The sequence below is a fragment of the Rutidosis leptorrhynchoides genome, chromosome 11, assembly GCF_046630445.1.
Source record: "Rutidosis leptorrhynchoides isolate AG116_Rl617_1_P2 chromosome 11, CSIRO_AGI_Rlap_v1, whole genome shotgun sequence".
Classification (NCBI taxonomy): domain Eukaryota; kingdom Viridiplantae; phylum Streptophyta; class Magnoliopsida; order Asterales; family Asteraceae; genus Rutidosis; species Rutidosis leptorrhynchoides.
Genome location: NC_092343.1, coordinates 195,599,052 through 195,671,140, shown reverse-complemented (window position 1 = coordinate 195,671,140; position 72,089 = coordinate 195,599,052).

Sequence of the window (72,089 nt, the reverse complement as noted above, 5' to 3'; positions counted from 1 at the left end):
TATATTTATTTGTTAATCTATTTGCATGTTAATTGATCCACATCATAAGATTAATTTGATATGTGCCATGTGATTGAAATGAATCCTAAGAATTAAGATATTAGTTTTGAACATCACTTAGCTAATAAATGCTTTAAGTCCTACCTATTGAATAATATGCAACAATCTGCTTAGCCTTCTAGGGATAATAAGTGTTCTATGATTATTATTTTGCTTTGTGTTAATATAAGTTATTAAACTTATCTAATATGATTCCCTTATGAGTTGTTCGTTCATGTAACTGCTTTTATTTTATAATTGTTTCTTTTTAATCTTTATTCCTTCTTTTTCTTAATATTTTGTTATTTAATTCATTAAGAACGCATCTTTAATTGTCTCTTTACTAAGAGATAATATACCAAATCTAAACAACAACCGAAAACATAAATCTATTTCTAGTTCTTTAATAAGAGCTAGACTAAACTAACTTAAAACTGTATTTACGCTCTCTTGGACGATAACCTAAAATACTACATCTGATCGGGTCTTGTTGCTTGTTAGGGTGTTAAAAGTAAAATAAAAGTTTTATAAATTTAAAGATTGAAAGGCAAATTAAGCACTACTACACACACTTTTGACACATCATTAACTGAGGTTGTGTTTGTGGATAAGGTGGGTATCTGTAGCGAGGCTGAAAAGGTGGGATGTTTCTTTGAAATTGGGTGTTTCTTTGAAATTGGGTGTTTCTTTATTGCTGATTAAATATGGGGTTTTGCTGGAGAGCAGGGTATTGGACGTAACGGACTGAACTGTCAGGGTTTTCGTACTCAACTAAATATTCTTCAATGAGTGGCGGGTTGGTATAGTTAGTACAGGACTGGGCCTGGTTAACTTACTGCGGTCGCGTCTTTAGTTCTCCTAGTTGCTTTGCCAGAGTTTCCACTTTGGCTGTGAGGGTTTTGATAGCTTCTGTTTGATTATTAAGTGCGGAGAGTGGGGCAGATGATGAAGGTTGTTCACCACTGTTCCAGTCATGATGATACATCGTCATATTCTCGAGCAGGTCCCATGCTTCATTTGCGGTTAGGTTTATCAGATTTCCTTGAGCTGCTGCATCTATCGTCGTCCTATGATTTACCGTAAGATCATTGTAGAAGGTACAGATTTGGGCTGAATGTTCTAGCTGTGATAAGGACATTTCTTTAGCAGGTTTTTGAATCACTCCCATGCGGTATACAGAGATTCATCGTAACTTTGTTTGAAGGTGATGATGTTATTCTTGAGCTTAGTTTGTTTGGAAGGAGGGAAATACTTGGTTAGGAATTTTGTAGCCATTTCCGTCCATGACGTGATGGAGTCATTTTCCTATCCTTCAAACCATATATGCGCATGATGAGTGAGAGAATAGGGGAACAAATATAGTCGGACTATATCTTGTCCTATCCATGGTTGTCTGTAGGAATTCGAAAGAGAGATGAATTTATCAAGATGTGAACTGGGGTCATCATTCGGTCATCATTCAGTAATCCATGAAATTGACTGCCATTTTGGATGAGTTGTATAATGTTTTAACTCGAATGAGTGCCCTTGGATCTCTGGAAATCTAATCGGTTCTCCTCGAGGGTTTGGTATTTACATCAAGGTTTTGGAGTGCTCTAAGTCTTTCTTCCTTGCATGCATTAGATATTAATGATTCCGGATCAGGGATGAATATCAGTTCTCCTAGTCTGGATTGGGTATGGGTCATACACTAGGTATGCATGTTTTTAATTATAGATGGTAAAATTCTAAAGTAATTTAAGGTAATCTAAGGTATCTTAGGGTAATCTTGGGTAAGCTAGTTCTAAAGTTTCTACGTACTACTAGGGTTAATTATTCTAGGGATAAATTTTTAGTTCTTGCTGCTGTTTCCCAGGTATTTTGATAATACAGCTTCTCATAAACTTATTCAATAAACCAAGTAGTCAGATCGACTACGGAGAGGTAGGATCCTTTTGGTTCCAATATAATTGGAGAAAATCCAACAACCAAGTCCGTGTATAGTTGTCTTTCTTAAACACCACTAATAGCTTATCTAAAAAAATCTAATTAAAAGCATTTATTTTGTGACAGCGGCGTCAGATCGCCGGCCTTCTATTTCAGATATTACTAAGAGGGTATGGTTTTAAATATATAATATGCGGGGCCTAAACCTACTACTCTTTCCTATGGGTGAGTAAGGGAAGTATGACCTAGGGTCGTTTGTTTAAGAAGACAATAGAATCGAACTTTTATCTATAAAATTATCCTAACAACTAAGTAGATAAAGGAGTAGTTTTAGGTTTTTCTAAAGTTCTAAGGAAAACAGGTAATAAAGGAAAGTAAACGCGATAAAATTTGTAAATCAAATAAGGTTAAGATAAGTGAGAGTTATGATTTCAACAGTTACTTAGTTGAGATTGTGGAATGTTAGCGCATGAATAGGCAGTGACTTTGTATCTGCTATGTTGTACCTAGACGTCCTAATCACGTTGATGATATGTCACTAGGTAATTACGCTAGGTTTAGTGATTCTGAATAGACAGCAATGCCATCAACGCCCGACATCCATCGAACACGAGTACATGTAGGCATGGGAGACTCTTAATAATAGTGTTTGGAAAAGGCGGCAAATTAACATTACACAAATTCTAAACTTTCTTATGCATAACAGATTACAACGGATTCCTAATTCGAGAGACGCGATGTGTTTTGATACTTTCATTAATGATTGGTTAATACAAAGTGGTTAGGCCCTAAGAAGAGTTCAACCATAAAGAATACCATGGTCAAGTGTGACGACCCGGAAATTTCCAACCAAATTTAAACTTTAATCTTTATATTATTCCGACATGATAAGCAAAGTTTGTTAAGTTAAATCTCAAGAATTTTAAACTGTGTTCATACATTCATTATAACCTCGACCAAATTCCGACGATTCATGAACCGTTATATATAGATAGATATGTATATGTATATATATATATATATATATATATATATATATATATATATATATATATATATATATATATATATATATATATATATATTATAACTTGATAATATTAATAAAGTATTAAACGTATAATACTTTACACGAACGTATTTGTATCAATATGATTTTCGACGAAATTAAAAAATATATATATTAAAGGATTGAATTATCAGAAACATTGAATTATGATTACAAGTATCTGTTGAGAGGTCCACTATGATTTGAGAAAATCTATTCCTCTTAACGATATTCAGAATAATTTGTAAAGCTATTTATAAATAAAAACAAAAAGTGTCATTTACGAAAGTTAGACAAAAGTTAGTGGAGAATTGGTTTTCATAATATTCTATTAATCTATTTTTAAACGTACAAAGACGTTTTCAGTTTAAAAAAAAAACTTTATTATTAAAACGTATATAACTTTTATAAATATCTAGAATCACTTTTGACAACTCATTACTTAACCAGTATAATAAATATAACGATATTTATATTTTATTTCATTAAATATATATAACGATTTAAATTAATATTATATATATTTATACGCAAATTATACATACATAGTTTTTATACTTTAACTTTACCTTTACTTTACTTTTACTTTACTTTAACTTTAATAATTCACTTTAATAATTCATACTTTAATAATTCACTTTAATAATTCATACTTTAATAATTCACTTTAATAATTCATACTTTAATAATTTACTTTAATAATTCACTTTAATAATTCATACTTTAATAATTCACTTTAATAATTCATACTTTAATAATTCAAAAATCTATTATAAATAGAATTCAATAGGTTTCATTATTTCATAGAAACTTGAAAATATATTTCTCTAAACTCTCTCAATCGATTTATATATATATATATATATATATATATATATATATATATATATATATATATATATATATATATATATATATATATATATATATATATATTTGCTCTGTATTATTTTAAGATATTATTAGTACACATAAAATATTACGACGGAGTGCTGTCCGAGTGATTTCAAAATAGTTTTTTTGAATGAGTCGAAGCTAAGGAAATTATGGGTTATAGCTATGGAGGTGATGGGTATGCTCGTAAAGTCAATCTAGTGTTTATCATCTCCGTTGCGTCTACGTACTTTCCTGCAATATTGAATCACAATATTGATACGTTCGTGAATCCGAGACAAACCCTGCACTTGTTCAGTACCGTCATATACATAATTGCTACGAAATACAGTATTGTGAGTTTCATTTGCTCCCTTTTTAATTGCTTTTGCAATATATATTTTTGGGCTGAGAATACATGCGCTGTTTTATAAATGTTTTATGAAATAGGCACAAGTACTAAAACAAATTCTACGTGGGTTTAAACCAGAAATATACCCTTAGCTTGGTAACATTAAACTACTTGTCTATGTACGGTAGGCGCGAATCCTAAAGATAGATCTATTGGGCATGACAAACCCCATCCTGACTATGGGATGCTTTAGTACTTCGAAGTTATATTAAACACACATGGTCTGGTGTACTTCAGAGGGTAAAACATGAACGTTAAGGCTTGTTACCGGGTGCCTACAACTTATAGAATACTTTTATACACTTGCGAGTGTACGAATATTTATGGAAACTGAAATCTTGTGGTCTATTACTATTACGGAAATGATTGATTATGATAAACTAATGAACTCACCAACCTTTTGGTTGACACTTTAAAGCATGTTTATTCTCAGGTATTAAAGAAATCTTCCGCTGTGCATTAGCTCATTTTAAGGATATTACTTGGAGTCATTCATGACATACTTTGAAAGACGTTGCATTCGAGTCGTTGAGTTCATCAAGATTAATATTAAGTCAATTATAGTTGGATGTAATATGAAATGGCATGCATGCCGTCAATTTTTGATGTAAAGAAAGTTTGTCTTTTAAAAACGAATGCAATGTTTGTAAAACGTATCATATAGAGGTCAAATACCTCGCGATGTAATCAACTATTGTGAATCGTTTATAATGTATATGAACGGGTCCTTTCAGTTGGTATCAGAGCGGTGGTCTTAGCGAACCAGGTCTGCATTAGTGTGTCTAACTGATAGTCGTTAGGATGCATTAGTGAGTCTGGACTTCGACCGTGTCTGCATGTCAAAAGTTTTGCTCATCATTTTTGTCAGAAATTACCTGCTTATCATTCTTAGTCTAGACACATCTTATTGCATTGATTGCATGAATAGTGTATAGACAAAATTCATATCTTAGCGTATCTGCTAATTCATATCTTTGCGTATCTGTTACGGTAAACTTTGCCTGACATATTTCGTAAATTCCTCCGTAATCTACGAAACCTTTTGCTCTATGTAATTACAATACCACCCGATAGCCGGAAAATCATTTCATATCCAAAAATTCTTCATTCAATCGTTCGAAATGGAATTCGTCATTAGTTCAAGTCCCTCGGATTCCGAAATGGAATCCCACTCAAGTTCTGAAAGCAGTGTGACCGGAATGGATCAACCAATTAGTCATCACCTATTCTGGATGAATTGGGGATGGGTTCGTAGCCTCCTTAATCATTGGAGACAAGAAGAAGGTGATCCCTTCCATCCACCACATTGCCCTCTTGGCGAAGAACCTGAAGCACTTACCGGCGAACCTATCCGAAACACCATTTTCTCTCTTATTTCTAGAGTATCTCATTACGATTACATACTACACCAAATTCTAGATTTTATTTATCCGCTCGTCTGAACCGACAATCACCTTGGTGTAATAGAAGAAGTGAATGAGCTTCGCGTGGGAGAATATGGTGCAAAGGTTACAAACACCAGCAGCAGCACCAGCAGCATAAACAGTACCACCATCAGCAACACCAACAGTACCATCACTACCACCAACAACAACATCCACATCCCACACTGCAACATCACAATCTGTATCTCAAACATCAACATCATACGCCCTGTAAATATCCAGGAATATCAACAACAATAAACGATGAAGTATTAATTTATAAACTTCATTGAAGAGATATCTCTGCGGCAGTTATGTAATCTCCAAAATCTTAGAGATTATTTAATTCTGACCGTAAATTGGATGAGTGAACGGAGATGGTAGAGTAGAAACTTTGATCGAAAATGGTGTACGATTTACAAGCTAGAATTGTTTTACCAACAGCATCAACAGGATCGTAGCATCATCAACACAGTCAGTGCCCTCAGTATCGTCAGAATCAACAGTACCTGTAACATCACAAACTCTGTCAGTTCAAGAATCATTGTGGACATCATTACGAATCAACAACAAATATATTGTATCAATGAGTTATGAAGTATTAACTCATTTCCAATCGAAAGATTTATATGTATATTTTATATGTATAAATTTTTAAACCATAATAAATCTTCCCGTACTAAGCTATTATGTGTGAATCTTAACTACTCAGTTAATTCATATTACAAATATGCAATGATGAACGTCCTTCGTCTGCAACTTAACCATCGTTAATTACAATCTCTGTCTCAATTCAATAAAAATCCAATTCATAATAAATCAAGTGTATTATTCGAATATATGTTTGATTTTACACTTTCATCATCGATGTACTCGAAACTTTTCAAATAACATCATTCGTACCTTGCGAAGTTCACAAGAATTTCACGAAAACCAACAAATAACAAAGTAATGATTCATAATTTCAATATTATTGAAGAAATACTTATGCAATTTATAAAGTTTTAGGGATTACTCAATTCTAGTTCCAACCATAAAACAAATGAGTTTAATTTAATATTAACTCATTAAATCTATATTACATCTAAAGAAAATATACACATATATTTTCATAAAGACTGTTATAAACTTCTTTTATACAAAATATTAATTGTGAAATTTTTTTTTAACGGGTAGGTAATACTCGAGAGATATATAAATTCACAATTAATATATTACATTTTTCGAAACTGATTCGGCAATCATCAACTATACTCCCTACTTTCACAACAATATCCATTCTTTCATATAAATCAGAACAATCATACTCATTCAAATTCAATTACATATTCTGATTTTGAAATCGCATAATTCAATTCGAAATATAACCAGTATCATCACTCTTAGATTCCTATATCTTTCAAAGCTATACTTTGACTTCAAAACTGTGTTAGAACATCATATGTATTAACGATTACAATATGTTCTCAAACCCTTCGAAATTCCTGAAGAGACTTCAACTAAGGAACAATCGAGATGATGATCCAACCACATGTTACCCACAGTTAAACACCTGAAAAACTCTCAAAACCCAAGTCATAGTTCGACACGTATCCGTGTTAGACCCTTTGGCATTTACTAGCTAAAATAACTTTTCAATTCCGTTTCAAAATAGACAGTTTTGTCACAGCTCCAGCAAGTCAACTTCGACTTCTCAATCAAAACAGTCTTATTATAACCTCGATAAATTTGTTGCCCTTTCGCCAACGTTACCAGAGAATCATTTATATTCACCACATTAGCAATAAACTTACCAACAACTTCACTGATCTTTGACTTTCCAAAAAAAAAAAATCATTATAATTATCGAAACCTTATCATATACTCATTCGTACCATATAACAAGAATTGCCATACCAATTATTGAGAATCAGCAATCAGTATTTTGAAACCTCGCAGCATGTCTACATCAACAATTACATATACACACAACGTCTACCTCCAAGACTTACATTCTTTGAATGAGAAATTTCTGAAAAACACCCTAAACTGCGAACCAGTCCTCGACATTTTGAAAAATGCTGATGAAGCAGCAAAAACTGTAAACGACCTTAACAGTAAAAAGTTGGATGATAAAGGATAGTATATTGGCAAAGCTCAGAAAAAGAGAAGGTTTGGAACTGGAAAACGGATTGAGCAAAGTATGAAGGAGGTTGTGGACAAATCACAAAGGCTGAACCTGCCTTTAAAGAATCCAAATGATTCAGTACTTGCTGAAGTCATTAACGAATACCTTGCTCCTGACTCCAAACCCCTGCGGACAATATCCTTCATCATCCTCTGATATTAGACATTCTAAGATATCATCGTATCTTTCATTATAAATATCATCCATACTTCTCAAGATATTTTTATAATTATTCTTATCTGAAATCATTTATCTCTTCGCGTTATCTGTATTATATCATAAAAGAAACTATTTTAGTTTCAAAATTCTGAAACATTCGAGTTTAAAATAGGAATATTCATGAAGAAGTGTTGGGAGCTGAAGCATGAGTTAGTATAATATAATGACACTTGATCAATGTGATTATATTACAGTAATTCATGCTGACTTTCTAAATGGAACATGATGATTCACAGATCATAACATCATCATGTGCTATGTTACATGTCTCTTGTATTCTCTTTGATCTCTAAATATCAAGAAAATATTTCTTGATGATTCGGCCTTTTTCGAGGTATTCTGGTAATTTGACAAGTCAAGATCGTGCCATTACAATTTCCTTCCTAGAACATTAACAATGTTCATTCCGAAATTTATATCTGCGAATTCTGGACCATTACAAGCGGTGCTTAATCGCAAGAAGAAGAGACGAAAGGACAAAGCTCCGAACTAGAATTGGGAGTATAAATCATCGCAAATAGAAGAGAACATTAACTGTGGATGACAATGATTATAGAAGAAGCAAGGACTTTGAAATATAAGTGAAGATATAAAACCCAACAACAACCCAGAAATCACAAACTGTATATATCAATGCATATAGCAAAATAAAGACACGGGAGAACTAAAAACACTATAAAACCAAGAGTATAGTAGAAGTAAATAGATTCTTCCGGAGGCAGATGAAAAAGAAGAGCGACAGATATGAAAGTGAGGAGTATATCAAGAATCAGCACTGGATGAAGCATATTGACAAATACTTTAAAATATGAGTTGAGAAGGTGTGAGTTGTAAGAAAACAAATGAGGTGGATTTATAGTAAAATATTCGACAGAGAAATCAAAATGGATTATAACATTAATTCGAAGAGGATCATAATTTTCTTAATTGCCGAATAATCAAATCCAATATAGATTACAAAGATTTTCTTTTTGGAGATCAATCGTGATGACGTCAAAAGATACGACGAATCACTATTATCTTATTTTATTCATTTACGATAACTTCACTCACACGCTTCGAGTAATCGAATTATTTTATCCATTCTTCTTGAACATGATAAAACTCTATAATCGTTATAATAACATTCTCATTGTTATTCATGACGACCTCTATCAAATTTCGGGGACGAAATTTCTTTAACGGGTAGGTACTGTGACGACCCGGAAATTTCCAACCAAATTTAAACTTTAATCTTTATATTATTCCGACATGATAAGCAAAGTTTGTTAAGTTAAATCTCAAGAATTTTAAACTGTGTTCATACATTCATTATAACCTCGACCAAATTCCGACGATTCACGAACCGTTATATATAGATAGATATGTATATGTGTGTGTATATATATATATATATATATATATATATATATTATAACTTGATAATATTAATAAAGTATTAAACGTATAATACTTTACATGAACGTATTTGTTTCAATATGATTTTCGACGAAATTAAAAAAAAATATATTAAATGATTGAATTATCAGAAACATTGAATTATGATTACAAGTCTCTGTTGAGAGGTACACTATGATTTGAGAAAATCTATTCCTCTTAACGATATTCAGAATAATTTGTAAAGCTATTTATAAATAAAAACAAAAAGTGTCATTTACGAAAGTTAGACAAAAGTTAGTGGAGAATTGGTTTCCATAATATTCTATTAATCTATTTTCAAACGTACAAAGACGTTTTCAGTTTAAAAAAAACTTTATTATTAAATGATAGAATTTTATATGCCCGAGAGACATAATAAATTAATGTGGCTAATATGTTATGATCCAAGTCGGGTCATACCCAATAACAAGTTTATCAACACCTTTATGTATTTGTTTAATGATTGGATTATTAAAACTAATACTTGACACTTAAACTTTAGAAAATTGGTTCTCTAAAGTAAAATACTTGAGATTAAATTATTTGGATAATTTTAAGTATAAGTTTAATTGGTTGATTAAACTTATTTGTGTGTTATAATTTTATAAAATGGTTATGAAATAGAATAGATGTGCAAGTAACTTATATGTATATATTTATAAGTGGCTTATAAATAATATACATGTACATGTAACATATGTATATTTATATGTTTATAAAAGGTTTATAACATATATAAATGTACATGCATAATAAAGTGTATGTAACTAGTTTCAAGCATGCTTTAATCATTAATTAAATAATAAAAAAAAAAAAAAACAAAGGGGGACGGTTTTGGGGAGTCCCAAGACACCTCCCATGCTTGCTTTAACTAGTTGTAGTCTCCCATACATGCATATGACTCTTGCACAACTTTACACACACTTCTCTCAAGTTTCAAACTAGCAAAAATCTTCTTCTTCCTCCTCCATATTTTGGCCGATTTTGAAGGGGTTCCAAAAGGTGGTTTTGGTTTGATTTTGCTTGTAATTTGGTGTCTTGTAAATCCTAACCAAAGGTGGTGTTGGTTGCATACTTGTGGGTATACAAAACTTGAGGTTTCAAGTGAGAAACAAGCCCTTTTTCATCATCTTCTTCTCTACATCTAGTTTCTTCACCCTCTTTGATTAGAGGAGGTAAAAACTCCATAACTAGCTCTATTTACATTTTAGCATATATTACAAGACTAGATCTATCAAAGGGATTCATGTTTAAATGGTTAAACTTGTTAAAAGATTAGATTTAAAATGCTTCCGCTTACTTATTAATAAAGTCGACTTTTGACACATACATATATGGATATGGATATTTGGTAATCTTATGAATCACTACAATGGTATCTAGAGCCAAAGTCTTGTTAATATGCTTCTTGTTTTTGGCTAGAAAACTCATTTATTTTACAATCTACTAACATGCATGAAAGTAGAATGTAAAAATCTTGAGTTTTGGTGGGGTTTGGTTCTTGGCCGAAATTTTGGACCCCAAAAGTGGGTTTTGGGACTTCAAGTTTGGCCAAGATTTGTTGTTGTTTTGGTTCACAATCATGCCTTGACCTTGTGGTTGGATTTGTGTGTGATTTGATTATATTCATGGTTGATTATTCATTCTTATGGCATGTAATAATTATTCATTCATTTGGTTGTAAAGCTTGTAATAATTATTTTGTAATTTCATGTTGTAATTTATTCTATTTTGGTTTGTAAAAATAGAGTAGGTTGTAATTTCCTTTTACTAGAAAAATGTAGTAGGTTACATAATTTTGTAAAAAGAAATGAAGACTCAAGAAGATGTATGAAGATTACAAGATGGAGCATTAGGATGCAAGAGTTAGTGGGAGATTTGTTAATCTCCTACTTTGTGGTTTTAACCCTTTAGGTAACACTTATTTTGGCTAAACAAGTGTTCACCACTTTGGCATGATTGTGGACTTCTATTTTGCATGCTTGTATGATTTTGTGTATGTGTTTGGATGATACAATATCTCATGAAACAAACTTGCAAAATGACATTATAATTGGTTATAATTAAAAACAACATAAGACACTAATAAATGGTTATTAGGAACTAGATGAAAAGTGCATATAAAATGGTTTATATCAAGTAAAAATTGGTTTTTTTTACTAATGACATGAAATGGGGTTTTCATAATGTACCATACATCAAATGCATGTTGGTGTATGGAAAGGGTTTTCTTAAACTAGAATTTAGGAAGACTTAAAATCCCTTTAACTAAAACAAAGAAAACAAGTTGAACGCCATCCTTTTGTGAAAACACTTAGACATATTAAGAAACTCTTGACGGGATAAAGGTCACCTAACCGTCATGAGCGGATTAATGTGAATAAGGTAAATTCCGCACACTAGTGGGATAAAGGTCACCTAACCACTTGTTTGTTAAATTTACATGTTTACACAAGTAGGACGACTTGAATTGGGAATCATGAACTTAGGGTCACCGAAGCATGAGGAACAATTAGGCGTTGATGGGATTAATATGCCATGCAAAAGGATTGCATGATCCCATAACTTAGAAGTTGCAAAAGGATTGCAATTGTCATGTAAATGACTACCTAGCTAAATCAAATGACGGGATAAAGGTCACCTAACCGAAATTTGATTTACCGTTGGATTCTAAGATTTAATAAAACAATTAAAAATCATAAAAGGGTATTGTTTATTAAATCTAAAATCGATACTTAAAAGAACTTTGTTAAATTTTGTAGATGGCCGCCAACAACAACAACAACTTGCAAAACGTACCAATTAACATGAACAACCTATCGTTACGGTCTCTCTTAGAGAAAGACAAACTCAACCATACGAACTTTATGGATTGGTTCCGTAATTTAAGAATTGTCCTTAGGCATGAGGACAAGGCGTATGTGTTGGAGGACCCTATTCCCGACCAACCAGACGAGGCGGATGTAGTGGGCATGGCTGCTTGGGATAAGTATGTCAACGATTCCGTGCAAGTATCATGTCTAATGCTTGGGACTATGATACCCGAACTCCAAAAGGATTTCGAGTTTCATACCGCATACGACATGATCACTCAATTGAAGGAGATGTTCCTTCAACAAGCACGAGTTGAGCGCTTCGAGACCGTTCGAGCGCTTCATGCATGTCGTATGGACGACTCCCAATCCGTTTCAACATATGTCCTCAAAATGAAAAGCCTTATCGATCGCGCCAACCGTCTCAATCTAAACATATCAAAAGAGCTTGCCACCGATCTTATCCTAAACTCCCTATCAAAAAGGTTTGATCAATTTGTAATTAATTACAATATGAATGGGATGGATAAGAGCATTGGTGAGCTCCACGGGATGCTTAAGACGGCGGAAACTAGCATGGGTAAAAGGGCTTTACCCGTGTTAGCAATCGATCAAGGTGGGTCCAAGGGTAAAAACACCTTTAAGCCTAAGGTGGCTAAAAGGAAAGGACCCGCCAATCAAGGCAAGGGAAAAGGGAAAGGGGTCACCCCAAACAAGAAGCAAAAGGTTGCGGGACAAGCAAACCCCAAGGAAGACCCGTGTTTCGGTTGCGGTGAAATGGGTCATTGGAAACGAAACTGCCCGGTCTACCTTAAGGAGTTGAAAGACAAGAGGGTTGCGGAGCAAACCTCAGGTAATATATATATGGTATATATAGAGCTAAATATTACTTCTTCTAATACATGGGTATTAGACACGGGATGTGGAACTCATATTTGCAATTCTTTGCAGGGGTTCAAAAGAAGTGATCATATGGCGGGAACATCAAGTCTCTATATGGGCAATGGTGCAAAGGTGCATGTTAAAGCTCAAGGAGATTTTGTTTTGAAGCTACCAAGCGGATTGGAGCTTATTTTAGAAAATGTTTTGTATGCCCCGGATTTGTGTAGAAACATTATTTCTATTTCTCGCTTGAAACAATGTGGTTTTAATGTTAATTTCATTAATGATGATATCCATGTTTGTTTAGATAATGTGTTCTATTTCAAGGCTTCGCCTTCAAATGGAATTTATGAATTGGTTCATGATGATACATCATCTAGTAGCTCAATGTACCATACTAGCACCAAGAAACTCAAAAGGGATTTGAGTGATTCCTATTTATGGCATTGTCGCCTTGGTCACATAAACAAGAATCGAATGCATACACTTCAAAAGAATGGACTTTTGAAATCAAATGAGATGGATTCATTTGATGTATGCGAATCTTGTTTACAAGGCAAGATGACTAAAACACCTTTCAAAGGGACATTTGAAAGGGCTAAGGACTTGTTGGGATTAATACATTCGGATGTATGTGGACCCTTTAAGCCCATAACTAGGAATGGTGAAAGATACTTTGTTACATTCATTGATGACTTCAGTCGTTTCGGATATGTCTACTTGTTAAGACATAAGGATGAAACTTTTGAAGCATTCAAAGAATATCAAAACGAAGTACAAAATCAACTCAACAAGACAATCAAGGTACTTCGTACCGATAGAGGAGGTGAATACCTAAGCGATGCTTTCCAAGATCATCTTAGGAGTTGTGGGATTATCTCACAACTTACTCCACCCGGGACACCTCAACTTAATGGAGTGTCCGAAAGGAGGAACCGAACCCTAATGGATATGGTTCGATCTATGATGGCTAGAAGCACGTTACCTCTATCATTTTGGGGTTATTGTCTAAGCTCCGCGGCTCGTATTTTAAATATGGCCCCAACCAAGAAAGTGGAATGAACTCCTTACGAGATGTGGTTTGGAAAACCTCCTTCTCTATCATACTTGAAAGTATGGGGATGTGAAGCTTATCCTAAGCGCTTCGTCGCTAATAAGCTAAATGCTCGATCCACGAAGTGTATCTTCATAGGATATCCCAAGGATGACATGGGATATTATTTCTATGATCCGATCGAGCAAAATGTATTTGTTGCTCGAAAGGCGGAATTCCTTGAAACTAAGTTCCTAATGGAAAGAAATAGTGAAAGGAAGATAGATTTTGAAGAGGTTCAAGATCAAGCCGATGATGCACAAATGGTTGGCACTAGTACTCAACATGAGGATGTTGAAAATGATCAAGTGGATGATCAAGGTATACAAGGCGTTCGAAGATCTAGTAGGATTAGCAATCCTCCCGAGAGATATGGTTTTCTCATGGATGGTTGCTATGTGGTTGATTTGGATGAACCCACGAACTACAAAGATGCTTTGTCAAGGATTGATAAAGACAAATGGCAAGAAGCCATGAACGCCGAGATGCAATCCATGTATGACAACCAAGTTTGGGAACTTGTTGTGCAACCTCCTAGCTCTAGGCTAGTTGATTGCAAATGGCTTTTCAAGAAGAAAACCGATATACATGGAAACTTGGATACATACAAAGCTAGACTTGTAGCAAAAGGTTTCACTCAAACTCAAGGGGTTGACTATGATGAAACTTTCTCGCCTGTGGCAATGCTAAAGTCTATTAGGATATTATTTGCCATTGCTGCTCATTATGACTATGAAATATGGCAAATGGATGTCAAAACCGCTTTCCTAAATGGATATCTTGAGGAAGATGTCTATATGGTACAGCCCGAAGGTTTTGTTGATCCGAAATATCCTGAAAAGGTATGCAAGTTAAAGAAATCAATCTACGGATTGAAACAAGCATCTAGAATGTGGAATCATCGTTTTAATGAGGAGGCAAAGAAATTTGGCTTCATTAAAAATGGTGATGAAGCTTGTGTATACAAGAAGGCTAGTGGGAGCTCTGTCCTGTTCCTTGTATTATATGTGGATGATATATTATTATTTGGGAATGATATTGCCACAATGCAAGGAGTCAAAACTTAGCTAAAGAGTTGCTTCTCCATTAAGGATCTAGGAGAAGCGCAATACATATTGGGGATTGGGATCTATAGGGATAGATCCAAGAAATTGATAGGTTTAAGTCAAAGTACATACATTGATAAAGTCTTGAAAAGGTTCAAGATGGAAAACTCTAAGAAAGGTTTGGTACCTATTCAAAGAGGAACCATTCTCAGTTCATCTCAATGTCCTACCACAAAAGATGAACAAGAGAAGATGAAGAATGTCCCATACGCGTCTGCTATTGGGTCAATTATGTATGCAATGATATGTACTAGACCGGATGTGTCATGCGCTCTAAGCTTGACAAGTAGATACCAGAATAACCCAGGAAACAGTCATTGGATTGCTGTTAAAAGTATATTGAAATACCTTAGGAGGACTAAGGATATGTTTCTAATATATGGGTCTGGTGAGGAGGAACTCGCTGTAAAAGGTTACGTGGACGCGAGCTTCCAAACTGATCGAGATGATTCTCGATCACAATCCGGTTATGTCTTCATGTTAAATGGAGGTGCGGTCTCTTGGAAGAGTTCAAAGCAAGATGTTGTTGCATTGTCCACTACAGAGTCGGAGTACATTGCCGCCTCAATGGCAGCTCAGGAAGCTGCATGGATGAAGAAATTTATCGACGACTTAGGAGTGGTCCCTTCCATTCAGGACCCTCTTGAGATCTTTTGTGACAACGAGGGTGCGATTGCTCAAATCAAGGAACCTCGTGCTCATCAAAAGACTCGTCACATTGAGCGGAGATTCAACTACATCAGGGATGAGATTGAAAAGGGAAAGATATGTATTCACAAAGTTCACACAGATCATAATGTTGCAGATCCACTCACGAAGCTTTTACATGGGCCAAAACATGAGGGACATGTTTGTGCATTAGGGCTTCGATATTCTAGTGATTGGAAATGATCTATTTTATGTATTGTAACGGAACGAATTAGTTCAAACTCATTAATATAATTATGGTATTAATTTTATTTTGAGTTATGTTCCAATTTTGCATATTTATCCATGAATAAATTATTATTCTAAATTCCGTAGTTGATCACAATTGTGGGAACAAGTGTGAGGTTTAGACTATTATGAACTTGGATTGGTTAACATTCAAGGACTGAATGTGGGGCAAGGTTGCAACCAAGGTTCATAGATATTTGTGGGACACAAATATTGGAAGACCCGCTCTCAAGGTTTACTGTATGGAGCCTTTGTGGTTGATCACATGTAATCTTGAGTAAAGGAGAATATCATTGTATCCTCTGACCTGAGATACATATTGGGTTCAGATATTCACCGAGTATTGTGCTTTGATTCCTTCCTTCGCTATTCTGAAACATGGTAGCTCATAAGGGAGGCTTCAGGTATGATGCAAGGTGTAGTGTCTAGGACGTATGTAGTCAAGATGGAATTTGTCCCTCTTATTCGTTGAGAGTCAGATGTCTAAGGCCTGATAAAGCTAAATCTATAAGAGAGTGATCACTCTATGTCTCTTGGATTTAGCATGACATCTAGGACAAAAGGATATAGTGAAAGATTCACCTAATCATATTCGAGATGGGAACTCGAAAGGGATGATGTTATTGAATGGCACTAAGTCATAACATATTGGGGGTGATGGACGGTCGTTAGGTGGTATCCGTCACTTGCATTAATTCCTTATGTTTCTCGTGCAAGTGGGAGATTGATAGAATTTTATATGCCCGAGAGACATAATAAATTAATGTGGCTAATATGTTATGATCCAAGTCGGGTCATACCCAATAACAAGTTTATCAACACCTTTATGTATTTGTTTAATGATTGGATTATTAAAACTAATACTTGACACTTAAACTTTAGAAAATTGGTTCTCTAAAGTAAAATACTTGAGATTAAATTATTTGGATAATTTTAAGTATAAGTTTAATTGGTTGATTAAACTTATTTGTGTGTTATAATTTTATAAAATGGTTATGAAATAGAATAGATGTGCAAGTAACTTATATGTATATATTTATAAGTGGCTTATAAATAATATACATGTACATGTAACATATGTATATTTATATGTTTATAAAAGGTTTATAACATATATAAATGTACATGCATAATAAAGTGTATGTAACTAGTTTCAAGCATGCTTTAATCATTAATTAAATAATAAAAAAAAAAAAAACAAAGGGGGACGGTTTTGGGGAGTCCCAAGACACCTCCCATGCTTGCTTTAACTAGTTGTAGTCTCCCATACATGCATATGACTCTTGCACAACTTTACACACACTTCTCTCAAGTTTCAAACTAGCAAAAATCTTCTTCTTCCTCCTCCATATTTTGGCCGATTTTGAAGGGGTTCCAAAAGGTGGTTTTGGTTTGATTTTGCTTGTAATTTGGTGTCTTGTAAATCCTAACCAAAGGTGGTGTTGGTTGCATACTTGTGGGTATACAAAACTTGAGGTTTCAAGTGAGAAACAAGCCCTTTTTCATCATCTTCTTCTCTACATCTAGTTTCTTCACCCTCTTTGATTAGAGGAGGTAAAAACTCCATAACTAGCTCTATTTACATTTTAGCATATATTACAAGACTAGATCTATCAAAGGGATTCATGTTTAAATGGTTAAACTTGTTAAAAGATTAGATTTAAAATGCTTCCGCTTACTTATTAATAAAGTCGACTTTTGACACATACATATATGGATATGGATATTTGGTAATCTTATGAATCACTACATTAAAACGTATATAACTTTTATAAATATCTAGAATCACTTTTGACAACTCATTACTTAACCAGTATAATAAATATAACGATATTTATATTTTATTTCATTAAATATATATAACGATTTAAATTAATATTATATATATTTATACGCGTATTATACATACATAGTTTTTATACTTTTACTATACTTTAACTTTAATAATTCACTTTAATAATTCATACTTTAATAATTCACTTTAATAATTCATACTTTAATAATTTACTTTAATAATTCATACTTTAATAATTCACTTTAATAATTCATACTTTAATAATTCACTTTAATAATTCATACTTTAATAATTCAAAAATCTATTATAAATAGAATTCAATAGGTTTCATTATTTCATAGAAACTTGAAAATATATTTCTCTAAACTCTCTCAATCGATTTATATATATATATATATATATATATATATATATATATATATATATATATATATATATATATATATATATATATATATATATATATATTTGCTCTGTATTATTTCAAGATATTATTAGTACACATAAAATATTACGACGGATTGCTGTTCGAGTGATTTCAAAATAGTTTTTTTGAATGAGTCGAAGCTAAGGAAATTATAGGTTATAGCTATGGAGGTGATGGGTATGGTTCATGGGTATGCTCGTAAGGTCAATCTAGTGTTTATCATCTCCGTTGCGTCTACATACTTTCCTGCAATATTGAATCACAATATTGATACGTTCGTGAATCCGAGACAAACCCTGCACTTGTTCAGTGCCGTCATATACATAATTGCTACGAAATACAGTATTGTGAGTTTCATTTGCTCTCTTTTTAATTGATTTTGCAATATATATTTTTGGGCTGAGAATACATGCGCTGTTTTATAAATGTTTTACGAAATAGGCACAAGTACTAAAACAAATTCTACGTGGGTTTAAACCAGAAATATACCCTTAGCTTGGTAACATTAAACTACTTGTCTATGTACGGTAGGCGCGAATCCTAAAGATAGATCTATTGGGCATGACAAACCCCATCCTGACTATGGGATGCTTTAGTACTTCGAAGTTATATTAAACACACCTGGTATGGTGTACTTCAGAGGGTAAAACATGAACGTTAAGGCTTGTTACCGGGTGCCTACAACTTATAGAATACTTTTATACACTTTGCGAGTGTACGAATATTTATGGAAACTAAAATCTTGTGGTCTATTACTATTATGGAAATGATTGATTATGATAAACTAATGAACTCACCAACCTTTTGGTTGACACTTTAAAGCATGTTTATTCTCAGGTATTAAAGAAATCTTCCGCTGTGCATTAGCTCATTTTAAGGATATTACTTGGAGTCATTCATGACATACTTTGAAAGACGTTGCGTTCGAGTCGTTGAGTTCATCAAGATTAATATTAAGTCAATTATAGTTGGATGTAATATGAAATGGCATGCATGCCGTTAATTTTTGATGTAAAGAAAGTTTGTCTTTTAAAAACGAATACAATGTTTGTAAAACGTATCATATAGAGGTCAAATACCTCGCGATGTAATCAACTATTGTGAATCGTTTATAATGTATGTGAACGGGTCCTTTCATCAAGTTACTAGGTAACTTCCATGAACACATTCAGTTATCCTAACGATCTAATACTTTATGGCTTTTAAACAAACAGTTCCTTAATTAACTAAGAATCCCTCACGCAGGGTGCAATGCTTGAGGCTGCATTATGGTGTAGTGTACTAGTCAACACTTAACTGTTTCCATGGCCTTACGTAGCAGAGGTGCAGCTTACAACAACCGATGTGCTTCAGCATGCACGTACTAAGTTTATATGCTTAGTGACTTCACCAGCATGGTTTAAGTCCGACAACGTACTCCTAGTCTAATCATAGGTTTCACTACGAAAGGGATCTTTGTCGGAATCCAAGGCTCAGGTTAATGTACTACAACCGTTGTGCCCTAGTCAAGCTTTCTTTGTATCTGAAAGAGTTCTCTTACCAAGGGGTAACATAGATAGTGTACTCTGAATCAGGGTTCGCGACTTCCCAATAACAAAGCCGGTAACTATGTTCTATTAGTGGAAAAACAATTGAGTTTAAAACATAATCAGAAAGCATCTCAACACAAAAACAATCCACAATATAATTTTAGCAGGGTAACTGATTACGTCATAACATACACTAAAGATAACTACTCACTAATCATAGTATTAATATCATAAATCATAACAATGAAAGACATTATATAAAGATAAAGGATAGAAGTACCCGTATGATTAACTGAGTTCTGAAATACAAAATTGACAACTTCAAACTCTAGACCGCTCCTAATACAATCTTCGACGTTCACCTCCGGGTACTAATTTTCCCACTCGGAGAAGAAGGCCTTGAAAGTATGACTAATTGAAGTGAAAATTGAAGTGAAGTGTGTGTTTGAAATGTGGAGAAAAATTCCCTATAGGAAACCCAAGACCCTGGTAGGCCGTGGGCTTGACCTGAGAGGCCGTAGGTCCTGGGCATGGGCCAAGGCAAGCTGGCAACCCGTGTGGCATGGTCGTTGGCTCAGACTTAAACCGTTTTCATTCTAGATTCTCCGTTTTAAGTCCGATTTCTTCGATTCTTCTTTCATTGTCTTCGTAATCACTTAATCAACAAAATAAAGCAAATAAACACTTAAATTGGTGATAAAGTTTAAATCTTTAATGTTTTGGGACTTGATATCGGGGATAAAAACGTGACTTTTTGGCCGATATCAGCACGCGCTTCCTCTAGCTTGGAAAGTTGGGCAGAATGCTCCTCAATAGCCTTGGAAAGTGTGGCATTGCTAGCTTTAAGTGACTCCTGACTAGTCAGCAGCTTCTCCCTTTCAGCATTTACAATCCTCATCTCTTCAACGAGCGTATTCTTCTCAGCCGCCACCTGATTAGCAGTGGCCACAGCATTAGCCCGCACTTTTTGCGCTGCCTCAAGCGCATCACGTAGAACATTGATCCTATCCCTCTCTTTTTGTATACTGAGAGCCTCCTTCCAAGAGCTGGACTCCCTATCAAAAGCGTATACTTAACCTTGATCTGTTGAACATCATGCAAAAAATTAACAATCGTTGTCTGAACGTCCATGATGAGATCGGCCTCTGGGTCCTTTTCAATAAAGGACATCGCACCAGCAGTGATCGCCTCAGCAATAAATTTAAGTTGTGTGATAGCTGCACCCATGGCACGTCCAAGTACTCTGGCACATGGTTGAACTCCAGAACAACAGGTGCGCAAGCTTTACCATATGGCGCCATGAAAAGCAAGCAAATATATGTATTAGAAATCTTTAGGGGTGGTCAGTATTTGGTTTGAAATCGTGGAACCCGAAAACCAAACCGAAACCAAACCGAAAAAAAACAAACCGAATTTGATAAATGGTTTTCGGATCGAGTCAAACTGAAACCGAATTTGAATTCGGTTTTCGGTTTTGAAAATTCTGAATTCGGTTTAACTGAAAATCGAATTCAAAACCGAATTCAAAATTTTTAAATATTTAATTTGTATATTTATGTTTTAATGTCATTATAATTTGGGATCCAATCAATAAAATATGTTCTCACCCATATGACGATTTGGTAGCTCACATTATAATTATGTTATTCAAATTATTATGTTCTTCTTCTTAATAACAGAAGCAGTAAACGTCATAATTCAGCTGTAAATATTAATAATCATCGAATTATTTATAATTTAATAGTACGTCATTGTTTTAGAATATAAATAACCAAGACATCAGTAACGCCACAAAATAAACTAACATCGTTCTCAGTTTTTTCATAATATTCGGTTTTAAATGAAAACCGATCCAAATCCGAATTCGAATTCGGTTTTCGGTTCGGTTCAGTTTTAACTTTGAATTCGGTTTTCGGTTCGATTTTGGTTTTGCCCAAAAAAATTTTAAAACCGAATACACCAAACCGAACAAACCGAAAACCGAACCGATTAACATCCCTAGAAATCTTACAATAAAAGAGAAGAGACGAAATTGCAAGGTATCGCAAGGCACAAAAATTCTCACCTGTTTTCTTCATCATCATCTATTTGTGGGACTTCTCTTCCCCTTTGTCGATACCCTTGCGTTTCTTCTTCTTGGAAGAAGCACCAGAGTCAATCGGATCGTCCTGGGCCACAGGAGGAGTGGGGGCCCGAGTATCTTGATCACTAGAAAGCAGGTGATCGCTAACCTCCACTTCAGAGAGAGGATTTTCTTCCGAACCAAAAGGATTACCTTTCTCGAAAGGAGCGCCCCCATCTGCAGTAGGTGGAGAACCACCTACACTGGCATAATTACATATGCCAGTCGCACCCACGTGCGCAACAATTATCTCATCCAAATCCTCATCCTCCAAAGCATTGTTGATCGGCATAACTGAAAAAAAATACAAGGCAAGGTTAGCATAAAATAACAGGCAATAGAGACATTATAAAAATGCAAATTAGGGTGCGCTTTCAAGCATACCTCGTCAATGAGATCTAAGAACGGGTGCAACCGAAGGGTGAGTGCAGACAAGGACAACTCGAAGAATATTGTTTGCATATATACGAATGGGAAGTCTCCTGTTGGCACAGAGTTGCTCCTCAGCGTGCGTCATTACTAGTTTTTTTATTCAAATTCTTATTAACATTGGAATGTCACTCCCGCGTTTTGGCACAAGAATCGGGAATTGATCGATAAAAAAGAAAGGATTTTTTCACTTCTCGCCCATACCAGCTTTTGTGGAAGAATACTAACAGCTTTCATGTGGCTGGTAAGTATATACATTTTTGAACAAATTAACTGTCGAGACAAAATTATGGCCACTACACCACATATCAAAAAACTAAATACGGCATGCGCTGTACAGGTGTAGTTGCCCAGCGCCAATCCCATAATGATGAAGCACCAATAGAAAGAAGTCAGCAGAAGGATAGCGAATATTGCCATTTTTCAAAACATTCGAATACACAAAAATCTTATTGGGAGGCGACTCATTGGCGCGTCGTTTTCTCATAGGTGCGATAGGGTTCAGCGCACGAATCGGAGGATACCATCTCATAATATCGTCGATGTCAGCAACAGAAGTGGAAGGAGACATCATTTTGAGAAAATAAAGAAGAAAAAATATCAAAGAAAGAATTTAACCTAATGCAAGTAAAGAAAATTAAGTGAAGTGAAAAAGAAGTGCCAGCCGAATTCCTAGAGAGAAACGAGTGAATATTTGCAAACAGTAAAATTTTTATGATGAAAAAGTGAGTTGTTTATACGTGTCACGGATATAATGGGGAACAACCCGATAGATTACAAAAAATGTTTGGGATGACGGTTGAGTTGATAGTTTACCGTAACTGGCAGACCGACACAAGCCGAAAAAGCCACTTCACATTGAATACTTTGATAATCCCGCTATTCTTCCATTTTTCTAATTATCCTAATAGTTTTGACAACATTTTGGTTGAGTTTAATAATTTTGGAAACATTAAGAGTGACATAGTGTGGCACTGGCACATCCCTTTTGTCTCCTTTTGTGCCACTAAAAGACAAAAGTCTTCACTTATAAAGAGACGTGATACAACCAATCAAGGCATGATAATTAATCCTTCAAAATATTCCTCTCAACACATAATCAGATATTCATCATATTCATTCTAACAAGAAAGTTCACCTTAGTAATCATAAGGGGTCTGTTACTCCCTCCTTAGTTGCCCGCGCTACCAGAATATATACAACACCCAACTCACGGTCTCAAGTAGCATTCTTTGAACATAAATCCTAACATCATCCCTGAGCCATCAATTCCGGCTAACCCGAGTGATGGTAGGTCGACGTTTAAGCATCCCTTCTAAGATCATCATCTCGTATTGGGGTTATTCACGGTACTCCGAACCGAAGAGTTAAACTCGAAAGTCCCTTAAATCCTTTTGATTTGTTGAGCAAGTATACACCGAACTCTATGGACCACTTTATGCTTGATCATCGGGTTAGAATTGCTAAGTCTGAAAAAAAAGAATTTTTAAGATAGAGGTTAGTGTCTAATCTGTCTAAGAAAGAAAAGGAGAAGCTTACAGAGTTGACTGATGAGTTAAAGTACTCGGATGTTTGGTTGTTAAATGTGATTGGTTTTAGAGATTCAGGTAATGGTTTTGATGAGTTGAAGGATGGAAAATACCATATAGGCATCAGTTGAGAAGGAGCTGGAGTCTAGTGCTCGACTCGCTAATAAACTTGCACATGTATCCTTGTATATTTTGTATAATGCGTGTGTTTTAAAATCAAAAACCCTAAGAAATTTGAAAGTTTTCAAAATTCAAAAAGATTTTGCATTTTGCATTTTGCGTTTTATGTTTTTGTTTATTCATTGCAGGTACTATTTGATAAACAGTGTGTGATGACAATCGAGGAATGACCATCAGTCCAGAGAAATCTGTCACTCCGTTTTGAGATTCTTAAGTTGTACATCCGGGTTTTATATTTCCTTCATTCTATTGTCCTCTCGAATTTATATTTGATTTTTTGTTTTCATTTAAATGAGCACATTACATTATCTTAAGTGTGGGGGAAGAGATATAAATTATACATTCTCGTGGATGTTATACACTTGGATTTTTGTCTTATTCTTAAGTCAATTGTTGAAAAATTTGAGAATTTTTAAAATTTTTGAAGATTTCAAAAGGAAAGTGTAGCTATTTTATTGAGCATATCTTATCACTTTTGTGAGTTAAATTGTGCAGGTACCTCAAATGATGTTGGTGTTTTGTATATTCTTTTGTTTTTGTGTGCATGTGTTGTGTTAAAGGAAGTAAAGTCTTCCCATTATTCCATTTAAAATTTGGAAGTAAAGTCTTTCAAGTTTTGTTCTACTTAATATAGAATCTTCCTAAACTATACCATTTCATACTAACATCATTTTAAGGTGTAAAAGTACTATGGGAAGAGAAAGTCTTGAACTTTTAAAACCATCCTGCATCATTCCCATCTTACTCCTTTAACACATGAGTGATTTTGTTAGGGTTTGTTACTTGTTCCGTGTCATTGATCATTACCATATTGACTGTGGATGACACTTAAACACTCACAATTGACAAGTGCTACCCCCATCGCTAACTCTATTACCGAGAAGGTTTGTCTATGATGGTAGTACGTTGTCAGTGCTATTGTTCAACACAAGAATAACTTTGAGTGCACATAACCATGTAAGCTAAAATTTCAGAAAACCTGTTTTTGTGTATGATAACTCCTAAATTATACAGTTTTTTTATAACATTTTAAGAAGTTATTTTAGCATTTTAAAGTCATTTTAATCCTAAAACACACTAAAATGTGTAAAATGGGAAAAAAAGATAATTCTAATGATTTTGTTAAAGTTATGTATCAAACAGGATCAAAAACAAGAAAAATTGCAGAAAAGGCTATGAAGCCGCCGGCCTGAATATAAGGAAGTCGTCGGCTTGAGAAGAATATGACAGATTGTTCTAGAATTGATCACAGAATTTGATGAACTTGTTGACCAAGCAAAATTCAGTTTAAGCCGCCGGCTTCACACTGAAGCCGTCGGCCTAAGTTACACGGTTTCTCGACTTGGCGACCAAGTTCAAGTTAAAAGTGGAAACGAAATCAAAAAGATTGCCAGATCTTTGAAGCCGTCGGCCTGCAACCAAAGCCGTCGGCTTAACTAATGAAATGTCCCGTTCTTATTGATTAAAAACGTTCCATATTAATTGATTTCGTTGCGAGGTTTTGACCTCTATATGAGACGTTTTTCAAAGACTGCATTCATTTTTAAAACAAACCATAACCTTTATTTCATAAATAAAGGTTTAAAAAGCTTTACGTAGATTATCAAATAATGATAATCTAAAATATCCTGTTTACACACGACCATTACATAATGGTTTACAATACAAATATGTTACATCGAAATCAGTTTCTTGAATGCAGTTTTTACACAATATCATACAAACATGGACTCCAAATCTTGTCCTTATTTTAGTATGCAACAGCGGAAGCTCTTAGTATTCACCTTAGAATAAACATGCTTTAAACATCAACAAAAATGTTGGTGAGTTATGTTGGGATTTAACAAGTTCCATTATACTTAAAACCATTTAAGAATCAATTAAAAGCGGAAGCATGTAATTACCATTTTAGAACATGTTAATCTTTAACCAATTAAAGTTAAATCCCAATTAGGATCAAGTTGTGAAACATACTTACAAACTACAAGTAAGAAAAGTGTTTATACCTTCTCCTAGCTTGTTGATAGATGATGATGAAGATGATGATGAATGGAGCTCCAAAACTATGAAACCTCAAGTAGTTATACCCCAAACTTGTGCACCAACACCCTATCTTTGGTTAGGATTTAATTTACACTTGATATGGACTTTCAAAATCAAATTAAGAACCCCTTAATCCTCTTAAAAACCCACGGCTGTAACAGCCTAAATGCAGCAGAATTTTTTGCTTTTTGATGTGTTTGTTCAAGTGTTTAAGTCTCCAAGAGGTCTTGGTACATATGAACTTGGAATATATGGAAGTAACCACTCAAAATACTAGTCAAATGCATGCTTGTTGAGACTCCAATGCCACTTCCACAATTGCTTAATAAAATATGTTTTATAAAAGACTTGAATTTATTTTATAAAAGACTTGTATTTTATAAAACCATTTCATAAACTTCCATATATATTTATGTACATTTTATTATATAAAACCCATTTATATAAAATGTAACATAAATTTATTAATTATTTAACCTATAAATAATTAAATCCATATATATAAATTTTCCACAATTTATATATATATACACATCAAGTAATATTTAAGAAAACCATTTTTCTTAAAGTTCAAGTGTTTCGTATTTAATCAACGATCCAATTGTTAAGATCAAATACTAATAAGGTGTCGGTAAGCTTGTTATTGGGTATGACCCGACTTGGATCAAAACATATTAGCCACGTTAATTTAATATGTCTCTCGGGCATATGAAATACCTTCAATCTCCCACTTGCACGAGAAACATAAGAAATTAATGCAAGTGATGGATACAGCCTAACACACCGTCCATCACCCCTAATATGTTATGACTTTGTGCCATTCAATAACATCATCCCTTTCGAGCTCCCTACTCGAACTGATATATGTAGGTGAATCTTTCATTATTTCCTTTCGTCCTAGATGTCATGTTAAATCCAAGAGATACAGAGTGATCACTCTCTTATAGATTTAACTTTTCAGGCCTTAGACATCTGACTCTCAACGAATAAGAGGGACAAATTCCATCTTGACTACATACGTCCTAGATATACACTTTGTAATATACCTGAGTTCTTCCTTATGTACTACCATGTTTCAGAATAGCGAAGGAAAGAATCAAGGCACAGTACTTGGTGAATATCCGAACCCAATATGTATCTCAGGTCAGAGGATACAATGATATTCGCCTTTACTCAAGATTACATGTGATCAACCACAAAGGCTCTATACAGTAATTCTTGAGAGCGGGTCTTCCAATATTTGTTTCCCACAAATATCTATGAACCTTGGTTGCAACCTTGCCCCACATTCAACCTATGAACGTATACCAATCCGAGTTCATAATAGTCTAAACCTCACACTTGTTCCCACAAATGTGATCGACTACGGAAATTTAGAATAATTGCTTATTCATGGATGAAATATGCAAAATAGGAACATAAATCAAAATTAATAAATTAATACCTCAATTATATTAATGAGTTTGAACAAATTTCGTTCCGTTACAATACTTAAGACAGATCATGACCAATCACTAGAATACCGAAGCCCTAATGCACTAACATGTCCCTCATGCTTTGGCCCATGTAAAAGCTTCGTGAGTGGATCCGCAACATTTTGATCTGTGTGAACTTTGTGAATACATATCTTTCCCTTTTCAACCTCATCCCTGATGTAGTTGAATCTCCGCTCAATGTGACGAGTCTTTTGATGAGCACGAGGTTCCTTGATTTGAGCAATCGCACCCTCGTTGTCACAAAAGATCTCAAGAGGGTCCTGAATGGAAGGGACCACTCCTAAGTCGTCGATGAATTTCTTCATCCATGCAGCTTCTTGAGCTGCCAGTGAGGCGGCAATGTACTCCGACTCTGTAGTGGATAACGCAACAACTTCCTGTTTTGAGCTCTTCCAAGAGACCGCACCACCATTTAACATGAAGACATAACCGGATTGTGATCGAGAGTCATCTCAATCAGTTTGGAAACTCGCGTCCACGTAACCTTTTACAGCGAGTTCCTCCTCACCAGACCCATATATTAGAAACATATCCTTAGTCCTCCTAAGGTATTTCAATATGCTTTTAACAGCAATCCAATGACTATTTCCTGGGTTATTCTGGTATCTACTTGTCAAGCTTAGAGCGCATGACACATCCGGTCTAGTACATATCATTGCATACATGATAGATCCAATAGCAGATGCGTATGGGACTTTCTTCATTCTCTCTTGTTCATCTTTCGTGGCAGGACACTGAGATGAACTGAGAACGGTTCCTTTTTGAATGGGTACCAAACCTCTCTTAGAGTTTTCCATCTTGAACCTTTTCAAGATTTTATCAATGTATGTACTTTGACTTAAACCTATCAATCTCTTGGATCTATTCCTATAGATCCCTATCCCCAATATGTATTGTGCATCTCCAAGATCCTTAATGGAGAAGCAACTCTTTAGCCAAGTTTTGACTCCTTGCATTGTGGTAATATCATTCCCAAATAATAATATATCATCCACATATAGTACAAGGAACATGATAGTGCTCCCACTAGCTTTCTTATATACACAAGCTTCATCACCATTTTTAATGAAGCCAAATTTCTCGGCTTCCTCATTAAAACGATGATTCCACATTCTAGATGCTTGTTTCAACCCGTAGATTGACTTCTTTAACTTGCATACCTTTTTAGGATATTTTGGATCAACAAAACCTTCAGGCTGGACCATATAGACATCTTCCATAAGATATCCATTTAGGAAAGCGGTTTTGACATCCATTTGCCATATTTCATAGTCGTAGTGAGCAGCAATGGCAAATAATATCCTAATAGACTTTAGCATTGCCACTGGCGAGAAAGTTTCATCATAATCAACCCCTTGAGTTTGAGTGAAACCTTTTGCTACAAGTCTAGCTTTATATGTATCCAAGTTTCCATGTATGTCGGTTTTCTTCTTGAAAAGCCATTTGCAATCAACTAGCTTAGAGCTAGGAGGTTGCTCAACAAGTTCCCACACTTGGTTTTCATACATGGATTGCATCTCGGCGTTCATGGCTTCCTGCCATTTATCTTTATCAATCCTTGATAAAGCATCTTCGTAGTTTGTCGGTTCATCCAAATCAACCGTATAGCAACCATCTACGAGAAACCCATATCTCTCGGGAGGATTACTAATCCTACTAGATCTTCGAACGTCTTGTGTATTTTGATCATCCATTTGATCACTATCAACATTTTCATGTTGAGTGCTAGTGTCAACCAATTGTGTATCATCTACTTGATCTTGAACCTCTTCAAGATCTATCTTCCTTTCACTATTTCCTTCCATTAGGAACTTAGTTTCAAGGAATTCCGCCTTCCGAGCAACAAATACATTCTGCTCGGATGGATCATAGAAATAGTATCCCATATCATCCTTGGGATATCCTATGAAGATACACTTCGTGGATCGAGCATTCAACTTATTAGGGACGTAACGCTTAGGATAAGCTTCACATCCCCATACCTTTAAGTATGATAGAGATGGAGGTTTACCAAACCACATCTCGTGAGGAGTTCGTTCCACTTTCTTGGTTGGGGCCATATTTAAAATACGGGCCGCGGAGCTTAGACAATAACCCCAAAATGATAGAGGCAACGAGCTTCTTGCCATCATAGATCGAACCATATCCATTAGGGTTCGGTTCCTCCTTTCGGAAACTCCATTAAGCTGGGGTGTTCCGGGTGGAGTAAGTTGTGAGATAATCCCACAACTCCTAAGATGATCTTGGAAGGCATCGCTTAGGTATTCACCTCCTCTATCGGTACGAAGTACCTTAATTGTCCTATTGAGTTGATTTTGTACTTCATTTTGATATTCTTTGAATGCTTCAAACGTTTCGTCCTTGTGTCTTAATAAGTAGACATATCCGAAACGACTAAAGTCATCAATGAAAGTAACAAAGTATCTTTCACCATTCCTAGTCATGGGTTTAAAGGGTCCACATACATCCGAATGTATTAATCCCAATAAATCTTTAGCCCTTTCATAGGTCCCTTTGAAAGGTGCTTTAGTCATCTTGCCTTGTAAACAAGACTCACATACTTCAAACGAATCCATTTCATTTGCTTTCAAAAGTCCATTCTTTTGAAGTGTATGTATTCGGTTCTTGTTTATGTGACCAAGGCGACAATGCCATAAGTAGGAATCACTCAAATCCCTTTTGAGTTTCTTGGTGCTTGTATGGTACATTGAGCTACTAGATGATGTGTCATCATGAACCAATTCATAAATTCCATTTGAAGGTGAAGCCTTGAAATAGAATACATTATCTAAATAAATATGGATATCATCATTAACAAAATTAAGATAAAACCCACATTGTTTCAAACGGGAAATGGAAATAATGTTTCGACATAAATCGGGTGCATACAAAACATCTTTCAAAATAAGTTCCAAACCACTTGGAAGCTTTAACACAAAGTCTCCTTGAGCCTTCACTTGCACTTTGGCTTCATTACCCATGTAGAGACTCGATGTTCCCGTTTGCTTGCTACTTCTTTTGAACCCCTGCAATGAATTGCAAATGTGAGTTCCACATCCAGTGTCTAATACCCATGTATTAGAAGAAGTAATACTAAGCTCTATATATACCATATATATATTACCTGAGGTTTGCCCTGCATCCCTCTTCTCCTTCAACTCCTTAAGGTAGACCGGACAGTTTCGTTTCCAATGACCCATCTCACCGCAACCGAAACATGGGTCTTCCTTGGGGTTTGCCTTCTCGGCTACCTTTTGCTTCTTAGCCTTGTTCTTGGTTGGGGTAACCATCTTCCCCTTCCCTTTGCCTTGATGGGCGGGTCCTTTCCTCTTAGCCACCTTTGGCTTAGAGGCGTTACCTTTGGATCCACCTTGATCGATTGCTAACACGGGTAAAGCCCTTTTACCCATGCTAGTTTCGGCCGTTCTAAGCATACCGTGAAGCTCACCTATGCTCTTATCCATCCCATTCATATTGTAATTAATTACAAATTGATCAAACCTTTTTGATAGGGAGTTAAGGATAAGATCGGTGGCTAACTCATTAGATATGTTTAGGTTAAGACGGTTAGCACGATCGATAAGGCTTTTCATCTTAAGTACATAAGATGAAACCGATTGGGTATCGTCCATACGACAAGCATGTAGCGCCCGAACCGTTTCGAAGCGCTCGACACGCGCTTGTTGAAGGAACATCTCCTTCAATTGCATTATCATGTCGTATGCACTATGATGCTCGAAATCCTTTTGGAGTTCGGGTATCATAGTCCCAAGCATTAAGCATGAGACTTGAAGGGAGTCGTGGCAATACTTATCGTAAGAGGCCATTGCCTCCTCATCATCCTCATCCGGTTGATCGGGAATGGGGTCCTCAAGCACATACATTTTATCCTCTTGTTTGAGGACAATCCGAAGATTGCGGAACCAATCCATAAAGTTTGTATGGTTGAGTTTGTCTTTCTCTAAGAGAGACCTTAATGATAGGTGGTTTAGATTAAGTGGTGCGTTTGGAATGTTGTTGTTGTTATTGGCGGCCATCTACAAAATTAACAAAGTTCGTTTAAGTATCGATTTTAATTTAACATTCAATACCCTTTAAATCAAATTGAATTATTAAATTCTAGAATCCAACGGTAAACCAAATTTCGGTTAGGTGACCTTTATCCCGCAATTTGATTTAGCTAGGTAGTCAATAAATGACAATTGCAATCCATTTGCAACTTCTAGAGTATGGGATCATGCAATCCTTTTGCATGGCATATTTATCCCATCAACGCCTATTTGTTCTTCATGCTTCGGTGACCCTAAGTTCATGATTCCCAAATCAAGTCGTCCTACTTGTATAGACTTGTAAATTTAACTTACATGTGGTTAGGTGACCTTTATCCCACAAGCATGCGAAATTTACCTTAATTATATTAGTTTGCTCATAATGGTTAGGTGACCTTTATCCCATCATGAGTTCCCTAATATTCCTAAGTGTCACACAAATAGGATGGCGTTAAACTTGTTTACCTTGTTAATAAGGGATTTTGAGTTTTCGTTAATTCTAGTTTGAGAAAACTTTGCACCATACACCAACATGCATTTAGTGTATGGTTTATTTGAAAATCCATTTTCATGTTATGTAATAAAGCCAATTTTATTACTTTGATATAAACCATTTTATATGTATGATCCTTATCATGTTCTTAATAACCGATTATTAATGTCCTTTTAGCCGTTTTTAATTTAACCATTTAAATTGACGTTTTGCATGTCGTTAATAATGTCAATTTTAACCAATTTAAATTGCCATTTTAGTTTGTTGTTAACTTGTGTGATTAACTTGTACCATACAAACATACAATCCACATAATCATACAAAACAACCACGCATGCAAAATCATATGTTCACAATCAAGCCGTTTTTGGTGGACATTTGTTTAGCCGAAAACAAATGCCACCGGTTAAGGGTAATAACACAAAGTAGGAGGTTTTAACCTCCCACTTAATCTTGCATCCAAATGCTTCTTCTTGTGTTCTTCAAGTCTTCATAATCTTCATCATTTTACAAAATATATCCTAATACATTTTGTCTAGAAAATGAAAATACAACCTAATCTATTTTACATACCAAATATAAGATAAATTACATAACCAAAAGAACAATTATTACAAACCAAATTACATGAATATTACAACCACATGAATGAATTAATATTACATACCAAATGAATAGATTAATTCAACCAAACATGCAACCATTCAAACACAAGGTCAAGGCTTGATTGTGAACTTTAACATACAACAAATATGACCAAAATGGAACAACCCAAAACCCATTTTGGGTGTCCAAGAATTCGGCCTAACCATAAACCCACCCAAAATTTATAATTTTTGCATTTTACTTTCATGCATGTACATAAAATGCAAAATATATAGTGAGTTTAATAACCATCTCGAAGCATATTTCAACAACTTCGGCTCTAGATACCATTGTTGGGATTTAACAAGTTCCATTATACTTAAAACCATTTAAGAATCAATTAAAAGCGGAAGCATGTAATTACCATTTTAGAACATGTTAATCTTTAACCAATTAAAGTTAAATCCCAATTAGGATCAAGTTGTGAAACATACTTACAAACTACAAGTAAGAAAAGTGTTTATACCTTCTCCTAGCTTGTTGATAGATGATGATGAAGATGATGATGAATGGAGCTCCAAAACTATGAAACCTCAAGTAGTTATACCCCAAACTTGTGCACCAACACCCTAGCTTTGGTTAGGATTTAATTTACACTTGATATGGACTTTCAAAATCAAATTAAGAACCCCTTAATCCTCTTGAAAACCCACGGCTGTAACAGCCTAAATGCAGCAGAATTTTTTGCTTTTTGATGTGTTTGTTCAAGTGTTTAAGTCTCCAAGAGGTCTTGGTACATATGCACTTGGAATATATGGAAGTAACCACTCAAAATACTAGTCAAATGCATGCTTGTTGAGACTCCAATGCCACTTCCACAATTGCTTAATAAAATATGTTTTATAAAAGACTTGAATTTATTTTATAAAAGACTTGTATTTTATAAAACCATTTCATAAACTTCCATATATATTTATGTACATTTTATTATATAAAACCCATTTATATAAAATGTAACATAAATTTATTAATTATTTAACCTATAAATAATTAAATCCATATATATAAATTTTCCACAATTTATATATATATACACATCAAGTAATATTTAAGAAAACCATTTTTCTTAAAGTTCAAGTGTTTCGTATTTAATCAACGATCCAATTGTTAAGATCAAATACTAATAATGTGTCGGTAAGCTTGTTATTGGGTATGACCCGACTTGGATCAAAACATATTAGCCACGTTAATTTAATATGTCTCTCGGGCATATGAAATACCTTCAAGTTATAGGTTTAACCTATATATATCAAATCGTAACAATAGACCACAAGATTTCATATTTCAATACACATCCCATACATAGAGATAAAAATCATTCATACGGTGAACACCTGGTAACCGACATTAACAAGATGCATATATATAAGAATATCCCCATCATTCCGGGACACCCTTCGGATATGATATAAATTTCGAAGTACTAAAGCATCCGGTACTTTGGATGGGGTTTGTTAGGCCCAATAGATCTATCTTTAGGATTCGCGTCAATTAGGGTGTCTGTTCCCTAATTCTTAGATTACCAGACTTAATAAAAAGGGGCATATTCGATTTCGATAATTCAACCATAGAATGTAGTTTCACGTACTTGTGTCTATTTTGTAAATCATTTATAAAACCTGCATGTATTCTCATCCCAAAAATATTAGATTTTAAAAGTGGGACTATAACTCACTTTCACAGATTTTTACTTCGTCGGGAAGTAAGACTTGGCCACTGGTTGATTCACGAACCTATAACAATATATACATATATATCAAAGTATGTTTAAAATATATTTACAACACTTTTAATATATTTTGATGTTTTAAGTTTATTAAGTCAGCTGTCCTCGTTAGTAACCTACAACTAGTTGTCCACAGTTAGATGTACAGAAATAAATCGATAAATATTATCAGAAATAAGTTACAAGTCATTTTTGTAAAGGTAGTCATTTCAGTCGAAAGAACGACGTCTAGATGACCATTTTAGAAAACATACTTCCACTTTGAGTTTAACCCTAATTTTTGGATATAGTTTCATGTTCATAATAAAAATCATTTTCTCAGAATAACAACTTTTAAATCAAAGTTTATCATAGTTTTTAATTAACTAACCCAAAACAGCCCGCGGTGTTACTACGACGGCGTAAATCCGGTTTTACGGTGTTTTTCGTGTTTCCAGGTTTTAAATCATTAAGTTAGCATATCATATAGATATAGAACATGTGTGTAGTTAATTTTAAAAGTCAAGTTAGAAGGATTAACTTTTGTTTGCGAACAAGTTTAGAATTAACTAAACTATGTTCTAGTGATTACGAGTTTAAACCTTCGAATAAGATAGTTTTATATATATGAATCGAATGATGTTATGAACATCATTACTACCTAAAGTTTAGTAGGTAAACCTACTGGAAGTGACAAGAAATGATCTAGCTTCAAAGGATCTTGGATGGCTTGAAAGTTCTTGAAGTAGGATCATGACACAAAAACAAGTTCAAGTAAGATTTTTACTCGAATTAAGATAGTTTATAGTTATAGAAATTGAATCAAAGTTTGAATATGAATATTACCTTGAATAAGAAAGATAACCTACTTTATATAACAAAGGTTTTCTTGATCTTAGATGATTACTTGGAATGGATTAGAAAGCTTGGAAGTAAATTAGTAAACTTGAAGGGATTTTTGAAGTGTTCTTGAAGTGTTCTTCCTATGATGATTATAGCTTGATTCTTGAAGTGATTTTTGATGAAGATGATGATTAACTACTAGAAAAATACGTTCATAATAGTGTGTGTGTGTGTGTGTGTTGAGAGAGAATTAGAAAGAGAATTGGAAGTGAAATGGAGTGAATGATGAGTGGTAATTGGTGAGTGGTGAGTGGGGTTAAAAGGAGTTCTAGTTAGTTGACTTGCTCATGGTAGAAGTTAAAATTGATTAGTCATACATGACATAATCAAGAGTGGAATCCCATGCTAGTTCCTATTGGTATATACTCATAGTAAGTACGTTTTGAAGCTGTGTATAATACGGGTAAGAATACGACTAGAATTCTTGATGAAAGAAAAGAATGGAAAAGTAACTGTAACCATTTTCGTTAAGTATGAGTGTTTTGATATATGTCTTGAAGTCTTCCAAAAGTATTTTAATACATCTAAATACACTACATGTATATACATTTTAACTGAGTCGTTAAGTCATCGTTAGTCGTTACATGTAAGTGTTGTTTTGAAACCTTTAAGTTAACGATCTCAATTAATGTTGTTAACCCATTGTTTATTATATTTAATGAGATGTTAAATTATTATATTATCATGATATTATGATATATTAATATATCTTAATATGATATATATACATTTAAATGTCGTTACAACGATAATCGTTACATATATGTCTCGTTTTGAAATCCTTAAGTTAGTAGTCTTGTTTATATGTATATAACTCATTGTTAATATACTTATGGAGATACTTACTTATCATAATCTCATGTTAACCATATGTATATCCATATATATATTGTCATGTCGTTTTTACAAGTTTTAACATTCGTGAATCGCCGGTCAACTTGGGTGGTCAATTATCTATATGAAACATATTTCAATTAATCAAGTCTTAACAAGTTTGATTGCTTAACATGTTGGAAACATTTAATCATGTAAATATCAATCTCAATTAATATATATAAACATGGAAAAGTTCGGGTCACTACAGTACCTACCCGTTAAATAAATTTCGTCCCGAAATTTTAAGCTGTTGAAGGTGTTGACGAATCTTCTGGAAATAGATGCGGGTATTTCTTCTTCATCTGATCTTCACGCTCCGAGGTGAACTCAGGTTCTCTACGAGCATTCCATCGAACCTTAACAATTGGTATCTTGTTTTGCTTAAGTCTTTTAACCTCACGATCCATTATTTCGACGGGTTCTTCGATGAATTGGAGTTTTTCGTTGATTTGGATTTCATCTAACGGAATAGTGAGATCTTCTTTAGCAAAACATTTCTTCAAATTCGAGACGTGGAAAGTGTTATGTACAGCCGCGAGTTGTTGAGGTAACTCAAGTCGGTAAGCTACTGGTCCGACACGATCAATAATCTTGAATGGTCCAATATACCTTGGATTTAATTTCCCTCGTTTACCAAATCGAACAACGCCTTTCCAAGGTGCAACTTTAAGCATGACCATCTCTCCAATTTCAAATTCTATATCTTTTCTTTTAATGTCAGCGTAGCTCTTTTGTCGACTTTGGGCGGTTTTCAACCGTTGTTGAATTTGAATGATCTTCTCGGTAGTTTCTTGTATAATCTCCGGACTCATAATCTGTCTATCCCCCACTTCACTCCAACAAATCGGAGACCTGCACTTTCTACCATAAAGTGCTTCAAACGGCGCCATCTCAATGCTTGAATGGTAGCTGTTGTTGTAGGAAAATTCTTCTAATGGTAGATGCCAATCCCAACTGTTTCCGAAATCAATAACACATGCTCGTAGCATGTCTTCAAGCGTTTGTATCGTCCTTTCTCTTTGCCCATCAGTTTGTGGATGATAGGCAGTACTCATGTCTAGACGAGTTCCTAATGCTTGTTGTAATGTCTGTCAGAATCTTAAAATAAATCTGCCATCCCTATCAGAGATAATAGAGATTGGTATTCCATGTCTGGAGACGACTTCCTTCAAATACAGTCGTGCTAACTTCTCCATCTTGTCATCTTCTCTTATTGGCAGGAAATGTGCTGATTTGGTGAGACGATCAACTATTACCTAAATAGTATTAAAACCACTTGCAGTCCTTGGCAATTTAGTGATGAAATCCATGGTAATGTTTTCCCATTTCCATTCCGGGATTTCGGGTTGTTGAAGTAGACCTGATGGTTTCTGATGCTCAGCTTTGACCTTAGAACACGTCAAACATTCTCCTACGTATTTAGCAACATCGGCTTTCATGCCCAGCCACCAAAAATGTTTCTTGAGATCTTTGTACATCTTCCCCATTCCAGGATGTATTGAGTATCTGGTTTTATGAGCTTCTCTAAGTACCATTTCTCTCATATCTCCAAATTTTGGTACCCAAATCCTTTCAGCCCTATACCGGGTTCCGTCTTCCCGAATATTAAGATGCTTCTCCGATCCTTTGGGTATTTCATCCTTTAAATTTCCCTATTTTAAAACTCCTTGTTGCGCCTCCTTTATTTGAGTAGTAAGGTTATTATGAATCATTATATTCATAGATTTTACTCGAATGGGTTCTCTGTCCTTCCTGCTCAAGGCATCGGCTACCACATTTGCCTTCCCCGGGTGGTAACGAATCTCAAAGTCGTAATCATTCAATAATTCAATCCACCGACGCTGCCTCATATTCAATTGTTTCTGATTAAATATGTGTTGAAGACTTTTATGGTCGGTATATATAATACTTTTGACCCCATATAAGTAGTGCCTCCAAGTCTTTAATGCAAAAATAACCGCGCCTAATTCCAAATCATGCGTCGTATAATTTTGTTCGTGAATCTTCAATTGTCTAGATGCATAAGCAATCACCTTCATTCGTTGCATTAATACACAACCGAGACCTTCCTTTGATGCGTCACAATAAATCACAAAATCATCATTCCCTTCAGGCAATGACAATATAGGTGCCGTAGTTAGCTTTTTCTTCAATAACTGAAACGCTTTCTCTTGTTCATCATTCCATTCAAATTTCTTCCCTTTATGCGTTAATGCATTCAAGGGTTTTGCTATTCTGGAAAAGTCTTGGATGAACCTTCTGTAGTAACCAGCTAGTCCTAAAAACTGGCGTATGTGTTTCGGAGTTTTCGGGGTTTCCCACTTTTCAACAGTTTCTATCTTTGTCGGATCCACCTTAATACCTTCTTTGTTCACTATGTGACCGAGGAATTGAACTTCTTCCAACCAAAATGCACACTTTGAAAACTTAGCGTACAATTCTTCCTTCCTCAATACTTCTAACACCTTTCTCAAATGTTCACCGTGTTCTTGGTCATTCTTTGAGTAAATAAGTATGTCATCAATGAAAACAATGACAAACTTGTCAAGGTATGGTCTACACACTCGGTTCATAAGGTCCATGAACACAGCTGGTGCATTAGTTAAACCAAACGGCATGACCATAAACTCGTAATGACCATAACGTGTTCTGAAAGCAGTCTTTGGAATATCATCTTCTTTCACCCGCATTTGATGATACCCGGAACGTAAGTCAATCTTGGAATAAACAGACGAGCCTTGTAGTTGATCAAATAAGTTGTCGATTCTCGGCAGTGGGTAGCGGTTCTTGATGGTAAGTTTGTTTAACTCTCGGTAGTCGATACACAACCTGAATGTACCATCTTTCTTCTTGACAAACAAAATAGGAGCTCCCCACGGTGATGTGCTTGGTCGAATGAAACCACGCTCTAAAAGTTCTTGTAATTGGCTTTGCAGTTTTTTCATCTCACTGGGTGCGAGTCTGTAAGGAGCACGAGCTATTGGTGCAGCTCCTGGTACAAGATCTATTTGAAATTCAACGGATCGATGTGGGGGTAATCCCGGTAATTCTTTCGGAAATACATCGGGAAATTCTTTTGCAATGGGAACATCATTGATGCTCTTTTCTTCAGTTTGTACTTTCTCGACGTGTGCTAGAACAGCATAGCAACCTTTTCTTATTAGTTTTTGTGCCTTCAAATTACTAATAAGATGTAGCTTCGTGTTGCCCTTTTCTCCGTACACCATTAAGGGTTTTCCATTTTCTCGTATAATGCGAATTGCATTTTTGTAACAAACGATCTCTGCTTTCACTTCTTTCAACCAGTCCATACCGATTATCACATCAAAACTCCCTAACTCTACTGGTATCAAATCAATCTTAAATGTTTCGCTAACCAGTTTAATTTCTCGATTCCGACATATATTATCTGCTGAAATTAATTTAGCATTTGCTAATTCGAGTAAAAATTTACTATCCAAAGGCGTCAATGGACAACTTAATTTAGCACAAAAATCTCTACTCATATAGCTTCTATCCGTACCCGAATCAAATAAAACGTAAGCAGATTTATTGTCAATAAGAAACGTACCCGTAACAAGCTCTGGGTATTCCTGTGCCTCTGCCGCATTAATATTGAAAACTCTTCCGCGGCCTTGTCCATTCGTGTTCTCCTGGTTCGGGCAATTTCTAATAATGTAGCCCGGTTTTCCACATTTATAACAAACTACATTGGCATAACTTGCTCCGACACTACTTGCTCCGCCATTACTCGTTCCGACACCATTTGTTCCTTTCGTTCTATTAACCCCTGGTCCGTAGACATCACACTTCGCCGCGCTATGACCATTTCTTTTACACTTGTTGCAAAATTTGGTGCAGAACCCCGAGTGATACTTTTCACACCTTTGGCATAGCTGCTTCTGATTGTTGTTGTTGTTGCGGTTATTATTGTTGTTGGGATGATTGTTGTAGTTGCTGTTGTTGTTGTTGTTGTTGTTGTTGTTGTTGTTGGGCCGTTTTTTGTAGTTGCGATTGATGTTGCGATTGTTGGGATAATTGTTGCGATTATTGTTATAATTGCTGTTGTTGTTGTATTGGTGATTCTTATCACCGTTTTCCTCCCACTTTCTTTTGACTTGCTTCACATTGGCCTCTTCAGCAGTCTGTTCTTTAATTCTTTCTTCAATCTGGTTCACTAGTTTGTGAGCCATTCTACATGCCTGTTGTATGGAGGCGGGCTCGTGTGAACTTATATCTTCTTGGATTCTTTCCGGTAATCCTTTCACAAACGCGTTGATCTTCTCTTCCTCATCTTCGAATGCTCCCGGACACAATAGGCACAATTCTGTGAATTGTCTTTCGTACGTGGTAATATCAAATCCTTGGGTTCATAACCCTCTAAGTTCTGTCTTGAGCTTATTGACCTCGGTTCTGGGACGGTACTTCTCGTTCATCAAGTGCTTGAATGCTGACCACGGTAGTGCGTACGCATCATCTTGTCTCACTTGCTCTAGATAGGTATTCCACCATGTTAACGCAGAACCTGTGAAGGTATGCGTAGCATACTTCACTTTTTCCTCTTCAGTACACTTACTTATGGCAAACACCGATTCGACCTTCTCGGTCCACCGTTTCAATCCGATCGGTCCTTCGGTTCCATCAAATTCCAAAGGTTTGCAGGCAGTGAATTCTTTATAGGTGCATCCTACACGATTTCCTGTACTGCCAGATCCAAGGTTATTGTTGGTATGTAGCGCAGCCTGTACTGCGGCTATGTTTGAAGCTAGAAAAGTACGGAATTCCTCTTCATTCATATTCACGGTGTGTCGAGTAGTCGGTGCCATTTCCTTCAAAATTGTCAAATGGAACAAGTTAATCATACAGAATATTAAGAGTAGTTAATAGTATTTCGTATCATAATATGAACTCATTTATAAAAGCTTTTTCTTCATATTAGCGTTTTATAAGTTTAAATTCGGGTAGTACCTACCCGTTAAGTTCATACTTAGTAGCTAATATACAATTCAACTACTACAATTCTATATGAAAAACTGATTGTAATAATATTTCGCGTTCAAACTTTTATACAATATTTTACAAACTTACAATACCGCTTATTTTACATAAAGCATGAAATATAGCACATAATAACTTTGATACAAGATAGTTGTGAAGATAATTCTAGCTAGTACACAAGTCGTTCAGCAAAGGCAATAAAGACACGTAATTCATACGTCCAGAAACAAGTCATGCATTTTGGTTTTACTAGGACTACTTCCCATCCTTGGTCTTGTGGAACATAACCGTTATGCTCGTTGATAAGACAGCGTGTTGTAACGTCGTCAAAGGGACGAGGGTTACGTAATGACCAACAGTCTCGTAATAACCTAAAAACCTCATTTCTTACCCCAATTACCGACTCCGTCACTTGTGGGAACATTTTGTTTAATAGTTGTAGCCCGATGTTCTTGTTCTCACTTTGGTGAGAAGCGAACATTACTAACCCGTAAGCATAACATGCTTCTTTATGTTGCATGTTAGCCGCTTTTTCTAAATCACGAAGTCCTATATTCGGATATACTGAGTCAAAATAATTTCTTAACCCGTTGCGTAAAATAGCATTTGGGTTCCCCGCAATATATGCGTCAAAGTAAACACATCGTAACTTATGGATTTCCCAATGTGATATCCCCCATCTTTCGAAAGAAAGCCTTTTATAAACCAAGGCATTCTTGGAACGTTCTTCGAATGTCTTACAAACTGATCTCACCTTAAATAGTTGTGTCGAGGAATTCTGACCGACTCTAGACAATATTTCATCAATCATGTCTCCGGGTAGGTCTCTTAAAATATTGGGTTGTCTATCCATTTTGTGTTTTTATACTGTAAAATAGACAAGAGTTAGATTCATAAAAAAAAATACTTATTAATACAAGCAATTTTTACATATATCATAAAGCATAAGCACACTATATTACATATATTACACCACACGAATACAACTATCTTATTCCGACTCACTTGTTTCTTCTTCTTTGGTTTTGGTTCGTTTTGCCAAGTTTCTAGGGATATATGATGTTCCCCTAATACGATCCGTCGTTGTCCACATTGGTTTAGAAAAACCTGGTGGTTTAGAGGTTCCCGGGTCATTGTTACAACTTAAGGACTTTGGGGGTTGACGATACATATAAAGTTCATCGGGGTTGGAATTAGATTTCTCTATTTTTATGCCCTTTCCCTTATTATTTTCTTTTGCCTTTTTAAATTCAGTTGGGGTAATTTCTATAACATCATCGGAATTCTCGTCGGAATCCGATTCATCGGAGAATTGGTAATCCTCCCAATATTTTGCTTCCTTGGCGGAAACACCATTGACCATAATTAACCTTGGTCGGTTGGTTGAGGATTCTCTTTTACTTAACTTTTTTATTATTTCCCCCACCGGTTCTATTTCTTCTTCCGGTTCCGATTCTTCTTCCGGTTCCGACTCTTCTTCCGGTTCCTCTTCGGGAACTTGTGAATCAGTCCACGAATCATTCCAATTTACATTTGACTCTTCATTATTATTAGGTGAGTCAATGGGACTTGTTCTAGAGGTAGACATCTATCACATAATATCAAACACGTTAAGAGATTAATATATCACATAATATTCATATGTTAAAAATATATAGTTTCCAACAAAAATGTTAAGCAATCATTTTTAAAGAAAACACGGTCGAAGTCCAGACTCACTAATGCATCCTAACAAACTCGATAAGACACACTAATGCAAATTTTCTGGTTCTCTAAGACCAACGCTCGGATACCAACTGAAATGTCCCGTTCTTATTGATTAAAAACGTTCCATATTAATTGATTTCGTTGCGAGGTTTTGACCTCTATATGAGATGTTTTTCAAAGACTGCATTCATTTTTAAAACAAACCATAACCTTTATTTCATAAATAAAGGTTTAAAAAAGCTTTACGTAGATTATCAAATAATGATAATCTAAAATATCATGTTTACACACGACCATTACATAATGGTTTACAATACAAATATGTTACATCGAAATCAGTTTCTTGAATGCAGTTTTTATACAATATCATACAAACATGGACTCCAAATCTTGTCCTTATTTTAGTATGCAACAGCGGAAGCTCTTAGTATTCACCTGAGAATAAACATGCTTTAAACGTCAACAAAAATGTTGGTGAGTTATAGGTTTAACCTATATATATCAAATCGTAACAATAGACCACAAGATTTCATATTTCAATACACATCCCATACATAGAGATAAAAATCATTCATACGGTGAACACCTGGTAACCGACATTAACAAGATGCATATATATAAGAATATCCCCATCATTCCGGGACACCCTTCGGATATGATATAAATTTCGAAGTACTAAAGCATCCGGTACTTTGGATGGGGTTTGTTAGGCCCAATAGATCTATCTTTAGGATTCGCGTCAATTAGGGTGTCTGTTCCCTAATTCTTAGATTACCAGACTTAATAAAAAGGGGCATATTCGATTTCGATAATTCAACCATAGAATGTAGTTTCACGTACTTGTGTCTATTTTGTAAATCATTTATAAAACCTGCATGTATTCTCATCCCAAAAATATTAGATTTTAAAAGTGGGACTATAACTCACTTTTACAGATTTTTACTTCGTCGGGAAGTAAGACTTGGCCACTGGTTGATTCACGAACCTATAACAATATATACATATATATCAAAGTATGTTTAAAATATATTTACAACACTTTTAATATATTTTGATGTTTTAAGTTTATTAAGTCAGCTGTCCTCGTTAGTAACCTACAACTAGTTGTCCACAGTTAGATGTACAGAAATAAATTGATAAATATTATCTTGAATCAATCCACGACCCAGTGTATACGTATCTTAGTATTGATCACAACTCAAACTATATATATTTTGGAATCAACCTCAACCCTGTATAGCTAACTCCAACATTCACATATAGAGTGTCTATGGTTGTTCCGAAATATATATAGATGTATCGACATGATAGGTCAAAACATTGTATACGTGTCTATGGTATCTCAAGATTACATAATATACAATACAAGTTGATTAAGTTATGGTTGGAATAGATTTGTTACCAATTTTCACGTAGCTAAAATGAGAAAAATTATCCAATCTTGTTTTACCCATAAATTCTTCATTTTAAATCCGTTTTGAGTGAATCAAATTGCTATGGTTTCATATTGAACTCTATTTTATGAATCTAAACAGAAAAGTATAGGTTTATAGTTAGAAAAATATGTTACAAGTCGTTTTTGTAAAGGTAGTCATTTCAGTCGAAAGAATGACGTCTAGATGACCATTTTAGAAAACATACTTCCACTTTGAGTTTAACCATAATTTTTGGATATAGTTTCATGTTCATAATAAAAATCATTTTCTCAGAATAACAACTTTTAAATCAAAGTTTATCATAGTTTTTAATTAACTAACCCAAAACAGCCCGCGGTGTTACTACGACGGCGTAAATCCGGTTTTACGGTGTTTTTCGTGTTTCCAGGTTTTAAATCATTAAGTTAGCATATCATATAGATATAGAACATGTGTGTAGTTAATTTTAAAAGTCAAGTTAGAAGGATTAACTTTTGTTTGCGAACAAGTTTAGAATTAACTAAACTATGTTCTAGTGATTACGAGTTTAAACCTTCGAATAAGATAGTTTTATATATATGAATCGAATGATGTTATGAACATCATTACTACCTAAAGTTTAGTAGGTAAACCTACTGGAAGTGACAAGAAATGATCTAGCTTCAAAGGATCTTGGATGGCTTGAAAGTTCTTGAAGTAGGATCATGACACAAAAACAAGTTCAAGTAAGATTTTTACTCGAATTAAGATAGTTTATAGTTATAGAAATTGAATCAAAGTTTGAATATGAATATTACCTTGAATAAGAAAGATAACCTAATTTATATAACAAAGGTTTTTTGATCTTATATGATTACTTGGAATGGATTAGAAAGCTTGGAAGTAAATTAGTAAACTTGAAGGGATTTTTGAAGTGTTCTTGAAGTGTTCTTCCTATGATGATTATAGCTTGATTCTTGAAGTGATTTTTGATGAAGATGATGATTAACTACTGGAAAAATACGTTCATAATTGTGTGTGTGTGTGTGTGTGTTGAGAGAGAATTAGAAAGAGAATTGGAAGTGAAATGGAGTGAATGATGAGTGGTAATTGGTGAGTGGTGAGTGGGGTTAAAAGAAGTTCTAGTTAGTTGACTAGCTCATGGTAGAAGTTAAAATTGATTAGCCATACATGACATAATCAAGAGTGGAATCCCATGCTAGTTCCTATTGGTATATACTCATAGTAAGTACGTTTTGAAGCTGTGTATAATACGGGTAAGAATACGACTAGAATTCTTGATGAAAGAAAAGAATGGAAAAGTAACTGTAACCATTTTTGTTAAGTATGAGTGTTTTGATATATGTCTTGAAGTCTTCCAAAAGTATTTTAATACATCTAAATACACTACATGTATATACATTTTAACTGAGTCGTTAAGTCATCGTTAGTCGTTACATGTAAGTGTTGTTTTGAAACCTTTAAGTTAACGATCTCAATTAATGTTGTTAACCCATTGTTTATTATATCTAATGAGATGTTAAATTATTATATTATCATGATATTATGATATATTAATATATCTTAATATGATATATATACATTTAAATGTCGTTACAACGATAATCGTTACATATATGTCTCGTTTCGAAATCCTTAAGTTAGTAGTCTTGTTTATATGTATATAACTCATTGTTAATATACTTATGGAGATACTTACTTATCATAATCTCATGTTAACCATATATATATCCATATATATATCGTCATGTCGTTTTTACAAGTTTTAACGTTCGTGAATCGCCGGTCAACTTGGGTGGTCAATTGTCTATATGAAACATATTTCAATTAATCAAATCTTAACAAGTTTGATTGCTTAACATGTTGGAAACATTTAATCATGTAAATATCAATCTCAATTAATATATATAAACATGGAAAAGTTCGGGTCACTACAACTAAGACGGTTACGCATTTTGTGCTTGTAGATCAAGTTAAACTTGCAAAAGGAGTCACGGACCCAAGGAAGCCGCCGGCTTCACACTGAAGCCATCGGCTTGGCCACCAATTCTAAAAAGTATAAATAGAGGTCTCCTGTTTCAGTTTTCAATGTACACTACAACATCTTCAATGCTTAGATAGTAGCGTTTTTCTTTGAAACAACCCAACCCGTATTCCATACGATAATTTTTTTTTAAGTAATACACATTTACGCGCCATTTAAACGGTTACATATAACCCAATAAACCATACCACAAGTTAAATGTTTACAAATGGCACGAAGGCCCTTAACAAATGTATTATGTAACACCCCTTTTCCCGTGCGCGTCTAAAGGTACGTACTTAATCAATAGTACACTTATAACTTATTCGTTATGTGATTAAATGAACTAAAGTGTTAGTTAGGTGTAAGTGCATATATGTATATGTGTGTATATATATATATGGGTATATTCGAATGCGTGCATGTACGCGTATATGAATGTGACGTGATGGCGTTGAGTCATATGAGACTTAAGGTTGAAGTTTAGACGTGAATAGGAAGGGTGAATGAGGTGTGCTAGTTGTTGAACCCTTGATTCATGTTAAATTGTCGAAGTGACCAGACCTAGGCTAACGCCGCGCCGCGAAAAACAGGTCCGCGCCGCGACCATTGAAGCAAACCAGGATCAGAAAGAGGGTTAAGAGTGATCATTTTTCCTTCGATTCGTCGCGTCGCGACGAATGGCGCCGCGCTGCGGCATCCCTGCAGATCAGACTCCGAATTCTGCTCAAATTAAATAGGGTTTAGGGGCAATTTGGTCTTTTTGCGTGTAGATCTGTTTGGAGCTTTTAATATCAGCCACTTGTTCTCCATTTCTTATTTCTTTTCCATTTTCTTTCATATTTTCCTCTCAAATCCTAAAACCCACTTAGATTAAACTCAAGATTTGAAGGTGAAATTTTGTGAATCAATCCTAGAAGCAAGAATTAAAGTTGCTCTCCTTGTTATTAGCTACAAGAGGATAGTTTTGGTAAGTCTCAACTCTAAGTTTTGAGTTTCATTTAGTTTAAGCTAGGGTTTGGTTCATATGGAACTTGTGTGACCCATTTGAGGGTTAAATGGGTGGATTTTGGGTTGGATTGTTAAAAGGAAACCCTAAACAGCTATTATCTAGGGTTTGGTCTTGTGATTTGAGGTTGTAAGTGCTAAGTGATGTTGTTAGTCACTAATGCACTTTTAAAAGGATGAAAGAATTTTTAATGTGTAAGTTGGACTTGGTTTGTGAGTCAAAGAGTCAAAAGAGCACTAGTTGACCCAATCGGGTGAAATGGTTATGAAATACACCAAGTTTATGTTAGTTGATGTTAATAGACCCTAATCACTAGCCTTAAGTGATCTATGATGAGGCGTGGCCATTAATGGGCGGTTTTGGTGTAGTTGAGTCATTTAATGCAATCGGGTCATTAAATGCTCAAGGGTTAGAAGTTGGCATTTAATTCAACTAGTTTGTATGTTAATAAAATGCATAATGTAATAGGTACGTTACATTAAAGGTTTGCAAGCTCTGTTAGCTTCCACAAGAGTCTTGAGGTAAGTTGAATGATTATGCATATGTGTATATAATGTATTTACTTGTACGAGATTCGATGTGGGTTTAAGTTCGGGCGGTCGATACCACATCGGGTCAATATATGATATGGGTTTAAGTTCGGGCGCTCGATTCCATGTCATATATGTGTGTGGGCATGTAGTGTGGGTTTAAAGTTCGGGCGTTCGATACCATATTACACGTGACGGGTGGGTTTAAAGTTTGGGCGATCGATACCACTCCGGGGTTAGTGTTATAATTTGTTGTGCACTAACGGTTGTAGGGAACACCAATGGGAAATTCGAAGTACCATTCCTTGTACTATTGGTTAAGCATGGCTATGTGTTTGTTGTGTGGTGTTTTCACATTATTCGAGTTATATATGTTATCGTTGTGCTTGCTTGTGGCCTTGGAGATTTAGCGTTATGCCTTGCGTTGGTATGTCTTTTAAATTGCTAGCGTGTATGAGGTAATTGTGTATGTGATTGCATGTAAGTAGGTTATATATGTATGTGTATAATTATTGCATTCACTAAGCGTTAGCTTACCCTCTCGTTGTTTATCTTTTTAGATGCAGGCACAGTTAAGGGCAAGGGGGTTATCGGACATTAGGTGTCCCGTGATGTTGCTTTGTTGGAGTTTTGATATTGGCCTAACATTTTGGGTAGTTTAGTCCCAAACCTTGATCGAAGTGTCATTTGGATTGTAAACTATCATTTGTAATGGGTCAAACTTGTACTAAACTTTATTCGTGGCCCTCGTGCCTTTTGTAAACAATTAATTGTTGTGCGTTTTAAATGGAACTCGTGAAATGGGTTACATAATTATTTGGCGTGTAATTGTGTTGTATAAAAAAAATTTATCGTATGGATTACGGGTTGGGTTGTTACAAGTGGTATCATAGCATGGTCTAAGGGATTTAGGTGACTTGAGATAGGCACCTAGACTTAGACTTTTGTGTTGTGGAATTATATGCGGGACTTGTAGGACTACGGGTCAGTGCGAGGTTTGATTAGTTCTTTGATGCATAAGTGGACAACTATGCTATGTTATGATGTTACTAATCATGTGTTGTTGTTTTGAACATCGAGCAAGATGGTTGTGACACGTTTGAGCATGGCACGGCATGTGAGCGTAATAGTGAGTCGCGACCACTATTACGGTTGCAAGTCAAGTCAAGCAAGGATGTGAGACAAGTACCGAGCTAGATGTGGTGTGTGTGCGGTCATATGCATAGGTATATATGTGTATTAAATTGTTGGTGATGTCTAATCCATTTTTAATCTTTAGAATGAAGACAAGAAACGGAACGAATACGAATGGCAATGGTGGTCCCTCTCATGTGGAGGAAGATGAGATGACTACCAAGATTGAGACCGCTTTAGAAAACTATATTTCGGTTTTCTCATGAAGGGTTAAACAAATATTCGAAGAGTCAGTTTTAGAACAAATTGTCGATATGATTCAAGAACGGATGACTAATGCCGTTAAAGAAGAAGTTGAAAGGAGGTTTCCTAGACCTCAAAATGTGGGCGAGTTGGAGTTTAGCTATAAGAACTTCTTGGCGACTAAGCCTCCTCACTTTCACGGGGATCCCAACCCCATGAAGAGTGCGGCTTGGATTTCTGATGTTGAAGGTTGTTTTCGCACGACCGAGTGCCCTCCAGAAAAGAAAACAAGGCTTGCTACTAGTTTGTTAAGGGGCCATGCTAAAGATTGGCTCGATGCAAGATTGATATGGTGGGTGATGCGGCTTTTGTGGGGTTATCTTGGGCGAATTTCAAGAAGGAGTTTTTCCTTGAATATCGTACGCAAGCGGATCTTTCCAAATTGCGCAACGAGTTAAGGAACGTGCGTCAAGGGTCTTTGGACCTAAACACTCTCAAAACCAACTTTCTCGCTAAGGCGCGTTTTTGCCCCGAGTATGTGGGGAATGATCAATTGTTAATGGAAGACTTTCATGCGACCCTTAGAGATGATTTGAAGGGTAAAATTAGTATTGGTCATGTTGAGACCTTTGCTAAGCTTTTGGCGGTGGCAAAGGGGTTTAAAGTGCAAGCTCCGAGTCCGGTTAGTTATGCGCCAAGTAAACGAACGTTTGAAGCTTCTAATTTTTTGAACAAGAAGAGTAAGGGAGCATCCGAAAGTGTAGGTAGCGTGAAGAAGGGTGCTTCTAGTGGTCACATGGTCACTTGTTTCAATTGTGGGCAAAAAGGTCACTACTCTCGTGATTGCCCAAAACCGGTACTAATGTGATCACATGTTTCAATTGTCAACAAGAAGGGCACCGAAAGTCAGAGTGCCCCGAACTCCGAAATGATCAAGTTAAGAGAATGGAGAAGGCGGCGGGGTCGGCTAGGGGACGTAATTATTTGATGACCAATGACGAAGCCAAGCAATCCAATGAAGTCGTTTCAGGTACTTTCATGGTTAACTTTAATCCGACAAGGATTCTTTTTGATAGCGGTGCAAATTTATCGTTTATGTCTCCAAAATTTGTGCCTAAACTTAATAAACCGTTAGCTAAGTTAAGTCGTCCGGTAGAAGTCGAAATAGCGGATGGCAAGACGGTGCTAGTGGTTGATGTGTGTAAGAATTGTAATGTTGTGTTTGGTTCCGAGAACTTTAATATTGATCTCATTCCGATGACGTTGGGTGATTTTGATATCGTGGTTGGTATGGATTGGCTCGATCATAATAGAGCCGATATTGCGTGCCATGAAAAATCTATTCGTGTGAAGACCCCAAGTGGGGGAGAGTTAATTATTCATGGTGATAAACGTAGAAGACTTGTACCGGGATGCACTTTTGCACGGGCACGTCGTTTTCTTGTTAGTGGTGGCATGGCTTTTCTTGCCCATGTTGTTGATACTCGTGATGAGCCACCACCCATTCGTGAAATTCCGGTGGTAAGTGAGTTTGAAGATGTTTTTTCGGATGAGTTATCGGGTGTTCCGGCGGAAAGACAAGTCGAATTTCGCATTGAGTTAGTTCCGGGAGCTACTCCCATTGCTAAAACTCCTTATCGTTTAGCACCGACGGAAATGCAAGAATTGTTGAATCAAATTCAAGAATTACTTGAGAAGGGTTTCATTCGACCGAGTGCTTCGCCTTGGGGTGCTCCGGTTTTATTCGTGAAAAAGAAGGATGGAAGTATGCGGATGTGTATCGACTATCAGGAGTTGAACAAGGTGACGATCAAGAATCGTTATCCATTGCCTAGGATTGACGATTTGTTTGACCAACTCCAAGGTGCGACATATTTCTCAAAAATTGACCTACGGTCCGGCTATCACCAAATGCGGGTCCGTGAGGAAGATACTAAGAAAACGGCCTTTCGAACGCGTTACGGGCATTTTGAATTTGTGGTTATGCCTTTTGGTCTTACGAATGCACTGACGGCATTCATGGATCTTATGAACCGAGTGTGCCAACCTATGTTGGACAAGTCGGTAATTGTGTTCATTGACGATATTCTTGTCTATTCTAAGAGCATGACGGAACATGAACACCACTTGCGCGAAGTATTGAAGACGTTGAGTAAAGAGAAGTTGTATGCTAAATTCTCAAAATGTGAATTTTGGCTAAGGGAGGTTCAATTCCTTGGCTATATTGTGAACAAGGATGGTATTCAAGTGGATTCGGGGAAGATATAGACGGTGAAGGATTGGGGACGACCGACTACGCCTACGGAAATTCGAAGTTTTCTCGGATTGACCGGTTACTATCGTCGGTTTATCCAAGACTTTCCAAGATTGCTTCGCCATTAACTAAGTTGACAAGGAAGAATACGAGATTCAATTGGGAGAACGAGCATGAAATCGCTTTTCAATTGTTGAAAGAGAAATTGTGAAAAGCTCCGGTCTTAGTATTGCCGGAAGGTGTAGTTGATATGACAGTCTATTGTGATGCTTCTTTGAATGGGCACGGGTGTGTTCTAATGCAACGAGGTAAAGTCATCGCTTACGCCTCTCGCCAATTAAAGGAACATGAAAAGAGATACCCGACTCATGATCTCGAATTAGCGGCGGTGGTCCATGCTTTGAAAATTTGGCGCCATTACTTGTATGGTGTCAAGTGTACGATTTATTCAGATCACAAGAGTTTGAAACATCTTTTTGATCAACGGGATTTGAATTATCATCAACGTAGATGGATGGATGTGGTGAAGGATTATGATTATGAGATACTTTATCATCCGGGCAAAGCGAATGTGGTCGCAGATGCGTTAACCCGAAAGAGTCACCACCCGGCGTTACGATTGGGATTGTTACGTATGATTATTACTAACGATTTTCTTGAAAAACTTGGTGTGATTCAAATAGAGGCTTACGTTCATAACAAGCATGTGGAACGAATTGTGGGGCAATCGGAATTCATTACGATGGGTTCGCGTGGTTTATTGTCTTTTTAAGAAAGAGTGTGGGTGCCTAAGATGGGTGATTTCCGAAAGGTGCTTCTTGATGAGGCACACAAGTCTAAGTATTCCATACATCCGGGTGCGACGAAGATGTACCATGATTTGAAGAAAGATTATTGGTGGCCGGGCATGAAACGCGACGTTGTTAAGTATGTTGAGCAATGCCTCACGTGTTTGAAAGTTAAAGCCGAACACCAAAAGCCGTATGGTAAGTTGCAACCGCTAGAAATTCCGATGTGGAAGTGGGAGCATATTACCATGGATTTTATTACCAAGTTGCCAAAAACGGCAAGAACCCAATTTGATACTATTTGGGTGATTGTTGATAGATTGACGAAAAGTGCATTATTTCTTCCTATTAAAGAAGCGATTACATCGGAGGCACTTGCAAAGATGTTCATTAAGGAGGTAATATCAAGTCACGGCGTTCCCGCGTCTATCATTTCGGATCGGGACACGCGTTTTACTTCACGATTTTGGAAGAAGTTTCATGAAGATATGGGTACGAGGGTAAATATGAGTACGGCGTACCATCCTCAAACGGACGGTCAAACCGAACGTACGAACCGAACATTGGAGGATATGTTACGTGAGTGTATCATTGACTTCGGTGGTAGTTGGGATGAACATTTACCTTTGGTGGAATTCTCGTACAATAATAGTTTTCACTCTAGTATTGGAATGCCACCGTATGAGATGTTGTATGGTAGAAGGTGTCGAACCCCAATTTGTTGGGGCGAAGTGGGTCAAAGGGAAGTCGGGAGCTCCGACTTGGTATTGGAGACAAATGATAAAATCGATATGATTCGGGAACATTTGAAAAAGGCGCAAGATAGGAAAAAGTCTTACGCCGATAAGCGTAGACGTTTGATCGAATTCCAAGAAGGTGATATGGTGATGCTCAAGGTTTCGCCATGGAAGGGTATCATTCGGTTTCGAAAACGGGGAAAGTTAGCTCCTTGGTTTATTGGGCCGTTTAAGGTTTTAGCTCGTGTTGGTGAAGTCGCGTATCGTTTGGAATTACGCGAAGAACTTGCGGGGATCCATAACACATTTCATGTTTCCCACCTCCGTAAGTGTCTTGCGGATGATTCTTCATGGATGCCTTTAGACGAAATTGAGCTAAACAACAAGTTAGAATACGTTGAAGAGCCGATTGCTATACTCGATGAGAAGGTAAAAATGTTGCGTAACAAAGAGGTGAGGACCTTTAAGGTCCAATGGCGTCGTAGTAAAGGTTCCGAGTTTACTTGGGAGCCCGAAGAATTCGTGTTAGTTTACCTTCCCTCGTGTCATGCGGCTTGGATCGCGAGGACGCACTCCGATTTAAGTGGGGGAGAGTTGTAACACCCTGTTTTCCCGTGCGCGTCTAAAGGTACGTACTTTATCAATAGTACACTTATAACTTATTCGTTATGTGATTAAATGAACTAAAGTGTTAGTTAGGTGTAAGTGCATATATGTATATGTCTGTATATATATATATATGGGTATATTCGAATGCGTGCGTGTACGCGTATATGAATGTGACGTGATGGCGTTGAGTCGTGTGAGACTTAAGGTTGAAGTTTAGACGTGCATAGGAAGGGTGAATGAGGTGTGCTAGTTGTTGAACCCTTGATTCATGTTAAATTGTCGAAGTGACCAGACCTAGGCTAACGCCGCGCCGCGATAAACGGGTCCGCGCCGCGGCCATTGTAGCAAACCAGGATCAGAAAGAGGGTTAAGAGTGATCATTTTTCCTTCGATTCGTCGCGCCGCAATGAATGGCGCCGCGCCGCGGCATCCCTGCAGATCAGACTCTGAATTCTGCTCAAATTAAATAGGGTTTAGGGGCAATTTGGTCTTTTTGCGTGTATATCTGTTTGGAGCTTTTAATATCAGCCACTTGTTCTCCATTTCTTATTTCTTTTCCATTTTCTTTCAAATTTTCCTCTCAAATCCTAAAACCCACTAAGATTAAACTCAAGATTTGAAGGTGAAGTTTTGTGAATCAATCCTAGAAGCAAGAATTAAAGTTGCTCTCCTTGTTATTAGCTACAAGGGGATAGTTTTGGTAAGTCTCAACTCTAAGTTTTGAGTTTCATTTAGTTTAAGCTAGGGTTTGGTTCATATGGAACTTGTGTGACCCATTTGAGGGTTAAATGGGTGGATTTTGAGTTGGATTGTTAAAAGGAAACCCTAAATAGCTATTATCTAGGGTTTGGTCTTGTGATTTGAGGTTGTAAGTGCTAAGTGATGTTGTTAGTCACTAATGCACTTTTAAAAGGATGAAAGAATTTTTAATGTGTAAGTTGGACTTGGTTTGTGAGTCAAAGAGTCAAAAGAGCACTAGTTGACCTAATCGGGTGAAATGGTTGTGAAATACACCAATTTTATGTTAGTCGATGTTAATAGACCCTAATCACTAGCCTTAAGTGATCTATGACGAGGCATGGCCATTAATGGGCGGTTTTGGTGTAGTTGAGTCATTTAATGCAATCGGGTCATTAAATGCTCAAGGGTTAGAAGTTGGCATTTAATTCAACTAGATTGTATGTTAATAAAATGTATAATGTAATAGGTACATTACATTGAAGATTTTCAAGCTCGGTTAGCTTCCACAAGAGTCTTGAGGTGAGTGGAATGATTATGCATATGTGTATATAATGTATTTACTTGTACGAGATTCGATGTGGCTTTAAGTTCGGGCGGTCGATACCACATCGGGTCAATATATGATATGGGTTTAAGTTTGGACGCTCGATACCATGTCATATATGTGTGTGGGCATGTAATGTGGGTTTAAAGTTCGGCCGTTCGATACCACATTACACGTGACGGGTGGGTTTAAAGTTCGGGCGATCGATACCACTTCGGGGTTAGTGTTATAATTTGTTGTGCACTAACGGTTGTTGGGAACACCAATGGGAAATTCGAAGTACCATTCCTTGTACTATTGGTTAACCATGGCTATGTGTTTGTTGTGTGGTGTTTTCACATTATTCGAGTTATATATGTTATCGTTGTGCTAGCTTGTGGCCTTAGAGATTTAGCGTTATGCCTTGCGTTGGTATGTCTTTTAAATTGCTAGCGTGTATGAGGTAATTGTGTATGTGATTGCATGTAAGTAGGTTATATATGTATGTGTATAATTATTGCTTTCACTAAGCGTTAGCTTACCCTCTCGTTGTTTATCTTTTTAGATGCAGGCGCAGTTAAGGGCAAGGGGGTTATCGGACATTAGGTGTCCAGTGATGATGCTTTGTTGGAGTTTTGATATTGGCCTAACGTTTTGGGTAGTTTAGTCCCAAACCATGCTCGAAGTGTCGTTTGGATTGTAAACTATCATTTGTAATGGGTCAAACTTGTACTAAACTTTATTCGTGGCCCTCGTGCCTTTTGTAAACAATTAATTGTTGTGCGTTTTAAATGGAACTCGTGAAATGGGTTACATAATTATTTGGAGTGTAATTGTGTTGTATAAAAAAAAAATTTATCGCATTGATTACGGGTTGGGTTGTTATATATTACAAGTTTGACCCATTCAAAAATAATAGTTTTAATCCAAACAACACCTCGAGCATGGTTCGGGGCTAAATACCCAAAATACTAGGCCAACTTCAAAAGCTTCAACAAGCATCACCAAGGGACACCTAGTGCCCAACAACCCCTTTTCCCCTATCCGCACCTGCATCTAAAAAGATAAACAACGAGAGGGGTAAGCTAATGCTTAGTGAGTGCAACAATTATACGAATACATATACAACCTACTTACTTTCAATCACTTACGCATTTACCGCATACATGCTAGCAATATAAATAATCATACCGTCATAAGTATAATAACTAAACTTCCAACTACATAAGCTAGCATAACATTAGCATATAACTCGAGGAATGTAATATGATACAATATAACGCACAACCATGGTTAACCAATTGAACGAGGGAACGGTAGTTAAAAGACCGTCGGAGTTCATAACAACCATTATGTAGTGACCCGAACTTTTCCATGTTTATATATATTAATTGAGATTGATATTTACATGATTAAATGTTTCCAACATGTTAAGCAATCAAACTTGTTAAGACTTGATTAATTGAAATATGTTTCATATAGACAATTGACCACCCAAGTTGACCGGTGATTCACGAACGTTAAAACTTGTAAAAACTATACGATGACATATATATGGTTATATATATAGTTAACATGTTTTTATTATAAGTATGTATCTCATTAGGTATTTTAACAATGAGTTATATACATAAAAATGAGACTATTAATTTAAGAAACTCGAAAACGATATATATAACGATTATCGTTATAACAACGTCTTACTAGGTACATATGAATCATATTAAGATATTGATACACTTGGTTAATTATGTTAAATGATAATTAAATATATTATTAAGTGTATTAACAATGAAATACATATGTAAAAATAAGACTACTAACTTAATGATTTCGAAACGAGACATATATGTAACGATTATCGTTGTAACGACATTTAACTGTATAAACATCATACTAAGATATATTATATATCATAATATCATGATAATATAATAATTTAACATCTCATTTGTTATAATAAACAATGGGTTAACAACATTCAACAAGATCGTTAACCTAAAGGTTTCAAAACAACATTTACATGTAATGACTAACGATGACTTAACGACTCAGTTTCATACACTTATCAAAATACTTCTACTTAACAAAAATGCTTAAAATTACATCCTCGTTCAGTTTCATCAACAATTCTACTCGTATGCACCCGTATTCGTACTCGTACAATACACAGCTTTTAGATGTATGTACTATTGGTATATACACTCTAATGATCAGCTCTTAGCAGCCCATGTGAGTCACCTAACACATGTGGGAACCATCATTTGGCAACTAGCATGAAATATCTCATAAAATTACAAAAATATGAGTAATCATTCATGACTTATTTACATGAAAACAAAATTACATATCCTTTATATCTAATCCATACACCAACGACCAAAAACACCTACAAACACTTTCATTCTTCAATTTTCTTCATCTAATTGATCTCTCTCAAGTTCTATCTTCAAGTTCTAAGTGTTCTTCATATATTTTACAAGTTCTAGTTACATAAAATCAAGAATACTTTCAAGTTTGCTAGCTCATTTCCAATCTTGTAAGGTGATCATCCAACCTCAAGAAATCTTTGTTTCTTACAGTAGGTTATCATTCTAATATAAGGTAATAATCATATTCAAACTTTGGTTCAATTTCTATAACTATAACAATCTTATTTCAAGTGATGATCTTACTTGAACTTGTTTTCGTGTCATGATTCTGCTTCAAGAACTTCGAGCCATCCAAGGATCCGTTGAAGCTAGATCCATTTTTCTCTTTTCCAGTAGGTTTATCCAAGGAACTTAAGGTAGTAATGATGTTCATAATATCATTCGATTCATACATATAAAGCTATCTTATTCGAAGGTTTAAACTTGTAATCACTAGAACATAGTTTAGTTAATTCTAAACTTGTTCGCAAACAAAAGTTAATCCTTCTAACTTGACTTTTAAAATCAACTAAACACATGTTCTATATCTATATGATATGCTAACTTAATGATTTAAAACCTGGAAACACGAAAAACACCGTAAAACCGGATTTACGCCGTCGTAGTAACACCGCGGGCTGTTTTGGGTTAGTTAATTAAAAACTATGATAAACTTTGATTTAAAAGTTGTTATTCTGAGAAAATGATTTTTATTATGAACATGAAACTATATCCAAAAATTATGGTTAAACTCAAAGTGGAAGTATGTTTTCTAAAATGGTCATCTAGACGTCGTTCTTTCGACTGAAATGACTACCTTTACAAAAATGACTTGTAACTTATTTTTCCGACTATAAACCTATACTTTTTCTGTTTAGATTCATAAAATAGAGTTGAATATGAAACCATAGCAATTTGATTCACTCAAAACGGATTTAAAATGAAGAAGTTATGGGTAAAACAAGATTGGATAATTTTTCTCATTTTAGCTACGTGAAAATTGGTAACAAATCTATTCCAACCATAACTTAATCAACTTGTATTGTATATTATGTAATCTTGAGATACCATAGACACGTATACAATGTTTCGACCTATCATGTCGACACATCTATATATATTTCGGAACAATCATAGACACTCTATATGTGAATGTTGGAGTTAGCTATACAGGGTTGAGGTTGATTCCAAAATATATATAGTTTGAGTTGTGATCAATACTGAGATACGTATACACTGGGTCGTGGATTGATTCAAGATAATATTTATCGATTTATTTCTGTACATCTAACTGTGGACAACTAGTTGTAGGTTACTAACGAGGACAGCTGACTTAATAAACTTAAAACATCAAAATATATTAAAAGTGTTGTAAATATATTTTGAACATACTTTGATATATATGTATATATTGTTATAGGTTCGTGAATCAACCAGTGGCCAAGTCTTACTTCCCGACGAAGTAAAAATCTTTGAAAGTGAGTTATAGTCCCACTTTTAAAATCTAATATTTTTGGGATGAGAATACATGCAGGTTTTATAAATGATTTACAAAATAGACACAAGTACGTGAAACTACATTCTATGGTTGAATTATCGAAATCGAATATGCCCCTTTTTATTAAGTCTGGTAATCTAAGAATTAGGGAACAGACACCCTAATTGACGCGAATCCTAAAGATAGATCTATTGGGCCTAACAAACCCCATCCAAAGTACCGGATGCTTTAGTACTTCGAAATTTATATCATATCCGAAGGGTGTCCCGGAATGATGGGGATATTCTTATATATGCATCTTGTTAATGTCGGTTACCAGGTGTTCACCATATGAATGATTTTTATCTCTATGTATGGGATGTGTATTGAAATATGAAATCTTGTGGTCTATTATTATGATTTGATATATATAGGTTAAACCTATAACTCACCAACATTTTTGTTGACGTTTTAAGCATGTTTATTCTCAGGTGATTATTAAGAGCTTCCGCTGTCGCATACTTAAATAAGGACGAGATTTGGAGTCCATGCTTGTATGATATTGTGTAAAAACTGCATTCAAGAAACTTATTTTGTTGTAACATATTTGTATTGTAAACCATTATGTAATGGTCGTGTGTAAACAGGATATTTTAGATTATCAGTATTTGATAATCTACGTAAAGTTTTTTTTTTAAACCTTTATCTATGAAATAACGGTTATGGTTTGTTTTAAAAATGAATGCAGTCTTTGAAAAACGTCTCATATAGAGGTCAAAACCTCGCAACGAAATAAATTAATATGGAACGTTTTTAATCAATAAGAACGGGACATTTCAGTTGGTATCCGAGCGTTGGTCTTAGAGAACCAGAAAATTTTCATAAGTGTGTCTTATCGAGTTTGTTAGGATGCATTAGTGAGTCTGGACTTCGACCGTTTTTTCTTTAAAAATGATTGCTTAACATTTTTTGGAAACTATATATTTTTAACATATGAATATTATGTGATATATTAATCTCTTAACGTGTTTGATATTATGTGATAGATGTCTACCTCTAGAACAAGTCCCATTGACTCACCTAATAATAATGAAGAGTCAAATGTAAATTGGAATGATTCGTGGACTGATTCACAAGTTCCCGAAGAGGAACCGGAAGAGGAGTCGGAACCAGAAGAAGAATCGGAACCGGAAGAAGAATCGGAACCGGAAGAAGAAATAGAACCGGTGGGGGAAATAATAAAACGGTTAAGTAAAAGAGAATCCTCAACCAACCGACCAAGGTTAATTATGGTCAATGGTGTTTCCGCCAAGGAAGCAAAATATTGGGAGGATTACCAATTCTCCGATGAATCGGATTCCGACGAGAATTCCGATGATGTTATAGAAATTACCCCAACTGAATTTAAAAAGGCAGAAGAAAATAATAAGGGAAAGGGCATAAAAATAAAGAAATCTAATTCCAACCCCGATGAACTTTATATGTATCGTCAACCCCCGAAGTCCTTAAGTTGTAACAATGACCCGGGAACCTCTAAACCACCAGGTTTTTCTAAACCAATGTGGACAACGAAGGCTTGTATTAGGGGAACATCATATATCCCTAGAAACTTGGCAAAACGAACCAAAACTAAACAAGAAGAAACGAGCGAGTCGGAATAAGATAGTTGTATTCGTGTGGTGTAATATATGTAATATAGTGTGCTTATGCTTTATGATATATGTAAAAATTGCTTGTATTAATAAGTATTTTTTTTATGAATCTAACTCTTGTCTATTTTACAGTATAAAAACACAAAATGGATAGACAACCCAATATTTTAAGAGACCTACCCGGAGACATGATTGATGAAATCTTGTCTAGAGTCGGTCAGAATTCCTCGGCACAACTATTTAAGGCGAGATCAGTTTGTAAGACATTCGAAGAACGTTCCAAGAATGTCTTGGTTTATAAGAGACTTTCGTTTGAAAGATGGGGGATATCACATTGGGAAACCCATAAGTTACGATGTGTTTACTTTGACGCATATATTGCGGGGAACCCAAATGCTATTTTACGCAACGGGTTAAGAAATTATTTTGACTCAATATATCCGAATATTGGACTTCGTGATTTAGAAAAAGCGGCTAACATGCAACATAAAGAAGCATGTTATGCTTACGGATTAGTAATGTTCGCTTCTCACCAAAGTGAGAACAAGAACATCGGGCTACAACTATTAAACAAAACGTTTCCACAAGTGACGGAGTCGGTAATTGGGGTAAGAAATGAGGTTTTTAGATTGTTACGGGACTGTTGGACATTACGTAACCCTCGTCCCTTTGACGACGTTACAACACGCTGTCTTATCAACGGCCATAACAGTTATGTTCCACAAGACCAAGGATGGGAAGTAGTCCTAGTAAAACCAGAATGCATGACTTGTTTCTGGACGTATGAATTACGTGTCTTTATTGCCTTTGCTGAACGACTTGTGTACTAGCTAGAATTATCTTCACAACTATCTTGTATCAAAGTTATTGTGTGCTATATTTCATGCTTTATGTAAAATAAGCGGTATTGTAAGTTTGTAAAATATTGTATAAAAGTTTGAACGCGAAATATTATTATAATCAGTTTTTCATATAGAATTGTAGTAGTTGAATTGTATATTAGCTACTAAGTATGAACTTAACGGGTAGGTACTACCCGAATTTAAACTTATAAAACGCTAATATGAAGAAAAAGCTTTTATAAATGAGTTCATATTATGCTACGAAATACTATTAACTACTCTTAGTATTCTGTATGATTAACTTGTTCCATTTAACTATTTTGAAGGAAATGGCACCGACTACTCGACACACCGTGAATATGAATGAAGAGGAATTCCGTACTTTTCTAGCTTCAAACATAGCCGCAGTACAGGCTGCGCTACATACCAACAATAACCTTGGATCTAGCATTACAGGAAATCGTGTAGGATGCACCTACAAAGAATTCACTGCCTGCAAACCTTTGGAATTTGATGGAACCGAAGGACTGATCGGATTGAAACGGTGGACCGAGAAGGTCGAATCGGTGTTTGCCATAAGTAAGTGTACTGAAGAGGACAAAGTGAAGTACGCTACGCATACCTTCACAGGTTCTGCGTTAACATGGTGGAATACCTATCTAGAGCAAGTGGGACAAGACGATGCGTACGCACTACCGTGGTTAGCATTCAAGCACTTGATGAATGAGAAGTACCGTCCCAGAACCGAGGTCAATAAGCTCAAGACAGAACTTAGAGGGTTACGAACCCAAGGATTTGATATTACCACGTACGAAAGACGATTCACAGAATTGTGCCTATTGTGTCCGGGAGCATTCGAAGATGAGGAAGAGAAGATCGACGCGTTTGTGAAAGGATTACCGGAAAGAATCCAAGAAGATATAAGTTCACACGAGCCCGCCTCTATACAGCAGGCATGTAGAATGGCCCACAAACTAGTGAACCAGATTGAAGAAAGAATTAAAGAACAGACTGCTGAAGAGGCCAATGTGAAGCAAGTCAAAAGAAAGTGGGAGGAAAACGGTGATAAGAATCACCAATACAACAACAACAGCAATTACAACAATAATCGCAACAATTATCCCAACAATCGCAACTACAACAAACGGCCCAACAACAACAACAACAACAACAGCAGCAACTACAACAATCATCCCAACAACAATAATAACCGCAACAACAACAACAATCAGAAGCAGCTATGCCAAAGGTGTGAAAAGTATCACTCGGGGTTCTGCACCAAATTTTGCAACAAGTGTAAAAGAAATGGTCATAGCACGGCGAAGTGTGAGGTCTACGGACCAGGGGTTAATAGAACGAAAGGAACAAATGGTGTCGGAACGAGTAATGGCGGAGCAAGTAGTGTCGGAGCAAGTTATGCCAATGTAGTTTGTTATAAATGTGGAAAATCGGGCCACATTATTAGAAATTGCCCGAACTAGGAGAACACGAATGGACAAGGCCGCGGAAGAGTTTTCAATATTAATGCGGCAGAGGCACAGGAAGACCCGGAGCTTGTTACGGGTACGTTTCTTATTGACAATAAATCTGCTTACGTTTTATTTGATTCGGGTGCGGATAGAAGCTATATGAGTAGAGATTTTTGTGCTAAATTAAGTTGTCCATTGACGCCTTTGGATAGTAAATTTTTACTCGAATTAGCAAATGGTAAATTAATTTCAGCAGATAATATATGTCGGAATCGAGAAATTAAACTGGTTAGCGAAACATTTAAGATTGATTTGATACCAGTAGAGTTAGGGAGTTTTGATGTGATAATCGGTATGGACTGGTTGAAAGAAGTGAAAGCAGAGATCGTCTGTTACAAAAATGCAATTCGCATTATACGAGAAAAAGGAAAACCCTTAATGGTGTACGGAGAAAAGGGCAACACGAAGCTACATCTTATTAGTAATTTGAAGGCACAAAAACTAATAAGAAAAGGTTGCTATGCTGTTCTAGCACACGTCGAGAAAGTACAAACTGAAGAAAAGAGCATCAATGATGTTCCCATTGCAAAAGAATTTCCCGATGTATTTCCGAAAGAATTACGTGGATTACCCCCACATCGATCCGTTGAATTTCAAATAGATCTTGTACCAGGAGCTGCACCAATAGCTCGTGCTCCTTACAGACTCGCACTCAGTGAGATGAAAGAACTGCAAAGCCAATTACAAGAACTTTTAGAGCGTGGTTTCATTCGACCAAGCACATCACCGTGGGGAGCTCCTGTTTTGTTTGTCAAGAAGAAAGATGGTACATTCAGGTTGTGTATCGACTACCGAGAGTTGAACAAACTTACCATCAAGAACCGCTACCCACTACTGAGAATCGACGACTTATTTGATCAACTACAAGGCTTGTCTGTTTATTCAAAGATTGACTTACGTTCCGGGTATCATCAAATGCGGGTGAAAGAAGATGATATTCCAAAGACTGCTTTCAGAACACGTTACGGTCATTACGAGTTTATGGTCATGCCGTTTGGTTTAACTAATGCACCAGCTGTGTTCATGGACCTTATGAACCGAGTGTGTGGACCATAACTTGACAAGTTTGTCATTGTTTTCATTGATGACATACTTATTTACTCAAAGAATGACCAAGAACACGGTGAACATTTGAGAAAGGTGTTAGAAGTATTGAGGAAGGAAGAATTGTACGCTAAGTTTTCAAAGTGTGCATTTTGGTTGGAAGAAGTTCAATTCCTCGGTCACATAGTGAACAAAGAAGGTATTAAGGTGGATCCGGCAAAGATAGAAACTGTTGAAAAGTGGAAAACCCCGAAAACTCCGAAACACATACGCCAGTTTTTAGGACTAGCTGGTTACTACAGAAGGTTCATCCAAGACTTTTCCAGAATAGCAAAACCCTTAACTGCATTAACGCATAAAGGGAAGAAATTTGAATGGAATGATGAACAAGAGAAAGCGTTTCAGTTATTGAAGAAAAAGCTAACTACGGCACCTATATTGTCATTGCCTGAAGGGAATGATGATTTTGTGATTTATTGTGACGCATCAAAGCAAGGTCTCGGTTGTGTATTAATGCAACGAACGAAGGTGATTGTTTATGCGTCTAGACAATTGAAGATTCACGAACAAAATTATACGACGCATGATTTGGAATTAGGCGCGATTGTTTTTGCATTAAAGACTTGGAGACACTACTTATATGGGGTCAAAAGTATTATATATACCGACCACAAAAGTCTTCAACACATATTTAATCAGAAACAACTGAATATGAGGCAGCGTAGGTGGATTGAATTATTGAATGATTACGACTTTGAGATTCGTTACCACCCGGGGAAGGCAAATGTGGTAGCCGATGCCTTGAGCAGGAAGGACAGAGAACCCATTCGAGTAAAATCTATGAATATAATGATTCATAATAACCTTACTACTCAAATAACAAGGAGTTTTAAAAGAGGGAAATTTAAAGGATGAAATACCCAAAGGATCGGAGAAACATCTTAATATTCGGGAAGACGGAACCCGGTATAGGGCTGAAAGGATTTGGGTACCAAAATTTGGAGATATGAGAGAAATGGTACTTAGAGAAGCTCATAAAACCAGATACTCAATACATCCTGGAACGGGGAAGATGTACAAGGATCTCAAGAAACATTTTTGGTGGCCGGGTATGAAAGCCGATGTTGCTAAATACGTAGGAGAATGTTTGACGTGTTCTAAGGTCAAAGCTGAGAATCAAAAACCATCAGGTCTACTTCAATAACCCGAAATTCCGGAATGGAAATGGGAAAACATTACCATGGATTTCATCACTAAATTGCCAAGGACTGCAAGTGGTTTTGATACTATTTGGGTAATAGTTGATCGTCTCACCAAATCAGCACACTTCCTGCCAATAAGAGAAGATGACAAGATGGAGAAGTTAGCACGACTGTATTTGAAGGAAGTCGTCTCCAGACATGGAATACCAATCTCTATTATCTCTGATAGGGATGGCAGATTTATTTCAAGATTCTGGCAGACATTACAGCAAGCATTAGGAACTCGTCTAGACATGAGTACTGCCTATCATCCACAAACTGATGGGCAGAGTGAAAGGACGATACAAACGCTTGAAGACATGCTACGAGCATGTGTTATTGATTTCGGAAACAGTTGGGATCGACATCTACCGTTAGCAGAATTTTCCTACAACAACAGCTACCATTCAAGCAATGAGATGGCGCCGTTTGAAGCACTTTATGGTAGAAAGTGCAGGTCTCCGATTTGTTGGAGTGAAGTGGGGGATAGACAGATTACGGGTCCGGAGATTATACAAGAAACTACCGAGAAGATCATCCAAATTCAACAACGGTTGAAAACCGCCCAAAGTCGACAAAAGAGCTACGCTGACATTAAAAGAAAAGATATAGAATTTGAAATTGGAGAGATGGTCATGCTTAAAGTTGCACCTTGGAAAGGCGTTCTTCGATTTGGTAAACGAGGGAAATTAAATCCAAGGTATATTAGACCATTCAAGATTATTGATCGTGTCGGACCAGTAGCTTACCGACTTAAATTACCTCAACAACTCGCGGCTGTACATAACACTTTCCATTTCTCGAATTTGAAGAAATGTTTTGCTAAAGAAGATCTCACTATTCCGTTAGATGAAATCCAAATCAACGAAAAACTTCAATTCATCGAAGAACCCGTCGAAATAATGGATCGTGAGGTTAAAAGACTTAAGCAAAACAAGATACCAATTGTTAAGGTTCGATGGAATGCTCGTAGAGGACCCGAGTTCACCTGGGAGCGTGAAGATCAGATGAAGAAGAAATACACGCATCTATTTCCAGAAGACACTTATCAAAATACTTCTACTTAACAAAAATGCTTACAATTACATCCTCGTTCAGTTTCATCAACAATTCTACTCGTATGCACCCGTATTCATACTCGTACAATACACAGCTTTTAGATGTATGTACTATTGGTATATACACTCCAATGATCAGCTCTTAGTAGCCCATGTGAGTCACCTAACACATGTGGGAACCATCATTTGGCAACTAGCATGAAATATCTCATAAAATTACAAAAATATGAGTAATCATTCATGACTTATTTACATGAAAACAAAATTACATATCCTTTATATCTAATCCATACACCAACGACCAAAAACACCTACAAAAACTTTCATTCTTCAATTTTCTTCATCTAATTCATCTCTCTCAAGTTCTATCTTCAAGTTCTAAGTGTTCTTCATATATTTTACAAGTTCTAGTTACATAAAATCAAGAATACTTTCAAGTTTGCTAGCTCATTTCCAATCTTGTAAGGTGATCATCCAACCTCAAGAAATCTTTGTTTCTTACAGTAGGTTATCATTCTAATACAAGGTAATAATCATATTCAAACTTTGGTTCAATTTCTATAACTATAACAATCTTATTTCAAGTGATGATCTTACTTGAACTTGTTTTCGTGTCATGATTCTGCTTCAAGAACTTCGAGCCATCCAAGGATTCGTTGAAGCTAGATCCATTTTTCTCTTTTCCAGTAGGTTTATCCAAGGAACTTAAGGTAGTAATGATGTTCATAACATCATTCGATTCATACATATAAAGCTATCTTATTCGAAGGTTTAAACTTGTAATCACTAGAACATAGTTTAGTTAATTCTAAACTTGTTCGCAAACAAAAGTTAATCCTTCTAACTTGACTTTTAAAATCAACTAAACACATGTTCTATATCTATATGATATGCTAACTTAATGATTTAAAACCTGGAAACACGAAAAACACCGTAAAACCGGATTTACGCCGTCGTAGTAACACCGCGGGCTGTTTTGGGTTAGTTAATTAAAAACTATGATAAAATTTGATTTAAAAGTTGTTATTCTGAGAAAATTATTTTTATTATGAACTTGAAACTATATCCAAAAATTATGGTTAAACTCAAAGTGGAAGTATGTTTTCTAAAATGGTCATCTAGACGTCGTTCTTTCGACTGAAATGACTACCTTTACATAAATGACTTGTAACTTATTTTTCCGACTATAAACCTATACTTTTTCTGTTTAGATTCATAAAATAGAGTTCAATATGAAACCATAGCAATTGGATTCACTCAAAACGGATTTAAAACGGAGAAGTTATGGGTAAAACAAGATTGGTTATTTTTGCTTGTTGTAGCTACGTGAAAATTGGTAACAAATCTATATTAATCATATCCTAGCTAACTTATATTTTATTATACATGTATTCTAATATATTATGTAATCTTGGGATACCATAGACACGTATGCAAATGTTTTGAGATATCATACCGACCCATCTATATATATTATTTGGAACAACCATAGACACTCTATATGCAGTAATGTCAGAGTTAGCTATACAGGGTTGAGGTTGATTCCAAAAGTATATATAGTTTGAGTTGTGATCTATCCTGAGACGTGTATACACTGGGTCGTGGATTGATTCAAGATAATATATATCGATTTATTTCTGTACATCTAATTGTGGACAACTAGTTGTAGGTTACTAACGAGGACAGCTGAGTTAATAAACTTAAAACATTAAAACGTATTAAAAATGTTGTAAATATATTTTGAACATACTTTGATATATATGTACATATTTTTTATAGGTTCGTGAATCGACCAGTGGCCAAGTCTTACTTCCCAACGAAGTAAAAATCTGTGAAAGTGAGTTATAGTCTCACTTTTAAAATCTAATATTTTGGGATGAGAATACATGCAGTTTTATAAATGTTTTACTAAATAGACACAAGTAAATGAAAATACATTATATGGGTGAATGATCGAAGCCGAATATGCCCCTTTTCCTTGGTAGCCTAAGAATTATTAAACCGATCTACTAATTGACGCGAATCCTAAAGATAGATCTATTGGGCCTAACGAACCCCATCCAAAGTACCGGATGCTTTAGTACTTCGAATTCATTTTTATCATGTCCGAAGTATTTCCCAGAATGATAGGGGATATTCTTATATGCATCTTGTTAATGTCGGTTACCAGGTGTTCACCATATGAATGATTTTTATCTCTATATATAGGATGTATATTGAAATATGAAATCTTGTGGTCTATTATTATGATTTGATAATATATAGGTTAAACCTATAACTCACCAACATTTTTTTGACGTTTTAAGCATGTTTATCCTCAGGTGATTATTAAGAGCTTCCGCTGTTGCATACTTAAATAAGGACGAGATTTGGAGTCCATGCTTGTATGATATTGTGTAAAAACTGCATTCAAGAAACTTATTTTTGATGTAATATATTCTTATTGTAAACCATTATGTAATGGTCGTGTGTAAACGGTGTATTTTAGATTATCATTATTTGATAATCTACGTAATGCTTTTTAAACCTTTATAGATAAAATAAAGGTTATGGTTGTTTTAAAAATGAATGCAGTCTTTGAAAAACGTCTCATATAGAGGTCAAAACCTCGCGACGAAATCAATTAATATGGAACGTTTATAATCAATATGAACGGGACATTTCAGTTGGTATCCGAGTGTTGGTCTTAGAGAACCAGAAAATTGCATTAGTGTGTCTTACCGAGTTTGTTAGGATGCATTAGTGAGTTTGGACATCGACCGTGTTTTTCTTCAAAAACGATTGCTTAACATTTTTTTGTTGGAAACTATATATTATTAACATGTAAATATTATGTGATATATTAATCTCTTAATGTGTTTGATATTGTGTGATAGATGTCTACCTCTAGTACAAATCCCATTGATTCACCTAATAATAATGAAGAGTCGAAAATATTTTGGGAAGATTCACAAATTCCCGAAGAGGAACCGGAAGAGGAGGAACCGGAAGAGGAGGAACCGGAAGGAGAGGAACCAGAAGAGGATGAATCGGAAGAGGAGGAACCAGAAGAAGAAGAGGTTCTGGAGGAAGAAATATTGATACCTATAGTAAATCGATTAAATAAAAGAAAATCCTCAACCAACGGACCAAAATTAATAATGGTCATTGGTGTTTCAGCCGAGGAGGCAAAATATTGGGAAGATTACCAATTTTCCGATGAATCGGATCCCGATGAGGATTCCAATGAGGTTATAGAAATTACCTCGACCCAATTTAATAAAGCGAAAGAAAATAATAAGGGAAAAGGTATAAAAATAGAGAAACCCGATTCCAACCCCGATGAACTTTATATGTATCGACAACATCCGTATTTCCTAAAATGTAACAATGACCCAGGAACCTCGAAACCACCAGGTTTCTCTAAACCATTGTGGAAAATGACGGCTCGTATTAGAGGAACACCATATATTCCTAGAAAATTAGGAAAACAAACCAAGTCCGAAGAAGAAGAAACCAGTGATTCAGATTAGAGGGTTGTAATCATGTTGTGTATTATATGTATTGTAGTGTGCTTGTACTTTTATGTTCTATGTAAAAATTGCTTGTATTATTTGTTAATTATCTTTTACGAATCTAATCCTTGTCTATTTTACAGTATAAAAACAAAATGGACGTTAAGGGTAGACAACCGAATATTTTAGAACACCTACCAGAGGATATGATTGAGGAAATCTTGTCTAGAGTCGGTCAGAATTCATCAGCACATTTAGTTATGGCGAAATTAACTTGTCAAACATTTGAAAGACTTTCCAGAAATGCCTTAGTTTATAAAAGGCTTTCCTTTGATAGGTGGGGTATATCACACTGGAGAGACCGTAAGTTACGCCGTGTTTTCTTTAAAGCATTAAATGCGGGGAACCCAAATGCAATTTTACGCTACGGGTTAAGAACCTATTTTGACTCAACATATCGCAACATAGGATTTCATGAATTAGAAAGAGCTTCTAACATGCAACATAAAGAAGCATGTTATGCTTACGGGTTAGTGATGTTCACTTATTACCAAAGTGAGAAAAAGAACATCGGATTGCAACTTTTAAATAAGACCTTCCCACAAGTGACGGATTCAGTAGTTGGGGTGAGAAACAAGGTTTTTAGATTATTACGGGGCTGTTGGACATTACGAAACCCTCATTCTTTTGACGACATTACAACATGCTGCCTAGCCAATGGTTATAACAGTTATTTTCCACAAGACCAAGGATGGGAATTCGTCTTAGTAAAACCAGAATGCATGACTTGTTTATGGACTTATGAATTACGTGTCTTTATTTCCTTTGTTGAACAACTTGCGTATTAACTAGATTTATTTTCAAAACTGTCCTGTATCAAAGTGTACTATATTTCATGTTATATGTAATATAGCGAAGTTGTAAGTTTGAAGAATATTTGTATGTGATATATTATTATAATCAGTTTTTCATATGGAATTTTAGTAGTTGAATTGTATATTAGCTACTAAGTATGAACTTAACGGGTAGGTAGTACCCGAATTTAAACTTATAAAACGCTAATATGAAGAAAAAGCTTTTATAAATGAGTTCATATTATGCTACGAAATACTATTGACTACTCTTAATATTCTGTATGATTAACTCGATTCAGTTGGCTATTTTGAAGGAAATGGCACCGACTACTCGACACACCATGAATATGAGCGAAGAGGAATTTCGTACTTTTCTTGCTGCAAACATAGCTGCAGTACAGGCTGCGCTACATACCAACAATAACTCTGAATCTAGCAATGTAGCTAACGGCGTAAGAAATCGTGTAGGATGCACCTACAAAGAATTCACTGCCTGCAAACCTTTGGAATTTGATGGAACTGAAGGACCAATTGGATTGAAACGGTGGACCGAGAAAGTCGAATTGGTGTTTGCCATAAGTAAGTGTACTGAAGAGGACAAAGTTAAGTGCGCTACGCATACCTTCACAGGTACTGCGTTAATGTGGTGGAACACCTATCTTGAACATGTAGGACAAAATGCTGCTTACGCACTACCGTGGTTGGCATTCAAGCAATTGATGAACGAGCAGTACCGTCCTAGAAACGAAGTCAATAAACTCAAGGCAGAACTTAGAGAGTTACGAACACAAGGGTTCGACGTTACCACATATGAACGACAATTCACAGAGTTGTGCCTATTGTGTCCGGGAGCATTCGAAGATGAAGAAGAGAAGATCAACGCATTTGTAAAAGGGTTACAAGTATGGATTCAAGAAGATGTAAGTTCACACGAGCCCGCTTCTATACAGAAGGCAAGTCGAATGGCTCATAAACTCATAAATCAGATTGAGGGAACAATTAAAGAGCAGGCGGCCGAAGACGCCAACATGAAACAACTCAAGAGGAAGTGGGAGGAAAATGGTGACAAGAGTCACCAGTACAACAACAACAACAACAATTACAACCACAATCGCAACAACTATCCCAACAACCGCAACAATAATCGCAACAATAACCGCAATCCTAACAATAACTACAACAAACATCCCAACAACAA